At 44.7% G+C, this 72089-nt stretch overlaps 1 protein-coding gene across 4 annotated transcripts; it reads right to left on the bottom strand.

The window, feature by feature from the left end:
• Positions 1-21969: 21969 nt before the first annotated feature.
• RBM24 (RNA binding motif protein 24) lies at positions 21970-31657 on the bottom strand. 4 transcript variants are annotated; one of them, XR_013216957.1, is made up of 6 exons: positions 30933-31657; positions 30108-30231; positions 29969-30023; positions 29257-29383; positions 24703-24787; positions 23926-24051 (listed from the first exon to the last, which is right to left on the bottom strand). XR_013216957.1 is itself a non-coding variant. In XM_077269937.1 (4 exons), exons 1-4 carry the CDS (start codon positions 31098-31100, stop codon positions 23706-23708), a joined length of 693 nt encoding a protein of 230 aa, XP_077126052.1. In that variant the 5' UTR covers positions 31101-31654; the 3' UTR covers positions 21970-23705. The 4 variants fall into 4 exon arrangements, 1 of the variants encoding a protein (XP_077126052.1); XR_013216958.1 differs by having other exon boundaries at positions 29273-29383; XR_013216956.1 differs by lacking the exon at positions 24703-24787 and having other exon boundaries at positions 23916-24051; positions 29273-29383.
• Between the last annotated feature and the right edge of the window lie 40432 nt (positions 31658-72089).

Below are 72089 nucleotides of genomic sequence, written 5' to 3'. Positions count from 1 at the left end.
GTGGTTTAAAGGGACACATGTGAATGTTTTGTATTGACCTAGTCAAAGCCCTGACCTTAATCCAATTGAGAATCTGTGGTCAGAATTAAAGAATGCTGTTCACCAGAGGAAACCATCTAACTTGAAGGAACTGGAGCAGTTTTGCCTTGAGAAATGGGCAAAAATCCCAGTGGCAAAATGTGGAGAGCTCATAGAAACTTATCCAAAGCAACTTGCAACTGTAATTGCAGCTAAAAGAGGCTCTATGAAGTACTTGCTTTGGGGGTGAATAGTTATCCACAGTGAAGTTTTCAGTTATTTTGTCCTATTTGTTGTTTGCTTCACAATAAAAAGGAAATCAAATGTTCACAGTAGTAGGCATGTTCTTTACATGAGCTGATGCAAACCCTCAAAGAACAACAACTGATAAATTTCAGGTTGTGAGGTGACAAAGCTTGAAAAATTCAAAGGGGTGGGGGTTTAATACTTTTGAAGGCCACTGTACTTCCAGCCACATTTGACTATATGTGTCCAGTCTTGCTCAATACACTTGCATTGAATGAGGCATGCATTTCTAGTTGACACGTGACTGCATGTATGCAAATTGTACATTTTCAGTCATGCACCCGCCACTCCAGGCGCCAGAGAATCTTCACAGCACACAGTGCGCGTGACGTGAGGATTCCCAAGTCTACTGTCACACTGGCTACAAGTCTGCAGTCACTACAAGACCAGATAACCCCTTTAATGATAAGCATTAGGTGGGGTAGACCATGATGAGGACAGACAACCAATTTCAATATGAACTCCGTTTTGATACCTCTGAAGGTAGCACTAAATACCTAGCTGTTTGGTAGTCTTGATTGTCATACTTACAAAAAACCCCTAATTCTAATCTCTCTTTCCTTGACTCACTGTCCGCCCAACTTACAATCATGTGATTCATCTTGAAAGTGGTGAATCTATGTTTACAAAATATTCCACTCTCCTTTAACCCCTTCACCCCCAAGGGTGGTTTGCACGTTAATGACCAGGCCAATTTTTACAATTCTGATGATTGTCCATTTATGAGGTTATAACTCTGCCAGAATCACCAGGATCCATTGAAGCGTTCCACTGTTTTCTCATGACATATTGTACTTCATGATAGTGGTAAAATTTCTTTGATATTACCTGTGTTTATTTGTGAAAAAAACAGAAATTTGGCGAAAATTTTGAAAATGTCGCAATTTTCCAACTTTGAATTTTTATGCAATTAAATCACAGTGATATGTCACACAAAATACTTAATAAGTAACATTTCCCACATGTCTACTTTACATCAGCACAATTTTGGAACCAAAATTTTTTTTTGTTAGGGAGTTATAAGGGTTAAAATTTGACCAGCAATTTCTCATTTTTACAACACCATTTTTTTTTTAGGGACCACGTCTCATTTGAAGACATTTTGAGGGGTCTATATGATAGAAAATACCCAAGTGTGACACCATTCTAAAAACTGCACCCCTCAAGGTGCTCAAAACCACATTCAAGAAGTTTATTAACCCTTCAGGTGTTTCACAGGAATTTTTGGAATGTTTAAATAAAAATTAACATTTAACTTTTTTCCACACAAAATTTACTTCAGCTCCAATTTGTTTTATTTTACCAAGGGTAACAGGAGAAAATGGACCCCAAAAGATGTTGTACAATTTTTCCTGAGTACGCCGATACCCCATATGTGGGGGTAAACCACTGTTTGGGCGCATGACAGAGCTCGGAAGCGAAGGAGCGCCATTTGACTTTTCAATGCAAAATTGACTGGAATTGAGATGGGACGCCATGTTGCGTTTGGAGAGCCCCTGATGTGCCTAAACATTGAAACCCCCCACAAGTGACACCATTTTGGAAAGTAGACCCCCTAAGGAACTTATCTAGTGGTGTGGTGAGCACTGTGACCCATCAAGTGCTTCACAGAAGTTTATAATGCAGAACCATAAAAATAAAAAATCATATTTTTTCACAAAAATTATTTTTTCACCCCCAATTTTTTATTTTCCCAAGGGTAAGAGAAGAAATTGGACCCCAAAAGTTGTTGTACAATTTGTCCTGAGTACGCTGATACCCCATATGTGGGGTAAACCACTGTTTGGGCGCATGGGAGAGCTCGGAAGGGAAGGAGCGCCGTTTGACTTTTCACTGCAAAATTGACAGGAATTGAGATGGGACGCCATGTTGCGTTTAGAGAGCCACTGATGTGCCTAAACATTGAAACCCCCCCACAAGTGACACCATTTTGGAAAGTAGACCCCCTAAGGAACTTATCTAGAGGTGTGGTGAGCACTTTGACCCACCAAGTGCTTCACAGAAGTTTATAATGCAGAGCCGTAAAAATATAAAAAAAAAATTTCCCCCCCAAATTTTTTTTTAGCCCCCAGTTTTGTATTTTCCCAAGGGTAACAAGAGAAATTGGACCCCAAAAGTTGTTGTCCAATTTGTCTTGAGTACGCTGATACCCCATATGTGGGGGGGACCACTGTTTGGGCGCATGGGAGGGCTCGGAAGGGAAGGAGCGCCATTTGGAATGCAGACTTAGATGGAATGGTCTGCAGGCGTCACATTGCGTTTGCAGAGCCCCTAATGTACCTAAACAGTAGAAACCCCCCAGAAGTGACACCATTTTGGAAAGTAGACCCCCTAAGGAACTCATCTAGATGTGTTGTGAGAGCTTTGAACCCCCAAGTGTTTCACTACAGTTTATAACGCAGAGCCGTGCAAATAAAAATATTTTTTTTTCCACAAAAATTATTTTTTAGCCCCCAGTTTTGTATTTTCTCAAGGGTAACAGGAGAAATTGGACCCCAAAAGTTGTTCTCCAATGTGTTCCGAGTAAGCTAAGGCTACTCTCACATTTGCGATGCGCGCCGCTGCGTCGGCGACGCAACGCACAACGCAAACAAAACCGCAACAAAACGCACGCTAAAACGCTGCGTTTTGCGACGCATGCGTCCTTTTTTGCCGAAAGTTGGACGCAAAAAAAATGCAACTTGTTGCGTTCTCTGCGCCCAACGCTTGCGGCCATGCATCGCAAAACGCAGCACAACGCATGTCCATGCGCCCCCATGTTAAATATAGGGGCGCATGACGCATGCGGCGACGCTGCGGCGCCCGACGCTGCGGCGCCCGACGCTGCGGCGCCGAACGCTAATGTGAACGTAGACTAATACCCCATATGTTGGGGTAAACCCCTGTTTGGGCGCACAGGAGAGCTCGGAAGGGAAGGAGCACTGTTTTACTTTTTCAACGCAGAATTGGCTGAAATTGAGATCGGATGCCATGTCGCGTTTGGAGAGCCCCTGATGTGCCCAAACAGTGGAAACCCCCCAATTATAACTGAAACCCTAATCCAAACACACCCCTAACCCTAATCCCAACGGTAACCCTAACCACACCCCTAACCCTAATCCCAACCCTATTCCCAACCGTAAATGTAATCCAAACCCCAACTTTAGCCCCAACCCCAACCGTAGCCCCAACCGTAGCCCCAACCGTAGCCCTAACCCTAGCCCTAACCCTAGCCCTAACCCTAATGGGAAAATGGAAATAAATACATTTTTTAATTTTTCCCTAACTAAGCGGGTGATGAAGGGGGGTTTGATTTACTTTCATAGCGGGTTTTTTAGCGGATTTTTATGATTGGCAGCTGTCACACACTGAAAGACGCTTTTTATTGCAAAAAATATTTTTTGCGTTACCACATTTTGAGAGCTATAATTTTTCCATATTTGAGTCCACAGAGTTATGTGAGGTCTTGTTTTTTGCGGGACGAGTTGACGTTTTTATTGGTAACATGTTCGGGCATGGGAGATTTTTTGATTGCTTTTTATTCCGATTTTTGTGAGGCAGAATGACCAAAAACCAGCTATTCATGAATTTCTTTTGGGGGAGGCGTTTATACCGTTCTGCATTTGGTAAAATTGATAGAGCAGTTTTATTCTTCGGGTCAGTACGATTACAGCGATACCTCATTTATATCATTTTTTTATGTTTTGGCGCTTTTATACGATAAAAACTATTTTATAGAAATAATAATTATTTTGGCATCGCTTTATTCTGAGGACTATAACTTTTTTATTTTTTCGCTGATGATGCTGTGTGGCAGCTCGTTTTTTGCGGGACAAGATGACGTTTTCAGTGGTTCCATGGTTATTTATATCCGTCTTTTTGATCGCGTGTTATTCCACTTTTTGTTTGGCGGCAAGAGAATAAAGCGTTGTTTTTTGCCTCGTTTTTTTTTTTTTTTTACGGTGTTCACTGAAGGGGTTAACTAGTGAAATAGTTTTATAGGTGAGGTTGTTACGGACGCGGCGATACTAAATATGTGTACTTTAATTGTTTGATTTTTTATTTAGATAAAGAAATGTATTTATGGGAATAATATATATATTTTTTTCTTTATTTAGGAATTTTTTTTTTATTTTTTTTTTACACATGTGGAAATTTTTTTTTTTTTACTTTGTCCCAGGGGGGGACATCACAGATCGCTGATCTGACAGTTTGCACAGCACTCTGTCAGATCACCGATCTGAGTTCCGGTGCTGCAGGCTTACCAGAGCCTGGTCTGCACCCGGAAGTAATCCCTGCAGGGCCCGGATGCAGCCCCGTGGCCATTTTGGATCCGGGGCCTGCAGGGATAGGAGGTAAGAGACCCTCACAGCAATGCGATCACATCGCGTTGCTCCGGGGGTTTCAGGGAAGCCCGCAGGGAGCCCCCTCCCTGCGCGATGCTTCCCTGTACCGCCGGCACACCGCGATCATGTTTGATCGCGGTGTGCCGGGGGTTAATGTGCCGGGGGCGGTCTGTGACCGCTCCTGGCACATAGTGCCGGATGTCAGCTGCGATAGGCAGCTGACACCTGGCCGCGATCGGCCGCGCTCCCCCCGTGAGCGCGGCCGATCGTGCTGGACGTACTATTCCGTCCTTGGGAATTAGGGCCCACCCCACATGGACAGAATAGTACATCCAATGGCAGAAAGGGGTTAAATAGGCACTGGCATTACCATTATGACTGTTATCATGTGTTTTCTTTTTATTATGTCAAAGCTGTATCTTTTTACTAAAGTAACTATTTTCATGCTATTGATATTGGATGCTGTCTCTATCCCAGTATGATTGAGCCTATCGTATTTGCACTGATTTACCACTGCTGAAGCTAAGATGTTCCGCTGTTAAAAAAGATGAATATTCACTGCTTCTCATGCCCATAGTCCCTCCCACCTCTATGCTCTGAAGCCGGCGCAGAGAGGTGGGAGGGACTATAGTAGTGGAGAGTAGTGAATATTCTTATTCTTCAATAGCGGGTACACTGTTAGCCACAGCAGCCATATCCTGCAGCTGATGGGCGATCATGTGTTACCACTATTAAGGAGAATGAATATTCACTGCTCCCCACACCCATAGAAGTGGAGAGCAGTGAATATTCATTCTCTTTAATAACGGGCACATGTAATTGCCCAGCATCTGAGTGGCGGGAAGGTAAGTAGAACTGTTTATTTTTGTATTGTGCAGAGTGATGGGGCCATATATACCATGATGGGGAGTCTAGTATACCAGGATGAGGATGGAGGCCATGTAGCCATGTATACCAGGATGGGGATGAGGGGGCCATGCATACTAGGATGAGGGGGGCCATGTATACCAGGATGGGGACATATATATCAGGATGGGGCTGAGGAGGTTGTCATGATCCAGTCCGGAGTTTAGTCCTGTCTGCTCATTCTCTGAGTGGATCATGTCTAGGGTTAACTTTGCTCTGCCTCATTTTGGCCTCGGGTTTGCTATTTAGCTCCCAGGTATCCTGAGGGTGGTGTCAGCTATAGCTCTGTCTTTGGCGTGTGTACCTGACTCTGGAAGCTCTTGATTTGTCCTGCTGTGAACCCTGACTTGTCCTGTGTATGTTATCTCCCCCTGCCTGCCCTTTCCCAGTGTCTCTTTGTTTGTCTGTAGATCTGCTTGACTCCCTGTTTCTGACCTCCTGGCTTGGTGTTTTGACTCTGTTTCAGCTTGTCCCTATTGTACCGTATTTTGCCCGTCCTGGTTTACTGATCCCTTGCTATGTCCTCACCATCCATTCTGTCTAATGATTTTGTACTGTAGTGCTATCTTGTGTTCTGACTTGGCTATCCTGACCTCTCTGTCTCGCCACTAGGTGGCGTTTGTTCAGCTGCTCTGTGAGTGCAGTCTCGCTTCTCTACCAAGCTCCCCCTGGTGGAGGTTGCGCTGTACTGCATTGCAGCTGCATGACAGAGGTTATATCTACCAGGATGGAGATGAGGGAGGGGGGAAATTAGTGCAGAATTGAGGGACATTATCCCTATAACAGTGTCAGGAGCAGACTCCCCAGAAGCAGTGTGTAATGACCACATTTTTGCTTCAATTTCTTTCTATTTTCCTCTTCTAAAACTGAGTGAGTCTAATTGTCAAAAAAATATGGTAATACTTTTACTGATTTTTATCTTTTACTAAAGTAACTATTTTGTGGCTATTAATACTGTATGATAAATCCATTCTGGTAAGGTTGTATCTATATTATTTGCACAGGTTTCCTAATAATAATTAAAAAAAAAAAAAAGTTTTAAAAAAATAATATGCAAATTGCCTCTTCAGAGAAAAAGAAAAAACATTTGTACTTATCAGCTTGATACTGTTCACTTCATACCCCCATCCTTTACTTGCAAGCATTGCATGCTGTGTTTAGTTTGCTGCAGTACGTTTTTATTGCACATGACTCAATAATAAATCTGTCAGAATGTCTAAGCTGGATTCATTTGTTAACCGAGATCCAACCAGGGTCGGCTCATAATTACTTCTTTGGATAAACTTTATGTGAAAGAAAACAGTCTATACTGCAAACAAAGCAAATAAATTACCTTTTTCAAGGGATTTGACAGTTTGCTCCCATTATTTGTTATACCTCCAGCATTAGGTGGTAGTGCTCTCTCATTAGTTCCCCTGAGAGAGAGTGTTATTTTGGATTAAGGCTTTATGGACGCATAGAGTATTTGCAGCAGATTTGTCGGCACCAAAAACTAAAGCGTCGGCAGGAAAAATGCTGCGTAATATACAAACATTATTGATTCTTTTTTTTATTTGCATTTTTTTCATTCATTTGAATTGGTGAAAAATGTTGCAAAAAAGCTTAAATAATTTACTTTTTGTAGATTTGAATAAAAACTTGGATGGTTCAAATCCACAAGAAAAAAATGAGCAGCATTTTCATGATATTTCAGAAATCTCATTCACTTTACTAGTACTGTAAGGTGTGTTTTTTACCTTTGAAATACAAGCAGAAAACACAACAAAGGCAGTGTGTGAACAAGCCCATCGAGTCATTAGATAATGCATTTGGAATCAGAAAGATGCAACATAAAATGTTTTGCCATTACAAGGATGCTTATTTACGGCTATCACCTTGTTTTTGCAAAAAGATACATAAACACCAGCCCTAAACTGTAGTACACTGGTGTAAAATTACAGGATGCCTTTTGATAAACTTGGCGCATTCTATTTGATCGTATGAAGGGACTCTGACTTTTTATACTACAATGATCATACAGCACAGTTATTCCTGAGTTTCTCCAGAAGCCGCTTGCCCAAGGGGATCACAATTGTCTAACTCCTGTAGCTAGGAGTTAAGGTACCTTCACACTGAACAACTTAACAACGATAACGATAGCGATCCGTGACGTTGCAGCGTCCTGGATAGCGATATCGTTGTGTTTGACACGCAGCAGCGATCAGGATCCTGCTGTGACATCGTTGGTCGGAGCTAGAAGGCCAGCATCTTATTTCGTCGCTGGATCACCCGCTGACATCGCTGAGTCGGCGTGTGTGACGCTGATTCAGCGATGTCTTCACTGGTAACCAGGGTAAACATCGGGTTACTAAGCGCAGGGCCGCGCTTAGTAACCCGATATTTACCCTGGTTACCATTGTAAATGTAAAAAAAAAACAAACACTACATACTTACATTCCGGTGTCTGTCGGGTCCCCCTGCGTCCGCTTCTCTGCACTGTCTCAGATATGCAGCTACAGCTTGGAGCGACCAAGCTATTGCACAACTCTTGGGGAAACAGTGAATTCAGCTAGAAGAGTATGACCCATGTATTAAAACGTAACTTTTTTTGAAGGGATTAAAAGGGTCATCTTCTGTAAAGGTACCGTCACATTAAGCAACGCTGCAGCGATATAGACAACGATGCCGATCGCTGCAGCGTCGCTGTTTCGTCGTTGTGTGGTCGCTGGAGAGCTGTCACACAGACAGCTCTCCAGCGACCAACGATGCCGAAGACCCCGGGTAACCAGGGTAAACATCGGGTTACCAAGCGCAGGGCCGTGCTTAGTAACCCGATGTTTACCCTGGTTACCAGTGTAAATGTAAAAAAAAACAAACACTACATACTTACATTCCGGTGTCTGTCGTGTTCCCCGGCGTCCGCTTCCCTGCACTGTGTAAGCGCCGGCCCTAAAGCAGAGCGGTGACGTCACCGCTGTGTTCTGCTTTACGGCCGGCCAGTGCTGACACAGTGCAGAGAATTCAGCTAGAAGAGTATGACCCATGTATTAAAACGTAACTTTTACTGTCATAATTAAAATGGAACAAACAAATAATAAACACAGGTGCTCGCGCCGATAACAGTGCAGATTAAAAAACTGGTTGTATCTCACCAATCGTAGACTAGGGTACCCACGTAGATGAATAAGGGTCCCAGGGAGGGTCCAGCAACAAAATGGAGCAATATGTAAGGGGATGGGGAACTCTTGCCTACTCCCCTGTCGTGCCCCAGCATTAACTCCTGTCCTAACAAGGACAGGCCCAGATGAGCCCTACACTGGACACCCCCCACCAAATATGTTGATGTAAAACGCCTCCCAACGCGTTTCTTCTCCAGTCACAGAGATTCATCAGGGGAGTTCCATAAGTCCATGAGCCAAATTTTGCTCAAATATAAAGCATTGAGGATGTCAGCAGTGGCTGTGTGTCCTCTGGTAACAGAAAGGTTTCTGTGTGGCCGTCTGCCACAACCGGTGAGTAAACCAGATTTAGCATCTGCTGCCTATTTATAAAGATAGTGGGCGGTATCTCACCAGGAGATTAGAATAAGCATAAACACCCCCCCATGTATCATACCCCAATCAGTCATTATGCCTCGCTGCGCTCCACGTTCCTGGAACGCACGCCGGCTCCTATAGATGACTGACATCCGGCCGCCGCTTGTACTGGGCGCGCCGGATAACCTGAAGTACCGGCGCCATCTTGGACGACCGACTTCTGGTACACCGATAATGATATACATTCTAGAAAAAGGCCGCACATACCCCAATCAGTGTGCCTCACTGCGCTCCACATTCCCGGAACGCACAGCGACTAAGTATATACAACTGGTATCCGGCCGCCGCTTGTACCAGGCGCGCCGGAAAACCGGAAGTGCCGGCGCCATCTGCGCCATCTTGGACGACCAACTTCCGGTGCGCCGATACTAATATGCGTTCCAGAGATAGGGCGCACATTGTGACATGGAGATATGCGCACCATTGTACCCATATAGCCAGCGACAAATAACTATAGATATGCGTTCCAACCTGCACGACAATAGCGGCATGCGCCCACAGAAACGCACGCCACCGCGACCCCCGTTATAAGGCCACCATATGCCGCAACTATCACACCCATTCACACTCCCAGTGGCTGGAAGTATCCAAGCCACATAGTATACAGGTCCTTCTCAAAAAATTAGCATATAGTGTTAAATTTCATTATTTACCATAATGTAATGATTACAATTAAACTTTCATATACTATAGATTCATTATCCACCAACTGAAATTTGTCAGGTCTTTTATTGTTTTAATACTGATGATTTTGGCATACAACTCCTGATAACCCAAAAAACCTGTCTCAATAAATTAGCATATTTCACCCGACCAATCAAATAAAAGTGTTTTTTAATACCAAACAAAAAAACCATCAAATAATAATGTTCAGTTATGCACTCAATACTTGGTCGGGAATCCTTTGGCAGAAATGACTGCTTCAATGCGGCGTGGCATGGAGGCAATCAGCCTGTGACACTGCTGAGATGTTATGGAGGCCCAGGATGCTTCAATAGCGGCCTTAAGCTCATCCAGAGTGTTGGGTCTTGCGTCTCTCAACTTTCTCTTCACAATATCCCACAGATTCTCTATGGGGTTCAGGTCAGGAGAGTTGGCAGGCCAATTGAGCACAGTAATACCATGGTCAGTAAACCATTTACCAGTGGTTTTGGCACTGTGAGCAGGTGCCAGGTCGTGCTGAAAAATGAAATCTTCATCTCCATAAAGCATTTCAGCCGATGGAAGCATGAAGTGCTCCAAAATCTCCTGATAGCTAGCTGCATTGACCCTGCCCTTGATGAAACACAGTGGACCAACACCAGCAGCTGACATGGCACCCCACACCATCACTGACTGTGGGTACTTGACACTGGACTTCAGGCATTTTGGCATTTCCTTCTCCCCAGTCTTCCTCCAGACTCTGGCACCTTGAATTCCGAATGACATGCAAAATTTGCTTTCATCAGAAAAAAGTACTTGGGACCACTTAGCAACAGTCCAGTGCTGCTTCTCTGTAGCCCAGGTCAGGCGCTTCTGCCGCTGTTTATGGTTCAAAAGTGGCTTTACCTGGGGAATGCGGCACCTGTAGCCCATTTCCTGCACACGCCTGTGCACGGTGGCTCTGGATGTTTCCACACCAGACTCAGTCCACTGCTTCCTCAGGTTCCGGTCACCTCTTCTCGTTGTACAGCGTTTTCTGCCACATTGTTTTCTTCCAACAGACTTACCATTGAGGTGCCTTGATACAGCACTCTGGGAACAGCCTATTTGTTGAGAAATTTCTTTCTGGGTCTTACCCTCTTGCTTGAGGGTGTCAATGATGGCCTTCTTGACATCTGTCAGGTCGCTAGTCTTACCCATGATGGGGGTTTTGAGTAATGAACCAGGCAGGGAGTTTTTAAAAGCCTCAGGTATCTTTTGCATGTGTTTAGAGTTAATTAGTTGATTCAGAAGATTAGGGTAATAGGTCATTTAGAGAACCTTTTCTTGATATGCTAATTTATTGAGACAGGTTTTTTGGGTTATCAGGAGTTGTATGCCAAAATCATCAGTATTAAAACAATAAAAGACCTGACAAATTTCAGTTGGTGGATAATGAATCTATAGTATATGAAAGTTTAATTGTAATCATTACATTATGGTAAATAATGAAATTTAACACTATATGCTAATTTTTTGAGAAGGACCTGTATATGTGCAACAAATATACATATCATGTAAAAGGGATGATGGGTGGAGGAGAGAAAAGGAGAAGGGGAGAAACAGGGGGGAAGGGGTCAGCAGATACATGGTAAACACAATAGCTTTGACGTCTCCGCCATGCTCCATGTTTACATGTCTGGCAATGGGGGTATCCCTCTGATTGCGAATATCCCCCAAATGTTCTCCTACCCGTCTCCTCAGTTCCCGGGTGGTTTTGCCAATATATGAGATACCACAGATACACACAGCCCGGTACACCACCCCTTTGGACTTACAATTGATAAACTGCTTGATGGTATATGTTTTCTGTGTGCGGGTGTTATGAAATTCCTTGGCCACCTGTATTGATTCACATGCGACACAGCCACTACATCTGTAGCAGCCATGGGGCCTCTTGGGTAGCCAGGTGGATTGGACAGGTGTGGTTAGGTGACTGTGCATGTAAACATGGAGCATGGCGGAGACGTCAAAGCTATTGCCTTTATGGGGATTGACAAGGTGTCCGTACCACCCAGGGGAGGCGATTTTTATAAAATCTTGCTACAAAGAGAGGCAAGATGGATATTCCTGTTAGACACCTGTCACCCGCATGGGCTTAATGAACAGCTCAATTTTAGCTGTTTTCTGTAGTGCTTGTGGGTATCTCTTAGCCCTCCCCGTTGTACTGTCCTCCTTCTGATTATTGGGTCTCCTCCTAGCACACCCCGTGTTTTTGCTTATGATACCCTCTATATTTCTGTGTGTATCCACCACTATTGATTGGATATATACTAGTGTCTGGACCGGTCCCTCAGAACGGCCGTTTTAAACAAAACACAGGCAATTCTGCGGTGCAGGGTCACTATCCTGCTCTATGGTTTCCCTTTTTAGAAGTAGTCTGGTACCGATGGGTTATAAACTCTGCTAAATACATCGGGTTATCTTCCAGTAACTAGGGATGCGTATGTTTATTTTGGACAAACCTAATTATTAATTTTGCTGCTGCCAATTTTAGCTTGTTTGGCTTTTTTTCTTTATGGGCAGGTGTTTACCATGTATCTGCTGACCCCTCCCCCCCTGTTTCTCCCCTTCTCCTTTTCTCTCCTCCACCCATCATCCCTTTTACATGATATGTATATTTGTTGCACATATATACTATGTGGCTTGGATACTTCCAGCCACTGGGAGTGTGAATGGGTGTGATAGTTGCGGCATATGGTGGCCTTATAACGGGGGTCGCGGTGGCGTGCGTTTCTGTGGGCGCATGCCGCTATTGTCGTGCAGGTTGGAACGCATATCTATAGTTATGTGTCGCTGGCTATATGGGTACAATGGTGCGCATGTCTCCATGTCACAATGTGCGCCCTATCTCTGGAACGCATATTAGTATCGGCGCACCGGAAGTGGGTCGTCCAAGATGGCGCCGGCACTTCCGGTTTTCCGGCGCGCCTGGTACAAGCGGCGGCCGGATACCAGTTGTATATACTTAGTCGCTGTGCGTTCCAGGAATGTGGAGCGCAGTGAGGCACACTGATTGGGGTATGTGCGGCCTTTTTCTAGAATGTATATCATTATCGGTGTACCGGAAGTCGGTCGTCCAAGATGGCGCCGGTACTTCCGGTTATCCGGCGCGCCCAGTACAAGCGGCAGCCGGATGTCAGTCATCTATAGGAGCCGGCGTGCGTTCCAGGAACGTGGAGCGCAGCGAGGCATAATGACTGATTGGGGTATGATACATGGGGGGGTGTTTATGCTTATTCTAATCTCCTGGTGAGATACCGCCCACTATCTTTATAAATAGGCAGCAGATGCTAAATCTGGTTTACTCACCGGTTGTGGCAGACGGCCACACAGAAACCTTTCTGTTACCAGAGGACACACAGCCACTGCTGACATCCTCAATGCTTTATATTTGAGCAAAATTTGGCTCATGGACTTATGGAACTCCCCTGATGAATCTCTGTGACTGGAGAAGAAATGCGTTGGGAGGCGTTTTACATCAACATATTTGGTGGGGGGTGTCCAGTGTAGGGCTCATCTGGGCCTGTCCTTGTTAGGACAGGAGTTAATGCTGGGGCACGACAGGGGAGTAGGCAAGAGTTCCCCATCCCCTTACATATTGCTCCATTTTGTTGCTGGACCCTCCCTGGGACCCTTATTCATCTACGTGGGTACCCTAGTCTACGATTGGTGAGATACAACCAGTTTTTTAATCTGCACTGTTATCGGCGCGAGCACCTGTGTTTATTATTTGTTTGTTCCATTTTAATTATGACAGTAAAAGTTACGTTTTAATACATGGGTCATACTCTTCTAGCTGAATTCTCTGCACTGTGTCAGCACTGGCCGGCCGTAAAGCAGAGCACAGCGGTGACGTCACCGCTCTGCTTTAGGGCCGGCGCTTACACAGTGCAGGGAAGCGGACGCCGGGGAACATGACAGACACCGGAATGTAAGTATGTAGTGTTTGGTTTTTTTTACATTTACACTGGTAACCAGGGTAAACATCGGGTTACTAAGCACGGCCCTGCGCTTGGTAACCCGATGTTTACCCTGGTTACCCGGGGTCTTCGGCATCGTTGGTCGCTGGAGAGCTGTCTGTGTGACAGCTCTCCAGCGACCACACAACGACGAAACAGCGACGCTGCAGCGATCGACATCGTTGTCTATATCGCTGCAGCGTTGCTTAATGTGACGGTACCTTTACAGAAGATGACCCTTTTAATCCCTTCACCCCCAGGCCATTTTCTGTTTTCTCCTCCCCCACTTCCAAGAGCCATAACTAGAGCTGAGCAGACCCCTGGATGTTTGGGTACCGCGGATTTGGCTGAACAGTTGAAGGGAAAAAAAAAAAGGTACCACAACAATACCCAAACCCCATTCACTTGAATGGGGGGCTGAACATGCAGCGTTTGCCATGCTGATGTGCATGGAAGCGTGGCAAACACTGCCTCTGATTGGCGGTAAAATCATTACTGCCAGTCAGACACCCATGGTTCCCACACTGTCAAACGACAGCATAAGCCTGTCGCAGGACCTGTCTGATGGCACCGCGAGCAGGAGAACTTTCTCATACACGCGGTGCCATCAGATAGGTAATAGGAGTTCACAGAGAGACACTGAGAACACAGTGCTCAGTGTGTCTGCTGGATGACAGGCTGCATGGTCGCATCATGCAACCATGCAGCCTGCCATCTAGATGTAGCAAAGCTAGACCCGCTGACAAATGGATTAGCAGCATCTCTGCAAAAAGGTGATGAATATTGTTGTTTGCTTTTTTATTAACTCTTTTGCAGATGACAAGGGCATTGGGGGAATTGGCAAGGTCGTAAGTATGGTTTAGTTAAGAATATTAAAGGACTTTTTTCTGGGTGTCTGTTTTCTTACAATGTGACTATGGGGTTAGTAATGGGGGCATCTTAGAGATGCCTCTCCATTTCTAACCTCGGGGCTTGATGTCACCCGACAATACAAAGGTGACATCAACCCCCCCCCAACTATCACCCCACTCACCACCTCTACAGGGCAAGTGGAAAGAGTTAGGCTAAGTGCCAGAACTGATGCATCTTAGAGAGGTAACTTGTCTCTGGGCAGCTGAGAGCTGATGTTTTTAGCCTGGAGGCAGGGGGGCACAGTATCCGTGGCCCCTTCCTTGGCTATTTAATATCACCCCGTAGCTGTGTGCATAACCCTTGCTGGTTATTAATTATAGGAGAAGCCTACGCCATTTTTATTTTTAGGGTCCCCCATTTTAATAGCTAGTAAAGGCTAAAAATACAGTTGTGATCGGACCCCAGCTAATAAATAATAAACTTTTATTAAATACCTGTACAGTAAGCTGCACACACTGTAATAATTGTATTTGTCACAGACATCTGTATATTTACCTATTCTATCTATATTTACTGTATGTAATCCATCTCTTCTATCCCGTCGGCTCCTGCAGTGATTTTACAGTACACGGCAGATGAGCGTGGGGTGGAAGGCACAGCGAGCCGTCAACAGAGGTCCCAGAGTCCCTGGGAGCTGAAGTGGAGGAGCTCAGCAACCAACTCCTGTGGATGGAGTTAACCACTGTGTCCAGATCGAAAGCGGCCTTGAAGGTGAAGCTGGCAGCCCCTGATTCCAGCGGAGGAAACGACCGATATCGGGATACAGCAGCAAGCAGGTACTGTCACCGACCCTGCCCAGGTAGCCGAGGAACTCCTAGTGGGCCCATTAGCTGCACTGCCATGCTGCAAACCTGGCCCGGTCTGTACCCTTCGGGACTGGGACCAGTCCTCGGGTATAGAGGGCTGTCTGGGGGTTCAGCTTCAACCCACCAATCCACCGAGGAAAGTATATGCCGAGAGAACGGTATACCGCTGGGTAAACCCTGGAACAGACTTAATCGGGTTCCCGGGGTGCAGAACAAAAAGGTGAGAAAGTGGAAGTCCTTAGCTAGGGGAATACCATCATCAGATAGCCCTTAAATGGGAGGCAGAGGATAAAGAATGCCAGGCCCAGCGTAAGGCATTTGATGGAAGGGATCTGCAAGCCAAAGCTCAGACCCGTAGAGACAGACACGCAAACCAGGGTTTGCTGTGGCAGGGCACTGTGGTTGCTTTCAGACTAAAAGGAGGCTGGGGTTCATAAAGGAGCCAGACCTGTTGTCAGAAGTGTTCGGCAATAGAAGGGATATGGAATCTCACCTTCTGGAAGGACACCAGGATAGGGACTTGTATCCAGGGAACAGTGTAACCTACACCCGGCATTTTGGCGACAAGGGATGGTACGCTTTGAATGTCAGGAAGTGCAAAGACCCTGCTCCTGATTCAGACAGAGGTTACTAGGCCTAAGACACCAGCAGCGCCAATTCCTTCTAGTGCCAAAGTGGTCACAGCTGCCACTTCAACTGCAGCACCAACCCCTAAAGCCTACAGTAAAACAACAGTCTGCACACTGACTACTACCAAGACTGCGGTGGCTACAGCACCAGTTGCGGTACGTACCCAGGCCACACAGACCCCAATAGCAGGACATGATTTGACCGTGCATGATTTCGTAGGCCATGACCTTTTGTGTTACCAGGAGTAACACTAGCCCATGAACTTCCCAGGCCAGGAAATAGCCAGCACCAGGTATAGCCCTGGAAACAGCAAAAGTAAGCAAGAGGAAGTATGTGACTGTAAATAGTTAAATTAACCTGGTAGGTTGTGTTCAGGATACGCAAGTTAAAAGGACAATAGGGTCATGAACGGTGAATTGCCTGAAAACTTTCATGGCAAATAGTTGGCACCTATTAAGGTGCCCCTTATTGGTTTTACCACACACTGGCAGCGTCAGTAGAACCCTGTTTGAAAGGTGATGCAGACCCCCCCCCAAAAAAAAAAAAAAAAAAAAAAAAAAAAAGTTTAAAAAGTTTGGCGTGGCCAAAGAAAAGTCTAAATGTTTAGGCCTTGCAGCCCGACCAAACCTACATTGGGGTTTGGAACGGGTCCCCCATACTACTGTTGTTGGTGAGAAGAACATCCCTTTACAGGATCTCACAACTTGTTGAGCCACTTGAATGCGGTTTACACCTTTACATGTTTGCACTACCTCAGTTCTGGAATATATTGACTTTGTTGCACTTTACTAGGGAAAAGTGTTAATATTTCATGTTGCTAGAGAGAAGTTAACCTGTAAAGGGAATTGTATTTTATATTTCAGACAGTTTAATATATGAACAAGTAATATTTTGTGTCGCAGAGAGTTCTATTTTTGGTAAAGCTATTTTTCACCTAGTATTATAGTTATTTACAACCTTCAAGAAAGTAACCTCCCATAAAGGGAAGAAAAGTTTATATTACCTGTTACAGTTAAAATGCGCATCTCAAAATTTTGTATGTCTTAATCCGTTTATTTTCCCAGTCCGGGAGTAATGGATTTAACGCAGGGAGGGGGGATGTGACACCCCAGGAGTCCGGTTGTCAGTCGTATTGCCTCCCTCACAGGGAGGGTGATGCCATGCCTGGAAGCAAGAGCATCTAATAGGTGTGGATTTTCTGGGCGGCTGCGTGCTGCTATTTTTAGGCTGGATGGGGGCAACATATGTAAGGAGAAGACCCGAACCAGGCAGATCTTTTCCGTGAAGGGTCCGGAACCAACGAGACTGTAACTCAGGTTATACAGGGAAGAAGGGAGCACGGGCAAGCTAATAGGGCTGTGTGACTCCCCAGGAGTCTGGTTGTCACAGTGGTATTGCCTTCCTCACGGAGAGGGTGATGCCATGCTTGAAAGTGAGAAGGATCCCTTTAACAGGTAACACATGCAACAATTTTCTGACTCCAGGCCCAAAGGGGGAGCGCTAAACCTGGTTTCAGGGTAGCTTTCCTACATATTATTCTGGCTGGAGGAGGAGTTAGGGGAGAAGGAGCACAGGAGACACGAGTGGAGCTGCAACTGGACTCCCTCCAGGATCAAGTGCAAGAAACCGGAGGCCGGAATTCCAAAGTAGAAACCGGCAGGCAGGAGATTCCAAGTCTCCTGGCCACCATTACACCCGAAGGCACAGCAGCAGATAGAGCCATAGAGCCCAGAGTCACCACGAGAAGGGACACCTGTAAAAAGGCTTGAGTTGCTTGCCATGCAGGTAATGTCCACCTAAAAGGACAGTGTGAGTGCGGACCTTGTACGAAGCCCCAGGCAGCAAAGGACTAAGAACACAGCACAGTAAGGAAGGCTTCCAACCCAACCTGGCTAGGGGGATTCCGAATCGCTTCCAGGCTGCACAGATTCTAAAGATCACCTGTAATCTGTACCTGAACTGCATCAGTAAAAGGTAAAGAGACTGCAGCCTTGTGTCCTCCAATTCTTTCCTGCACTTCACCATCTATCATCATTTCTAACTACATCAGGAGCCCTGGGGACTAAGCTCTACCTGTGCTAAGCTGCAATACCATCATCTCCAGTGCGCCCCTTTAAGCAGCGTCAGCCATCCCTGGCTGAGCACCACAGGTGGAGTCACGAACATTCTTTAGACTTTATTCCCATTTTCATTAACCCCCTTTTACTGGATGCCCAGGGCCACTGACACCGTGACCACCCCGGTACCTAGTACTCCACGGGCCTAGCAGGTGCTCCAGCTGCAGCGCGAGAGACCAGGAAGATTTGGAGGGAAGGCAGAGCGCGGTTGGAGAAAAAGGGGTGGAGCTTGGTTAACGGTCAAGAAGGACAGTAGAGAGGAGGTTGCGCCGACATGACGGGGACAAAAAGCTCGCTGGACTAAGGTGGCTCCCGTTACATCGAGGTGCCAAACTGACAGATAGAGACTACCGACATCGTGTACCATGAAGAAAAGATCCCTGAGACAGGACGTAAGCACCCACACGCTTAGATGGGGGAAATTAGATATCTGCTTTGAGATTTCTTCCGCAACAGAGGAGACAGGTGACACAAGATCTCGGTATGCGGAAGGAAAGAGAAATTGCGTGATACCCGGCTCAGCACGTCCCTATTAGTGATGAGCGAGTGTACTCGTTACTCGAGATTTCCTGAGCACGCTCAGGTGACCTCCGAGTATTTGTAAGTGCTCGGAGATTTAGTTTTCATCGCCTCAACTGAATTATTTACACCTATTAGCCAGGCTGAGTACATGTGAGGGTTGCCTGGTTGCTAGGGAATCCCCACATGTAATCAAGCAGGCTAAAAGATGTAAATCATTCAGCTGAGGTGATGAAAACTAAATCTCCGAGCACTTACAAATACTCGGGAAATCTCAAGTACCGAGTATATTCGCTCATCACTAGTCCCTATCAATTGCACACCAACCGTTTTCCGGGAAAGCCCCACTACCATCAGGAAGATATACGTCAACGTTAGAGAAATACTACAGATCCCGAAGGATCTGTCAGTTTTGCCTGGCTAGTTACAAATTTTTTTATTTTTTTTTTTAACAGGAGAACCCAACCCACACTTTTTTTTTTTTTTTTAATTATTCATTTTGAGTACAGGCTGATGAATACTCCCATCAGCTGGTGCCTGCTCTCAATGTTATTAGCAGCAAGAGGCTGAAGGGAGTAGCAGTCACATCAGATGACGCTAGTGACCTTTTTACGTCCGATCACAGCTGCGGGCTCCCACTGTCATCTGCCAGCATGGGAATAGCGGCCGTCTGACTGGCAATAGCGATTTTACTACCCATCAGAGGCAGTTTTTTTTTTTTTTTTCCCCCCCCAATATATATCTTGACTGGAAAAGTCTGATCTTACACCGCAATACCAAATGGGTATATTTTTTTTTTTAAATCATTTTATTTTTATGGGAGCAAAAGGAGAATGATTTTATCTTGCGCTTTTATTTTTCTCTTTTTTTTTTTGGGGGGGGGGGTACATTCCCATGATCAGGGTTTGTTCAGGCTTTCATGCAGCTGTATTTACGCATAAATCCTGTACCTCAGCTCACTTGCATTTTTGTCCCTTTGGTATGTCAGCACATCCATTCTAAGAGATAGATGACCAGCCAAGGTAAAGCAGACAGCTGTTGGCTTATATTAGCAGGGCAGGCTGGGAAGGTCCCTAGTCATTGGACTTTCCTGTCTAAAAATAATTGCCCGTAGCCACACCAGAATTAGCACATTGCATTAGATCCAGCATATAGGAGTCACTTATGCTTAAAAGACCTATCCTTTTACCTGATAAAAAGTACCAGTGCCAAGCTAAATTGAAGTCCAAATTCATCTGGAGTACTCTTTGCACCCAATTGATTGAGAGGCATCGTTCAGCTGCCAGGCACTAATGCAAGAAATGTATTACAGTCAGAAACTAAAGTGCATTTATATCTTAATTTTCGCCAATTATGGCATAAAATTATGAATTTGTCAGTTGGCAGGGACTTGTATAAAACAGGAAAAGTTGTCATTTGTGAGCAAATACAAGACAACATTTCAGTTTTAGGTCAGAACTCTGCCGATGGTTTGACCCCTGTGAATGTTTTGAAGCGTTACTTATTTAGTAATGAGTTGCATTTGCAGCCCATGAGAATGCATTCAAGACAAAGAACGCATTCTTACAAAGAGCCAGCATATATACGGTAAATCAGAACATTTTGCTAGCGTATTTACACAGGCCAACTGTAGACTTGTCTAAAAGCAAATAAAATGTTGCAAGCATGTGATTGTGATATGCAACATGGACCCTTAAATACAGTGTTTATCTTGCACATCTAAACATGGGGTTACATATACTGTTTTTATCTTCCTTTTATGCTTAGGCTAAAGATGCTATGAAATTAGTGAAGTTTTACCCTGGAATCTCACACTTACCCATTTGGCATACAATGCAGCGCTTAATATAATTCTATTACCCACTGTATAAAAGGGTCATACTGTAATTGTGTGCAGGCAGCCTGAAGCTTCCATTTGCACAAGCATGCATATTCCATAAATGTTCATTTAAGTACAGGAGAGAGCAGTGAAGGTAATGTACATAAACCTTAGATGATATTTGGTAAAGCTGCAATGTCTGTGACAAAGAAAAGCTTTTAAGAATTAAAAAAAAAAAAAAAAAAGGGAAAGCCCTGAAGCCAAAATACTGTGCTATCCATAGACAATGCTGGCTGCTCCACGGTTCATTCATTAAACATCAGCCATTAAAAGGCTGCACAGACATTGGAACATTGCGCTACGTAGAATAGAAAAACCAGAGAATGTCATGAAGCTACAATTCATCACGCTCTGAAAAGGCCGTCTGATATTCACATGTAGAATTACCAAGACCCCAACCAGCAGTACAGCAAGTACAAATGAGACAAAACCAAAGAGCAGATTACAGGGGCAGTGTCATTGCTGGCCGACAGTAGGAATAGAATGTTCTCAGTACAGTATATGGACACGCGCCAAAATGAAATTGCATCTTGTAACCTCGGTGATAATGAAACATTAGCACATTACAGGAGCAGCACAGTGACCATGATAGATGCCACTTATCTTCTCTCCAAGATTTTGTTTACCTTCAGTCTCCACAAATAGCAAGTCCTTCACAGGTAGCGCCATATGCACTCATCATTAACCTACTAGATACACAGTTATTGCCATAAATCATACACAGGGGTATATTGTTGTGTATGCCAGAACTGATCAAATACCATGAGCCATACTGGCAGCAGTCATTTTCTACTGCTGTTCCACCTTATTCCCTGAACTATATAACTTATTATGGTGGCAAGTCCTAACCCGACTGCGGGACTTCATCCCTGAACTAACAGCTTAATCGGAACATATGACACCATTATTTTGGGATAGGAGACCAATAGGATGACTGGGAATCAGGGCTAACACACTCACTAGATGGTTGAGTAACCAGGAAAAAGCAGTCCAATTTGCAGGCATCATGTTACAGAGCCGGGGAAGGGTTTGATATATAGTTTGTATCAGAAAAGATGCAGTATAACCAATGTCTTAATAATCTGCTCTTTCTGGGATCTTTGGTCCAACCCATGAGTGACTGACAGCTCTATCTGTATATACATTTAAAATAAGCTTTCAAAGCACTAACATGCCCGTCAACAGGACCAAAGATCCCAGAATTTGCATAGAATGTGTAGTACCAACCTATAGACCAGAACTAGTCATTTCTACATCTTTGCTTGTTTGCATTAGTATCAACGTACCTATATGTGTATCAACGTACCTATATGTGCATTAAGAAATAAAATTACAATGCCATAAGATATTTTTATTGTATTTTTATACAAGTGAAATTAATAGGTCTTAACTGTTATAAAGTAACAATGAATAAATAATATGCTTGAAGATTCTTGTCTACAATTACGTAACACTGGCTAGTTTTCTGAATACTTAAAAAGAAATCCAGTGACATTTAGACAAATGTCCATAAAAATTATGCCGTCTTTTCTTCCCTTGTATGAAATTGTTCAAGTATAAAAAACCCAATACAGTGTAAAATATTCATGTCCAAGTTGAGAATAAAAATTGCCAAGTATTGCAGTTTAACAAGTCTTCATATAAAGCAGCATTTTTTCTTGTAGTAAAGAAAAGGGAAAGGAGGAAAAAAAAATATCCTACATACAAATGAAATGTATAATATACTGCTTCAAGAGGTCTTATTTAAAGAAAGGGAGGCAAAAGAAAAGGGCAAAAGTCTACAGCTGTCATGTAAAATCCTAAAGTGTTAAAGTAGGGATCGTATTACACAGTGCACATTCAGAATTAAATAAATCCAAGTCAACATTTCAGTTGACTAGATTAATATTTACTACATCTAAACTTACTTAAATAATTTATACCATGAGATGAATATATAATGTCTCGGACGCATCTAAAGTTCCCTTCTTTAGAGCGCACCATAGTAAAACTTCCCAAAATAAATAAATAGTTTTCTTTCAATAAACATTACAGTTAAGGCACAGTACAAGTAGGTGGAATTAACCCTTAAAGAACTGTAGAATAAAGTTGTACAAACTTACTGATAAATACTTTTTTACTTAAATACTTTCAGTGGTCCCTCACCATCCATAAGGGGCCCTGTATTTTCTTTGCATATATTAAAAAAAAAAAAAAAAAAAGTCCTTAAAGGGTTAACCTTTGCAAGTATCTTCCTGTTTTCATTCACAAGCTATGAAAAAGGTGTAATAAAATAGAAGACTGTGGTAGTAAGGGGGGGGGGGGGGGGGGGAAGGGGGGCTGATCCCATTTCAGAATCAGAATAGCTGACACCAGCAGTTAAGAGTTTCCCAAAAGCGAAACAGGATGGGGAGAGGGATTAGAATGTGACAAGCTCATCAAATAAGCACAAGTGATGTGTTCTCTCCAGAACGGTCTGTGTTATTGATTGTCTGTACAGCTGTTGCACCCGTTAATTCCACATCACTAGCCCCATAGTTCCACTGATATAGAGGGCAGTTGAGATAATAGCTTTGGTGCCTATCCATCATGCAACCAGTAGGCCATGTGCCTCTAGCACATTGATGCCAACCGCATGTCTCTCACCAATGCAATAGGTCAGTGTGAATACATTACAGCTTGTGCTTTCCACATTTTACAGGCTACATATTGCTGTTTGATATTTCCCTGGTTTAAATGCATTGTCAAAAGAAGAAAAAAAAAAAGTTCTCAAATTAGTAAAAGGCAGTTTCTATCTATTATGTAAAAATAAATTCTGTAGTTTATGGATTGTTACTTTGATCAAAAAAAAAAAAAAAAAAAAGTATATGCTAAACCAAGAGGAGTTTCTGAATATGCCTGAAACACCTTCCTTCTCCTAATGCAACTTGGATGCTTACTACAAAGGAGTCAGAATATTTTTCTGTCCAAAAGCAGTTTTGTTTCTCCTTAAAGCCATTTAGTCTAATTTAATATGGTCTTATCTATAGAAACTGGAAGGCAGAAAACAAGAAAAATAGATAATGATTGAGATCTTCAAAAGTCTAAGTGCTATTGCAAGCGGTCAGCCTGCAATTGTTGTGGTTGGTACTGCCCAAAAGCGGCAGCTGCTGCTGCAGCAGTTCCTGGGGCTGCAGCAGTGAGTGGCTGCTGGACTGCATAGCCATAACCTGCAGTGGTGACGTATCCTGTACCAGCCGGTGAAGCAGCGTATGGGTATTCAGAGGCGGCAGCAGCGGCGGCGGCTGCAGCAGCAGAGTACTGAGCGTAGGCAGCTCCAGTGTAGTCGATATATGGACTTGTAGAGGCGGCAGCAGTAGCAGCTGTTGGTTGCACGTGTGGGATTACAACTCCTGGTTGCACAAAGGCATGAGGGTAGACATAATGTGCAGGAATCCTATTGGAGTAAAACAAAAAAAAGCAAAATTAACTTTGAGTAGAGAAAGAGCACTGAAGACCAAAACCTTGTAATTTTACCTATGTGTCCATCAGTTATCACATTTCACAATTTAGTGGTTATTATGTGCATAGGGTTGCCACAATAGCAATAACATTATAATACAAGCAAAAACTATATATGGGAAGTGGGAACATGGTTTAAAAAAAAATTATTTTTTTCCCCCCAGAAGTTTCACTACTTAAACCTGATATTTCAATAGTGATCAAAATGATTGAGGAAAAGCCCACAATGGTTATTTGCACATCATAAAGATTTGCTTTTTATGATGCTTTTCATATATCTACTAACATCTATTTTAAAGATACATATATTATCGTGGCAACCCTACAAATACTCTGCAGACTCAGCACACATTAATCTCTGCAACCTTAGTCACCCTTTCAAATATCTTTTAAAAACATATGCAGGCGACAAAAGAACTGAAGTGGTGGAATACACAGCAGAGTCACACATTCAAGACAGTGCAGAAAACTTGTCCAATGTGTAGTGTGGAAGCTTTTCAGATGCTATGTCACACTCCATAGCATGACATCTCAAATGTGTGGATCACACTGTTACAAGGATTTAAAGGCAAATTGGTGTAAATACCCGTCAACTATACTTCCAGTTTCGAGTCAGCTGGTTTACTTCTCAGCCAGACAAATAAGAAAAAGTAATTGTGATTTAAAGAAACCTAGGGTTAGACAAAAACACCCATGTAGTTCAATGCATCGATAACTGGTAATATCTTCCTTTATGACAATTCAAACAAAATACATGGAGCTCAAAAGTCGTCCCATTCTGTGCCAATTGTGTTTTTACCCCAAGGAGGTGCCCACCAGATTCTTGTTAAACCTGGAGCTTATGAATCAGTTTCTTTGTCCAAGTGATTCTATATATGAAATAAGACCTGTCACTCATGAGTGAGGCAGGGAGAGGCCAACAGGGACCATCTCTTGGACAAGTCACCCAAGTTGAATGGACCCTGGAGGGCTTTTAAACATACCACAGCATTTCAAAGATCAATAGCAGTAATCTTGCAATTTTCGCTCTAGCCACTGGGGCTTTTAGACCAACTTCCTGTTTCAGGAAACACATGCACACACCACCTACAGTGAACACACTGACCACATCTTTTGTATTAAAACACAGTCTGCAAATGTCATTGTGAAAGGTAAGAGCAGAGTCAACTATTATGAATGGTGGATCCGGTGTCATCAACTGTGTAGAGAGGTGTTAGGCTGTGTTCACATGTTCAATGTCTCGTTGTTTGAACTCCTCCCCACCCAGATCTGATACAAAATGGAGCACACAAAAAAAAAAAAAAAGGTTTTTTTTTTTTTAACATACCTAGCTTTAATAAAAGAAACTGGATTGGCTTAACAGACCTGTTGGTTGCCATTATAAATCCGTTTGTAACAGATCCAGAGACCTCTAGCATGCTACGCAAGCGCAGCACTGAAAAAAGGCTCCATTAACAGATGACCATTTTTAATCCAGTTTTTTTTACTGAACAAAAGATGTGCAAACTACAAAAGGAAGTAGGGAAAGAAATAAGTACTGGACATGTGAACATGGCCAAAGACAGGTCAGTCTAACGTGAAGATTGCAAGATTACCAATTTTGTTTTTAAAGGACAACAAACAAAATGCAATAAAACAGGTCATCCAGAAGGCTTCCCCGTCATGGTTCTACGCAGGTGCAATTCTCTCTGCCCTTCGAGGGCAGAGCAAAGTACCGTTCTGTGCATACATGGGGAAAGGCCAAAGAGCTCCGATGCATGAGCATTACAGTACTTCGCTCTGACCTCGGTAGGGCAGAGAAAAGTGCACCTGTGCAGCAGTGTGAAGGGAGGACACTGGTCGACATAGGAGTCATCCACACGAGGTAGATAAGGAAGACGGCATCACATGAAAAGAGGTGCCATATCAAGACCAGTGATGCCCATTGTACCGGCCCGCGCCATAGGACAATATAATAAGAGTCATCTTTTATGCCTTAAAGGGAAAATTGGAGGAGTCATCAATACATCATTTTACAATGCTGTCACATGGGACTAAAAAGTGGTTGCCGTTGGTTATAATGGGAAAATCCTGGCAACAGGTTCCCTTTAAAATAAATAAATAAATAAATAAATAAATAAAAACCACACCATTTGGTATTACCACTTTGGTAAAAGACTGATCTAATCAAAATCTAAAATTAACTCGATCAGTGAATGCTGTAAAGAAGAAGAAGGAAAAAAAAAAAAAAAAAACAAGCCCCCACACAGCACCATCTGTGGGAGGGGAGAAAAGAATGTTTCCCTCTGAAACTGCAGCATTTCAGAGTCAATCATTTCTGAGAGTACAGCCAGTGTATGATACATGTGCCAGATGCCATAATCCCATCAAGGCCTAGCATAATGAATTTTTAAAAAAACATTTTGATATTACTGAATATTAGAATGTAAAGACAAACTGCCTAAAAAAAAAAATAAAAAAAATATTACTGTATATAAGTATCGAAAATGGTAAGATTTTGACGTCACTGCAGGCTAATGAGAACATATGACCAATATGAAGCCATATCTGCCTTTAAGTATACTAATGCTTTAAACACTCAGATAGGTGATGTGAATGTACACCAGAGAATGCAGTCAACTCACTGACTTCTAAATCAAAGACCCGTCACCAGGTCAAAAGTGGGCAGTTTTTGCCCATGTTATTACTGCTGTTTGTTTTTTGTTTTGCTTTTAAACCTGCAACATGGTCACAGAAATGTGTGCCAATAGACTGGGGGAAAATGGCCACAAAAACTAGCACAAAGAAGGGGGGTGTTGCACACAGGGCAATTATACAGGGCAGCCCAACATGCGCAATGCCCCCTTGATAACCCTGGAACCATAAAGGTGATTAAAAAAAAAAATGTATCCCTAAAACTGACCATTTTTTTTTCCTGGTGACAACCTCCAAGTAATATTTACTAACTTATCAAATAAAACCGTTGTAATGATTTCCAGGCACTGGAAAAAAAACACAACATTAAATTGGATGGCCAATTACGGTCGTTTATTTGGTCATCCACAGGAGCCAGCTTCTAGTCAATACCTGATATTGATCAGGAATGTGTGGAAAGGAGGATGCAGTAATTGGTAGTGGATTGTGCATGGGATCCAGTTACTCAGGATCAGCAGGTGTTATCACACTAGTAGCGTCATTTGCCATCAACATTGCAAAAAGCTAAAGTGTCAAGCACTTTCTAGCAAAATGAAATAAGTGTAGTAGTCCAGGTTGCAGTGCCTGCTTTGCTCTAATGTATAAGTGGTCACTATAAGAATATAGGGGGGAATTACAACTACAGTCTACACTTCCAAATACGAGGCTCGTCGCACATTTTGATCAGTTTAATTTAGCAGTAATGCAATTCAAAGCGCATTCAGTGTCCACAACTTTGTGCGCTCAGAGCAGCTGTGTTTGCTATAGAGCATGTGATGTTAATGAAGCCTTTTCTATGCATGTTTATTATATTCAATAATAAAAACCCATCAATACCACCAATGCTAGACGCCTCTTACCCTGCTGATGATCTGTGTTAATATTACAATTTGTCTGGGATTTCCTGCTTGTAAATATTAACTTAACGAGGCAGATCTGTGAGAACTGCGTGCAGATACTGCAAGTTAAGCTGGCAAACAAAACTAGTGCTGCCATGCCCCATACAGTAATGTACCCGGGGCGCAGAATTGTTCCAAGTTTAACTCTGTCATTCCATTAGCATTATTCTCAGTAAAGGCCAATCACAGCGTTATCCTTACACCATGCACTTTAGGGATGTCCTACATACTCCAACCTCCTGTTGCACTCTTCCCGACTGACAGCAGAAGCTGCTGTAGGGCTATTTTTGAACTGACACATGAGATGGGGCCAGCAGTGTAAATGTCTTTATATGGCCAAAGTGAACATTGACCCATTGTGAAGGTCAAGCATGTAATCTAGATACAAAAAAAATAAGGAGCGCAGCAATGGTGTTTGAATCAAAACGTCTGGTCTGCAAATAAAAAAAACCTTGTTATTCAAGAACAAAATGGGCAGCTATATATGTTTGCCATGTAATAAGTTACATAAAAATGCATCAGATATTTTGCCTAGGTGGAGGTAAACGCAGCTTTCAACAAAAATAGACTAAAGATCAAAGCTAAAAAACAAAAACCCATAAACGACGACTCAAGTAGTAATTGTGTCACGAGAATCTATTGTTTTGATAGTCAATTTTTTTTTTTTCTTCTCAGAAAATTACCTTCCTGGATGTAAGGCACTGGGTGACTAATTATAACACAATATAGGTTCAGGAGGAACATTGTGTGAAACGTAGAGTATCAAACATTGGGTTAAAGTTGCAGTCCTATACCAACGTTTGTTAGATTATTATATAATTTGATAGAATGCTTACTTTGTTGCAAACATCCTTTTGGCAACAAAACCAACCAACAAGTTTCAAACCCAAAATTAGGACTGCAAGTTTAAAGCGTATCAAACCAATAGAGGAAAAAAAAAAATCCATGCTAATAAAAGTGCCATGTAAACTGGGTATGGCATCTCAATTGAAGACATCAGTTTGTTGCTCAAGTAACGGAATGGTTTGGATCCATTGTAAGACCTTACAGCCATGGCAAAAAAGAAAAAAAAAAAAAATTGAATATATAAAAAATATATATGTATAGAAGGAAATGAAATTAGAAAGCCCAAAGGAACACATGGTTAATCAGAGAACAAAACGAAAAAGGAAACGTGTGGAACATGCAAGCTGAAAATGTAAACGTAAAAGTCACAGCAAAAAAAAAATAAATATCAAATCACCACAATATATGGTTAAAAAGGAGCAACAAGCTGCAACTTTGAAGAAAGAGCCAAGATGGGCCCTCTGCTCCCCGTAGCAAAGTCAACACTCCTCAACAAAATAAACACAAGTCAAGGCTCCCTCCCAACCCCAAACAACTCAGTTTTCACTAGGATTTATTAAAAAAAAAAATAAATGAAATAAAGAAACAGTAAAAATAATAAAAAAAACAAAAAAAACACACAGTTTAGCTGTGAAAAACCACTTCATGGCTGTAATGGAAAAGGCACACAAATCTAGGAGCTAATATACACTAAAAAAATAAAATAAAACCAACCAACATACATGCATCTTTAATCACCATTTAGCTTGTTTTCTGAGTCTACTGGTAACATAGATTAATTCCAAATAGAACTATTCCATCTCTTATCACCAAATCCTTGCCATCAGTTATCTTAACTGTAAACGACCCCTGTCAGATTAGAAAGAGATAGATCACATTGAGCAACACTGGAAATTATTGCTGTACAGAAGGGTCCGACAGCTGTGCCTCCTCTGGATAAGTGAAAATAATCTACCTTGAAATATATTGGGCCTTGGAAATTGGAAATGTGTTGGGAGGAAAGAGGAAATATTATGGTTAACAAACATTAACAGTTAGAGAACAGCTCTCATCTTGGTGTAGCCTGTAGGGATGAAGGAAAGTGCTGGGATAAGGTTATCAGAGCATGCTCGGGTGCGAACCAAGCAACTTTGGCGCGATCGAATAATATGCTCGAGTCGCCGTGGACTAGAGCATAATATTCGATCACGCTGAAGCCACTTTGTTAGCAAAGATCGGATAAGACCTTATCCAAGCACGTTCGCTCATCACTAGTAACCGGCCAATAATCAGCAATGGGAGAGAGCTGAAGGATATGGATAGGAGCTGGGCTTCAGACTGAACTATGGCGCCATGAAAGCTAGCTATGTACATAGATGTACAATATGCCAAGCGACTGAATCAAACTATAGTTTTTCCATTGACGTCACATTTCATTAGACATGCTAAACTTACCCAAAAGGCCTTTGTATAAGTGCAGGGTGAATTTGCTGGACCCCAAATGCAAAACCTAGGGAAAGTTAAAAAAAAAACATTTACAATCTACATTAGCAATTTCTTGCATCCGTATTGTATATTGCAAACTAAATCATACTTGGCTGCATTATCCGGGGCTTGGCTCCCAGGTATGCCAGGTTCACATTGGCTTTTCTCCCATCAATAATAGGATTGGGGTCTTTACAGGCTCTTTCGGCTGCAGCCCTGTCAGCCATTGTCACCTGGAACAAAGAAATCAGGAATATATTAATAAACAAGTACCTGACATGGCGCTTCTAAGATGGTCCCAAAATTGGCATACAGCACATGGATGGCCTAGAACCCTGGCTAATGGCATAGAATGTCACAAGCACCAACTGTCATCTGCGGAATGAGAAACTGTCTACACGGAACACAGAGTATCTGAGACTTGGCCTAAAGATCAGTGAAGGATTAGAGAGACAAAATATAGATTTTTATGGCAATATTACAAGCTTACCCTATATACACTATTGATTTATCAAAAAGGCGGCTATACTTTTCGGTGACTTTAGTATCTACCAAACACAGGCGCGCGCACACACACACACACACACACACACACACACACACACAGAACCAGCCACGTAGGTCACATCCCAATCACTCGCTGGACTGAAGCAAAACCAGCAGAATCATTAGCAATGTCCTGTCCGTGGCCACACCGGGGCGCGGGGGTCACGTCATATGAAAGTTGGAAAATAGAAAAAGTAATAATAATGGGGCTCATCTCCTTATAACAGGGAGCACACTAGCAGCAGCAGCGCCACGCTGACCGGGGACAGGGATGGCCAGCAGCCGGGCACCGACAGCAGGACCACAGCACAGGGGCTGCCCGCCTGGTGCCCACCCGCTGGGCCCCCCTCACCTCAGGCCTCCACCTGCCCCACCACCGGGTACTTACAAAGCCGTAGCCTCTGGACTTGCCGGTCTGCCGGTCCGTGATCACCACCGCCTCCTCGATGTCTCCGAACACCTCGAAGTACTTCCTGAGGCTGGAGTCCGTGGTGTGGTAGGGCAGCCCCCCGACGAAGATCTTGGTGTAGGTGGTGTCTTTCTGGGTAGTGTGCATCTTGTGGGATGCCGCCTTCCTGCGCCCTCGTCCGCACACACCTGGCTCTCAGGAGACGCAGAGACTCATGCACGGCAGACAGGTGACCGGTAACTCCCGCGGCCGCTGCTGAGCCAAGCGCCGGCGGCAGGGCGTGCTGCTGTGAGGTAGGTGCCCGGAGGGTGTCCCGCACGCCTCTGTCCCTGGGTCGCCTCTGTCCCTGGGTCGCCTCTGTCCCTGGGTCGCCTCTGCCCCTGGGTCGCCTATGCCCCTGGGTCGCCTATGCCCCTGGGTCGCCTCTGCCCCTGGGTCGCCTCTGTCCCTGGGTCGCCTCTGCCCCTGGGTCGCCTCTGCCCCTGGGTCGCCTCTGCCCCTGGGTCGCCTCTGCCCCTGGGTCGCCTCTGCCCCTGCCCCTGGTCTCCGCAGCTCCAGCCCCGCTCTTACACACGGACTAACCCGCTCCCTGTTTGCTTTGCATTATGAGCAACCGGCCGGGCTCCAAGCTCCTCCCCTGGAGTGGGCGGTGACAGCCTGTCCTGCCGCTGCCTATTGGTCGCCTGTGCACCTGCTGCGTGTGTCCCGGGCGGCAGCTGCCCACAACAGCTGGATGAGTGCGCCCTGCACCCGCTCTTTGTCTCCGGGGAGGGAGCGCGTGTGCGACCCCAGCAGCGCCGCTCACCCCTGGGGCACACACAGTAATGCCCGGGTGCACACAGCCGTGCCTTCATTATGCTCACGTACTTGTGCAGTGGCCCCCCGGGGAGTAAGTGGCATGTTACTGGCCCCGATATAAAACTACCTCACCCACGTGACCTGCCGCTAGGGGGCGCCTCCCCGCAGGTTACATCTGTAGCCTTGTGTACACACTAGTCACGCTGCCACACCTGCATCACTGAGCCGTCACATGGTGGTGGCCCCCGGGGTGTGTGCGGGGGGGTTCGGTGAAGAGCCGAGAAGAAAGCATCATAGTGCACTAGTCCACGTACTTTGGAGGTGGAAATATCCCCCTTAACCCTCAGGCCCATGTGGTGGCACCAATGTCCGCCCCAGATGGTGCTTATAACCGTAGTATACAGGGCCGACTCTAGGTTCTCGTGGGCATCGGGCGAAAGAGTCTCAGTGGGCCCATTTAGCACATACCACAATTCATGATGCACAGATACGGCACAGAAATATAGGTATAGTACATTGCCAAAGATTTCACTTACTTCTTACATTACATGAGTGATGTCTATTGTAAATTGTACAATAGGTCAGAAACCGGACAGTATAGTCCTCCATATAGTATTATGGGCACCACATAGTGCTCTATACAGAATAATGAGCCCCATATATTGCTCCATACAGTATTATGGGCACCACATAGTGCTCTATACAGAATAATGAGCCCCATATATTGCTCCATACAGTATTATGGGCACCACATAGTGCTCTATACAGAATAATGAGCCCCATATAGTGCTCCATGCAGTATTATGGGCACCACATAGTGCTCTATACAGAATAATGAGCCCCGTATAGTGCTCAATGCAGTATTATGGGCACCACATAGTGCTCTATACAGAATAATGAGCCCCATATATTGCTCCATACAGTATTATGGGCACCACATAGTGCTCTATACAGAATAATGAGCCCCATATAGTGCTCCATGCAGTATTATGGGCACCACATAGTGCTCAATACAGAATAATGAGCCCCATATAGTGCTCCATGCAGTATTATGGGCACCACATAGTGCTCAATACAGAATAATGAGCCCCATATATTGCTCCATACAGTATTATGGGCACCACATCGTGCTCTATACAGAATAATAAGCCCCATATATTGCTCCATGCAGTATTATGGGCACCACATAGTGCTCTATACAGAATAATGAGCCCCATATAGTGCTCCATGCAGTATTATGGGCACCACATAGTGCTCAATACAGAATAATGAGCCCCATATATTGCTCCATACAGTATTATGGGCACCACATAGTGCTCTATACAGAATAATAAGCCCCATATATTGCTCCATGCAGTATTATGGGCACCACATAGTGCTCTATACAGAATAATGAGCCCCATATAGTGCTCCATGCAGTATTATGGGCACCACATAGTGCTCAATACAGAATAATGAGCCCCATATATTGCTCCATACAGTATTATGGGCACCACATAGTGCTCTATACAGAATAATAAGCCCCATATATTGCTCCATGCAGTATTATGGGCACCACATAGTGCTCTATACAGAATAATGAGCCCCGTATAGTGCTCCCTGCAGTATTATGGGCACCACATAGTGCTCTATACAGAATAATGAGCCCCGTATAGTGCTCCATGCAGTATTATGAGCACCACATAGTGCTCTATACAGAATAATGAGCCCCGTATAGTGCTCTATGCAGTATTATGGGCACCACATAGTGCTCTGTACAGAATAATGAGCCCCATATAGTGCTCCATGCAGTATTATGGGCACCACATAGTGCTCAATACAGAATAATGAGCCCCATATAGTGCTCCATGCAGTATTATGGGCACCACATAGTGCTCTATACAGACTAATGAGCCCCATATATTGCTCCATACAGTATTATGGGCACCACATAGTGCTCTATACAGAATAATGAGCCCCATATATTGCTCCATGCAGTATTATGGGCACCACATAGTGCTCAATACAGAATAATGAGCCCCATATATTGCTCCATACAGTATTATGGGCACCACATAGTGCTCTATACAGAATAATGAGCCCCATATATTGCTCCATACAGTATTATGGGCACCACATAGTGCTCTATACAGAATAATGAGCCCCATATATTGCTCCATGCAGTATTATGGGCACCACATAGTGCTCAATACAGAATAATGAGCCCCATATATTGCTCCATACAGTATTATGGGCACCACATAGTGCTCTATACAGAATAATGAGCCCCATATATTGTTCCATGCAGTATTATGGGCACCACATAGTGCTCAATATAGAATAATGAGCCCCATATATTGCTCCATACAGTATTATGGGCACCAGATAGTGCTCTATACAGAATAATGAGCCCCATATATTGCTCCATGCAGTATTATGGGCACCAGATAGTGCTCTATACAGAATAATGAGCCCCATATATTGATCCATGCAGTATTATGGGCACCACATAGTGCTCAATACAGAATAATGAGCCCCATATATTGCTCCATGCAGTATTATGGGCACAACATAGTGCTCTATACAGAACAATGAGCCCCATATATTGCTCCATGCAGTATTATGGGCACCACATAGCACTCTATACAGAATAATGAACCCCATATATTGCTCCATTCATAATGGGTCCCATGTAATGTTCCATACTGTATAGAATGGGCCCCATCTATATATATAATTGTCTAAGGGTTTTTCCGTCTGTCTGTCTGTCTGTCTGTCTTTCTGTCTGTCCTGGAAATCCCGCCTCTCTGATTGGTCGAGGCCGCCAGGCCTCGACCAATCAGAGACGGGCACAGCATGGCGACGATGATGTCATAATGGAAATCCCACGTCTCTGATTGGTCGAGGCCGCCAGGCCTCGACCAATCAGCGACGGGCACAGTATCGACATAGATGTCATAATGGTTGCCATGGCGACGATGATGTCATAAAGGTTGCCTCGACCAATCAGCGACGGGCACAGTCTGCCGCGAATTCTGGAATCATCATTGTCCATATACTACGGGGACATGATGCATATTCTAGAATACCCGATGCGTTAGAATCGGGCCACAGTCTAGTAGAGTATAATGAGCTCCATATAATGCTACATACAGTATATGATGGGCCCCATATATATTGCTTCATACCGAATGGGCCCCATATAATGCTCCATATATAATGGGCCCCATATGATGCTCCATGATGAGCTTCATACAATGCTCCATATATAATAAGCCCCATATATGATGCTCCATTGTATGATCGGCCCATATAATGTTCCATATATAATGAATCCCCTATATGATGCTTCAGTGTATAATGGGCCCCATATTTGATGCTCCAGTGTATAATGGGCTCCATATCTGATGCTTGAGTGTATGATGGGCCCCATATATGATGCGCCAGTGTATAATGGGCCCCATATATGATGCTCCAGAGTATAATCAGACCCACATATAATGTTCCACATATAATGGGCCCAATATTTGATGCTCCAGTATATAATGGGCCTCATATATAATGTTCCATATATGATAGGCCCCATATAATGCTCCATATATGATGGACCCATACATGGAGCTCCAAACATCAAAAAAGAAAAAAAGAAATACCTCTCATCACTGGCCGCTGTTCAGCTCTGAACGCCTCAGCTTCGCTGCCTTCTGGCTCTATGCACTGTGACTGCTCAGGCAGAGAGGGCACCGATGTGACGTCATCGTGCCCTGTGACCTGAACGTCCAAGTCAGGAGACGTGGAAGACGCTGCAGCAATGGAGATGGGAGCGGTGACTATCGCAAGTGGCGGGGCCCAGGACAGGCGGGGGGACCACTAGCAGGTGCCGACACAGGCACAGACACTGGGCCCCCATAGTGCGGCGGTGTCCCTAACAGCGAGTGGGCCCCCCACCTGCTCAGGGCCCCGGCACTTGACCGGATGAGCCGGGTGCTGACGCCGGCCCTGGTAGTATGGGAGCTCCATATGTGTTTAGCGTCTTTCACCCCGTGCTGTCCGTGTGACCAATGTTAGTCTATGTGTGACTGTGCTAGTGCTCACTAGTGTTTTCCACACAGAAAAGTCGCCTGCTGTATGGTTGAGATACAGTTAGGTCCATATATATTTGGACAGAGACAACATTTTTCTCATTTTGGTTATAGACATTACCACAATGAATTTTAAACAAAACAATTCAGATGCAGTTGAAGTTCAGACTTTCAGCTTTCATTTGAGGGTATCCACATTAAAATTGGATGAAGGGTTTAGGAGTTTCAGCTCCTTAACTTGTGCCACCCTGTTTTTAAAGGGACCAAAAGTAATTGGACAGATTCAATAATTTTAAATAAAATGTTCATTTCTAGTACTTGGTTGAAAACCCTTTGTTGGCAATGACTGCCTGAAGTCTTGAACTCATGGACATCACCAGACGCTGTGTTTCCTCCTTTTTGATGCTCTGCCAGGCCTTCACTGCGGTGGTTTTCAGTTGCTGTTTGTTTGTGGGCCTTTCTGTCTGAAGTTTAGTCTTTAACAAGTGAAATGCATGCTCAATTGGGTTGAGACCAGGTGACTGACTTGGCCATTCAAGAATATTCCACTTCTTTGCTTTAATAGCACCGTGCAGTGAACCCTCTGTATTTACTTTCATGCAGTCTTCTCTTTATGATAGATTTGGATATTGATACGCCGACCTCCGGGAGAGTGTTGGTCACTTGGTTGGCTGTTGTGAAGGGGTTTCTCTTCACCATGGAGATTATTCTGCGATCACCCACCACTGTTGTCTTCCGTGGGCGCCCAGGTCTTTTTGCATTGATGAGATCACCAGTGCTTTCTTTCCTTCTCAGGATGTACCAAACTGTACATTTTGCCACTCCTAATAGTGTAGCAATTTCTCAGATGGGTTTTTTCTCTGTTTTCACAGCTTAAGAATGGCTTGTTTCACCTTCATGGAGAGCACTTTTGACCGCATGTTTACTTCATAGGAAAACCTTCCAAATGCAAGCACCACACCTCAAATCAACTCCAGGCCTTTTATCTGCTTAGTTGAGAATGACATAATGAAGGGATTGCCCACACCTGTCCATGAAATAGCCTTGGAGTCAATTGTCCAATTACTTTTGGTCCCTTTAAAAAACAGGGTGGCACAGGTTAAGGAGCTGAAACTCCTAAACTCTTCATCCAATTTTAATATGGATACCCTCAAATGAAAGCTAAAAGTCTGAACTTCAACTGCATCTGAATTGTTTTGTTTAAAATTAAATTGTGGTAATGTCTATAACCAAAATGAGAAAAATATTGTCTCTGTCCAAATATATATGGACCTAACTGTAAGTGCTTGTAGCCAGCAGCTCCTGCACCCTACCTGGTGGAGAACAGGAGTCTTTAGCACCAACCTCACTTTCCAGAGGACGGGTCACTAGGTAAAAAATGACCAATTTTTGCTGTTATTTTATTCCCACTGTTCTCTTAAGAAATCCGTTTTTTTTTTTCAAAATCAACCATATGATTCCAATGATATGGGCCTTTTTTATTTGGTGCTAGTTTTTATGGTCTTTACAAAAAGCAGTGTGGCTCATGGTGATAATGAAGACCAGTGTAAAGATGTGCCCTGAGATAGTCCTGTGATCCACAGCTCCCTGGAAAAGACTATAAGGGCTCATTTCCACTGGCGAGAGACAAATCGGTCCGTAATCTGGACCGAAAAAAGGGATGTAGCGTATGTGATTGTCATGCGAGTGCAATGCGATTTTTAATCGCATCATCCGTTTGACATCCGTATTACTGTCCGACTTGTACGCACCGGTGTCCTTTGAAAAGCCGGCAAATCAGTGCTGTGTACAGTAAAATCACTCTGACAGGTTAGAATAGAGTAGATATATACACATAGAATAGGTATATATACATATATACACTCACCGGCCAATTTATTAGGTACACCTGTCCAACTTCTTGTTAACACTTAATTTCTAATCAGCCAATCACATGGCGGCAACTCAGTGCATTTAGGCATGTAGACATGGTCAAGACAATCTCCTGCAGTTCAAACCGAGCATCAGTATGGGGAAGAAAGGTGATTTGAGTGCCTTTGAACGTGGCATGGTTGTTGGTGCCAGAAGGGCTGGTCTGAGTATTTCAGAAACTGCTGATCTACTGGGATTTTCACGCACAACCATCTCTAGGGTTTACAGAGAATGGTCCGAAAAAGAAAAAAAATCCAGTGAGCGGCAGTTCTGTGGGCGGAAATGCCTTGTTGATGCCAGAGGTCAGAGGAGAATGGGCAGACTGGTTCGAGCTGATAGAAAGGCAACAGTGACTCAAATCGCCACCCGTTACAACCAAGGTAGGCCTAAGAGCATCTCTGAACGCACAGTGCGTCGAACTTTGAGGCAGATGGGCTACAGCAGCAGAAGACCACACCGGGTACCACTCCTTTCAGCTAAGATCAGGAAACTGAGGCTACAATTTGTACAAGCTCATCGAAATTGGACAGTAGAAGATTGGAAAAACGTTGCTTGGTCTGATGAGTCTCGATTTCTGCTGCGACATTCGGATGGTAGGGTCAGAATTTGGCGTAAACAACATGAAAGCATGGATCCATCCTGCCTTGTATGGAGCATCTTTGGGATGTGCAGCCGACAAATCTGCGGCAACTGTGTGATGCCACCATGTCAATATGGACCAAAATCTCTGAGGAATGCTTCCAGCACCTTGTTGAATCTATGCCACGAAGAATTGAGGCAGTTCTGAAGGCAAAAGGGGGTCCAACCCGTTACTAGCATGGTGTACCTAATAAAGTGGCCGGTGAGTGTATATGTCAGTGAGACACCTATATATGTATATTTATATTTAATGCAGCGCAAGATAGCATTAAAGCCGCTAATTCAATTGCCGGCTTTTCATTTCTCCTTCCCAAACCCGACAGGATATGAGACATGGTTTACAGTAAACCATCTCATATCCCCCTTTTTTTTGCATATTCCACACTACTAATGTTAGTAGTGTGTATGTGCAAAATTTCGGCGCTGTAGCTATTAAATTTAAGGGTTAATTCGCGGAAAAAATTGGCGTGGGCTCCCGCGCAATTTTCTCCGCCAGAGTAGTAAAGCCAGTGACTGAGGGCAGATATTAATAGCCAGGAGAGGGTCCATGGTTATTGGCCCCCCCGTGGCTAAAAACATCTGCCCCCAGCCACCCCAGAAAAGGCACATCTGGAAGATGCGCCTATTCTGGCACTTGGCCACTCTCTTCCCACTCCCTGTAGCGGTGGGATATGGGGTAATGAAGGGTTAATGCCACCTTGCTATTGTAAGGTGACATTAAGCCAGATTAATAATGGAGAGGCGTCAATTATGTCACCTATCCATTATTAATCCAATTGTCTGAAAGGGTTAAAACACACACACACACACACACACACACACACACACACACACACACACACACACACACACACACACACACATTATTAAAAAGTATTTTAATGAAATAAACACACAGGTTGTTTTAATATTTTATTGCTCTCTCAATCCATTTGAAAACCTTCGCTTGGCAAAATAATAAACGCACAAGATACATACCTTCCGATGATCTGTCACGTCCAACGAGGTAATCCATCTGAAGGGGTTAATTATTTTACAGCCATGAGCTGCGCTAATGCACTCGCTTGTGTCTGTAATCCCCGGGTAATGAAAGGAAATCAGAGTGATCTGTACTTACATTGAGTTGCGGTGATGCGCCCTCTGGTGGATGTTCTCATGAACTGCAGCCTTGGAAAAGTTCCCACGCTCGAGTTCATATGAGTTCATCCACCAGAGGGCGCCTCACCGCAACTCAATGTAACTACAGATCACTCAGATTTCCTTTCATTCCCCGGGGATTACAGACACAAGCGAGTGCATTAGCGCAGCTCCTGCCTGTAAAATAATTAACCCCTTCAGATGGATTACCTCGTGGGACGTGACGGTTCATCTGAGGGTATGTATCTTGTGCATTTATTATTTTGCCAAGCGAAGGTTTTCAAATGGATTGAGAGAGCAATAAAATATTAAAACAACCTGTGTGTTTATTTCATTAAAATACTTTTTAATAATGTGTGTGTGTGTTTTATTAACCATTTAGTACTATTGGATTAATAATGGATAGGTGACATAATTGACGCCTCTCCATTATTAATCTGGCTTAATGTCACCTTACAATAGCAAGGTGGCATTAACCCTTCATTACCCCATATCCCACCGCTACACGGGAGTGGGAAGAGAGTGGCCAAGTGCCAGAATAGGCGCATCTTCCAGATGTGCCTTTTCTGGGGTGGCTGGGGGCAGATGTTTTTAGCCACAGGGGGGCCAATAACCATGGACCCTCTCCTGGCTATTAATATCTGCCCTCAGTCACTGGCTTTACCACTCTGGCGGAGAAAATTGCGCAGGAGCCCACGCCAATTTTTTCCGCCATTTAACCCTTTAATTTAATAGCTAGAGCCCCCAAATTGTGCACACAGACACTTGTTACATTAGTGAAGAGGAATATGTAATAAAAAAAGGGATATGAGATGGTTTACTGTATGTAAACCATGTCTCATATCCTGTTGGGTTTGTGAAGGAGAAGGAAAAAGCCGGCAATTGAATTAGAGGCTTTTAAGCTATCTAGCGCTGCATTAGGCCGGTTTCACACGTCAGTGATTCCGGTACGTGAGGTGACAGTTTCCTCACGTACCGGAGACACTGACACACGTAGACCCATAAAAATCAATGCATCTGTGCAGATGTCATTGATTTTTTGCGGACCGTTTCTCCGTGTGCCAAACACGGAGACATGTCAGTGTTCGTGGGAGCGCACGTTTTACACGGACCCAATAGAGTCAATGGGTCCGCGTAAAACACGGACCTCACACGGACATTCTCCGTCTGGGGTCCGTGTGCGTGCCGGAGACACCGCTACAGTAAGCGCTGTCCCCCCCACATGGTGCTGAAGCCGGTATTCATATCTTCCCTGTAGCAGCGTTTGCTATAGAGAAAATATGAAGAATAGTGTTAAAAATAAAGATCCATGTGTCCGCCGCCCCCCCACCCCCTGTGCGCCCCCCCACCCCCTGTGCGCCCCCCCGCTGGTCAGAAAATACTTACCTGCTCCCTCGCTCCTTCCTGGTCTGGCCGCGCCTCCTACTGTATGCGGTCACGTGGGGCCGATCATTTACAATCATGAATAGTCGGCTCCGCCCCTATGGGAGGTGGAGCCACATATTCATGACTGTAAATGATCGGGCCCACGTGACCGCATGCAGGAGAAGCCGCGGCCAGACCAGGAAGCAGCGAGGGAGGCGGGTAAGTATTTTCTGACCAGCGGGGGGGCGCACAGGGGGTGGGGGGGCGGCGGACACCTAAATCTTTATTTTTAACACTATTCTTCATATTTTCTCTGCAGCAAACGCTACTGCAGAGAGGATATGAATCGCAGCTTCAGCACCATGCAGAGTGGGTACCACACGCTCCGTGTGGTACCCACTCGCCATACGGGCGGCACACGTGTCCCGCTCGTATGGCCTCCGTGAGTTCCCAGGCACACGGACACGGATAACTCCGGTACCGATTTATTCCGGTACCGGAATTATCTGGACGTGTGGGACAGCCCTTAAATATAAATATACATATATAGGTGTCTCACTGACATATATATATGTATATATACCTATTCTATGCGTATATATCTACTCTATTCTAACCTGTCAGTGTGATTTTACTGTACACTGCGCTGAATTACCGGCTTTTCAAAGGACACCGGTGCGTAAAAATCGGACAGAACTCGCATGGTTCGAGTGCTGTGTGATTTTTTTTCTCGCACCCATTGACTTGCATTGGCGAGTCTCGTCCGAGAATCGCAGCAATACGCAGCATGCTGCGATTTTTTTCTCAGTCCGATTTCGGCTGAGAAAAAAATCGCAAATGAAAAGACACCTATTGAATAACATTGGTCCGAGTGCAATCCGATTTTTTATCGGATTGCACTCGTCCGTTTTCCTCGCCAGTGGAAATGAGCCCTAAGGCTGTGTCCCCATGATGAGCTTTGGGGAGGTTTTGGCACTGCAGATTTTTGCCACTTCAAAAATATAGCGTCTTAGGCCACGTTGACACGTTCAGTATTTGGTCAGTATTTTCCATCAGTATTTGTAAGCCAAAACCAGGAGTTGGTGATAAACACAGGAGTGGTGACGTGTTTCTATTATACTTTTCCTCTCCTGATTTTGGCTTACAAATACTGAGGTAAAATACTGACCAAGTACTGAACGTGGGCATAAGTATAGCAATCTCATTCCCACTGTGCTTTTATTTTACTCAGAGAAAACTGACCTGCTGTGCTTGTTTTACCTGCGGATTTTTCAAAAACTAAGCAGAAATATCTGCACAGAAATCCACAACATTGGCACATAGCCTTAGGGCAGTGTTCCCCAACTCCAGTCCTCAAGAGCCACCAACAGGTCGTGTTTTCAGGATTTCCTTAGTATGGCCCAGGTGATGGAATTGTTGCTTGTCTAGATGATGGAATTCTCACCTGGGCAATACTAAGGAAATCCTGAAAACATGACCCGTTGGTGGCTCTTGAGGACCAAACTTGGGGAACACTGCCTTAGGGTATGTGCACACGTTGCGGATTTGCCTGAGGATTTTTCCGCACTGAATCCACATCTCTTGGCAGAAAACGCAGGTGCATTTTTGATGCGGTTGTTGTGCAGATTTGATGCTTTTTTGGTGCGTTTTTTGATGCGTTTTTGTATGCGTTTTTGAAAGCTAAATAAAGATCTATTATTGAATAGCAAAAAAAAAAAATTTGTGATGTAATTTCTTGTCCAACCTCTTTTAAATTTGTCCAACCCACACTCCATTACACACAGATAGATAGATAGATAGAAAGAATGACATAGATAGATAGAAGATAGATAGATAGATGATAGATAGAAGGAATGAGATAGATAGATAGATCTATAGATAGATGGAATGAGATAGATAGATAGACAGATAGAAGGAATGAGATAGATAGATCTATAGATAGAAGGAATGAGATAGATCTATAGATAGATGGAATGAGATAGATAGAAGGAATGAGATAGATAGATCTATAGATAGATATATAGATACATAGATATATCTATTCATATATCTGTCTATAGATATATGTATGGAGAGATATATCTATGGATAGCTATATCTATTTATCTATATATCTATCTATCTATCTATCTATCAATATATCTATAGATAGATATATCCATAGTTATATCTATAGATATATCTATACATAAATCTATAGATATATCCATAGATATATAATAGCAAGGCCGATGTTTATTACTGAACAATATGTTTAATTTTGAAAAAAAATGGGAAAAAAATGGCGTGGGCTCCCGTGCAATTTTCTGTGACAGAGGGGGAAAGCCAACAGCCGGGGGCCAATATTTGTAGCCTGAGAAGGGGGTAATACCCATGGCCCCTTCCCAGGCTATGAATATCAACCCACAGCTGTCTGCGTAGCCTTTACTGGCTATTAAAATAGGGGGACCCCCCAAAAAATAATGTGGGGTCCCCCCTACAATTTTCTGCGCCATAGGGGGAAGGCCGACGGCCGCGGGCCAATATTTGTAGGCTGGGAAGGGGGTAATACCCATGGCCCCTTTCCAGGCTATGAATATCAGCCCACAGCTGTCTGCGTAGCCTTTACTGGCTATTTAAATAGGGGGACCCCCCCAAAAATGATGTGGGGTCGCACTATATTTTATAGCCAGAAAGGCTACGCAGACAGCTGCAGGCTGATATTCATAGCTTAGGAAGGGGCAATGGATATTGGCCCCCCTGGCTACAAATAGCAGCCTGCAGCCACCCCAGAAATGGCGCATCTCTAAGATGCGCCAATTCTGGCACTTAACCCCTCTCTTCCCACTCCCATGTAGCGGTGGGATATGGGGTAATAAGGGGTTAATGTCACCTTTGTATTGTGAGGTGACATTAAGCCCAGTTAATAATGGAGAGGCGTTAATAAGGTGCCTATCCATTAATAATCCTATAGTAGTGAAAGAGTTAAAAAAAAGACACAGCCAGAAAAAAGTATATTAATATTCTTAATTTCACCATACTTACAAGCACGCCTAATTCCTGCGACGCCCTGGATCGCCTGCAAAAAAAATAAATGGTAAACCAAAGGTATACTCCCATTTCGCCGTAGTCCAATTAATAACGAGTGTCCCACGACGATCTCCCCTATAGAACAGTGACATTGAGTGATGTCACCGCTCTATAGGGCCTCCAGTGACACACTGACAGGAGGCAATGGCTCCTGCAGTGCATCACTGAAGAGGTTACTGTAGTTCATTGCGTAGTTCATTGCTCTCACTTCATGGCAATGCTGCGTGGGAATTTTCCTACACAGCAGTGCCACAGGTGAGAGTATGAACTATACTGCACTCACAGCGGCAGAGGGATACAGTGCGGAAGGATACCTTCCTTCATTGTATCGCCAGAGCCCCTGGAGAGCGGTCGTATCAGCTGATGTGTCAGCTCTCAATGGGAGATCATCGTGGGACAATCGTATTAATTGGATTACTGCGGATCAGGGAGTATATTGTTGGTTTATTATTTTAATATTTTTTAAAGGTGAGCGAGGGCTTCGGGATCAAGGTGATAATATAAAAAATAATGGAAAAATACTCAGGGGAGCAGTGGGATTAATATAAGAGCAAAAACAGGCCACTTTTGACCAGATAATGGGTCCTGCTTGGTATTTTAAAGGGTTGTCACCCATGTAACCCCTTCATGACATATGACGTACAGTGGGTAAGGAAAGGTTTCAGACCCATGAAATCAGCTGTCATGTACCAGAAAAGATGCGAACTCAGCGCTGGGGCCCGCCTCAAAGGGAGAGACATGACACACTACATATATATATATATATACAGTGGGTACGGAAAGTATTCAGACCCCATTTAAATTTTTCACTCTTTGTTTCATTGCAGCCAATTGATAAATTCAAACAGGTACATTATTAATGTACACTCTGCACTCTGCACCCCATCTTGACTAAAAAAATCAGAAATGTAGAAATTTTGCAATTTTATTAAAACATAAAACTGAAATATCACATGGTCATAAGTATTCAGACCCTTTGCTCAGACACTCAAATTTAAGTCACATGCTGTCCATTTCCTTGTGATTCTTCTTGAGATGGTTCTACTCCTTCTTTGGAGTCCAGCGGTGCTAATTAAACTGATAGGACTTGATTTGGAAAGGCACACACCTGTCTATATAAGACCTCACAGCTCACAGTGCATGTCAGACCAAATGAGAATCATGAGGTCAAAGGAACTGGCTAAGGAGCTCAGAGACAGAATTGTGGCAAGGCACAGATCTGGCCAAGGTTACAAAAGGAATTTCTGCAGTACTCAAGGTTCCTAAGAGCACAGTGGCCTCCATAATCCTTAAATGGAAGAATTTTGGGACCACCAGAAGATTTCCTAGACCTGGCTGTCCAGCCAACCTCAAGGAACTGGAGAGGATCTGCAAGGAAGAATGGCAGAGGATCCCCAAATCCAGGTGTGAAAAACTTGTTGCATCATTCCCAAGCAGACTCATGGCTCTCTACTCAATACTGAGCAAAGGGTCTGAATACTTATGACCATGTGATATTTCAGTTTTTCTTTTTTTAATAAATTTGCAAAAATTTCTACATTTCTGTTTTTTTCAGCCAAGATGGGGTGCAGAGTTGTTATAAAGTAAAAAGAAAAAAATATTCACACATGTAAAAAAAAAAAAAAATCATAAATAGAGAAAAAAAAAAATATATTGTTCCCATGAATACATTTCTTTATCTAAAAAAACCCAAAACAATAAAAGTACACATATTTAGTAGAGTTGAGCGACTTTTACTTTTTTCGGATCGAGTCGGGTTTTGCGAAACCCGACTTTGTCAAAAGTCGGTTCGGGTGAAATCGGCCGATTATTGCATAAAGTCGGGGGCTGACTGAAACACGAAACCCAATGCAAGTCAATGGGGAATCAAAGTCGGCAGTGAGTGGAGGACCGGAAAACACCTACAGTGCCCATTTTAATGCCAAAAACATCAATTCTTATTGCTGAAGCTTGTCAATCTTAATTTACTTTATAATAATAGTTAGACATTGAAAACTGGGGGTCATTTGGCTAAAGTTGTGGGGGGTAGGGCTGGCTCAAGATTTTTGTGGGCCCAGGAAACGCGAAATACATCACGGCGGTGGAGCAGGGAGAGGTAAGTATTTCAACTTTGCAAGTGCTGTGATCCTGAGCAAGCAGGGGGGCCCACTCGTTGGCATTGGCACTGGCACAGGGCCCCTCATAGTACGGCGGTGTGTTTGACGGCGGGTGGTGCCTCCCACTGGCAGAGACACTTTTGCGTACTATGAGGGGCCCTGTGCCAGTGACGTCGCCAACGAGTATGCCCCCCCACCTGATAAAGGAACCTGCACTTTCATCTGCACCTTCCTCTTTGTCCCCATTTAAGGTGGTATGGTATGCGGGAAGGGGAACGTGACTTTCAGCAGGGTCAGATTCTGGCTGTGTAGAGTGCAAGGGGAATGTAGTGCTCTGGGTCAATGTACCAGCAGACTCATCCAGCAGTGGCTGGGCAATGGGCAGGATAAGGAGGAAACACAGATATAGGCCCAAATAATAAAGTAGGCTAAATGCAGTTCAAAATTGGTAACAGGACTAAACAGGCGGCATTGCTTTGTTCAGCGGAGGACAACTGTAAGGAGTGGCAGACACAGTTAGTAGGCCCAAATAATAAAGTGGGCTAAATGCATTTAAAAATTGGTAACAGGACTAAACTGGCGGCATTGCTTTCTTCAGCGGAGGACAACTGTAAGGAGTGGCAGACACAGTTAGTAGGCCCAAATAATAAAGTGGGCTAAATGCAGTTCAAAATTGGTGACAGGACTAAACAGGCGGCATTGCTTTGTTCAGCGGAGGACAACTGTAAGGAGTGGCAGACACAGTAGGCCCAAATAATTAAGTAGGCTAAATGCAGTTCAAAATTGGTAACAGGACTAAACAGGCGGCATTGCTTTGTTCAGTGGAGGACAACTGTTATGAGTGCCTGACACAGTTAATAGGCCCAAATAATTAAGTAAGCTAAATGCAGTTCAAAATTGGTAACAGGACTAAACTGGCGGCATTGCTTTGTTCAGTGGAGGACAACTGTAATGAGGGGCAGACACAGTTAGTAGGCCCAAATAATAAAGTAGGCTAAATGCAGTTCAAAATTGGTAACAGGACTAAACAGGCGGCATTGCTTTGTTCAGCGGAGGACAACTGTAAGGAGTGGCAGACACAGTAGGCCCAAATAATTAAGTAGGCTAAATGCAGTTCAAAATTGGTAACAGGACTAAACAGGCGGCATTGCTTTGTTCAGTGGAGGACAACTGTTATGAGTGCCTGACACAGTTAGTAGGCCCAAATAATTAAGTAAGCTAAATGCAGTTCAAAATTGGTAACAGGACTAAACTGGCGGCATTGCTTTGTTCAGTGGAGGACAACTGTAATGAGGGGCAGACACAGTTAGTATGCCCAAATAATTAAGTAGGCTAAATGCAGTTCAAAATTGGTAACAGGACTAAACAGGCGGCATTGCTTTGTTCAGTGGAGGACAACTGTAATGAGGGGCAGACACAGTTAGTAGGCCCAAATAATTAAGTAGGCTAAATGCAGTTCAAAATTGGTAACAGGACTAAACAGGCGGCATTGCTTTGTTCAGCGGAGGACAACTGTAATGAGTGGCAGACACAGTTAGTAGGCCCAAATAATAAAGTAGCCTAAATGCAGTTCAAAATTGGTAACAGGACTAAACAGGCAGCATTGCTTTGTTCAGTGGAGGACAACTGTTATGAGTGGCTGACACAGTTAGTAGGCCCAAATAATTAAGTAGGCTAAATGCAGTTCAAAATTGGTAACAGGGCTAAACTGGCGGCATTGCTTTGTTCAGTGGAGGACAACTGTAATGAGGGGCAGACACAGTTAGTAGGCCCAAATAATTAAGTAGGCTAAATGCAGTTAAAAATTGGTAACAGGACTAAACAGGCAGCATTGCTTTGTTCAGTGGAGGACAACTGTAATGAGGGGCAGACACAGTTAGTAGGCCCAAATAATAAAGTAGGCTAAATGCAGTTCAAAATTGGTAACAGGACTAAACAGGCGGCATTGCTTTGTTCAGCGGAGGACAACTGTAATGAGTGGCAGACACAGTTAGTAGGCACAAATAATAAAGTAGCCTAAATGCAGTTCAAAATTGGTAACAGGACTAAACAGGCGGCATTGCTTTGTTCAGAGGAGGACAACTGTAATGAGCGGCAGACACAGTTAGTAGGCCCAAATAATAAAGTAGTCTAAATGCAGTTCAAAATTGGTAACAGGACTAAACAGGCGGTATTGCTTTGTTCAGTGGACGACTACTGTAATGAGCGGCAGACACAGTTCGTAGGCCCAAATAATAAAGCGGGCTAAATGCAGTTCAAATGTGGTAACAGGAATGAACAGGCAGCATTGCTTTGTTCAGTGGAGGACAACTGTAATGAGCAGCAGACACAGTTAGTAGGCCCAAATAATAAAGTGGGCTAAATGCAGTTCAAATGTGGTAACAGGACTAAACAGGCGGCATTGTTTTGTTCAGTGGAGGACAACTGTAATGAGCGGCAGACACAGTTAGTAGGCACTAATAATAAAGTGGGCTAAATGTCTGCCAAAAAATTGTTCATAAATAAACAGGTGGCATAGCTAGGTACAGGGGTGGGCTCCTTTGCTGAGTAGCAGACAGTGGTAGTAGGAGCAAAGTGTTAACTGGTCTAAATGGAGGCCAGGGCCCCTGTATATTTTAACTATCATCTATCATTTCAACAAATTTGTATTGGCAGTGCCATTGAAGGATTTAACAGCCCAGACTACACAGTGGTGGAGCAGGGAGAGGTAAGTATTGCAAGTGGTAGAGCACTGTTCGAGCTGGGGGGGGACACTCTCTCGTGGGCGGCAGTACTGGCACAGGGCCCCTCATATTACGACGGTGTGTCTGATGTTGGTTGTGCACCACCACCGTCAGAGACAATTCATTGTACTATGAGGGACCCTGTGCCAGTGCCGTCGCCCAAGAGTGGGCACACCCACCTGTCCAGGCAAACAGCACTCGCACGGGGGCTTGCGCCAGGTGGTGACCACGGCCATGTGGGGGGGAGTCAGCCCATTTAGGGAGGTATAAAAATGGCCTATGGTGGACATTCAGCAGCTGCAAATGGAATTGTAGCAGTCAGTAAGAGGAGGCCAAAAGCAAGACATTTTTCAGGTAAGCTACGTGTCAGCAGGGGAAGGTGGGGCCAAATAATTTGAAATCCATGATTGGTTCATTTTAATGAAGGTTAGATCATCAACATTTTGGGTAGCCAGACGTGTCCTTTTTTTGGTCAGTATTGAACCAGCAGCACTGAAGACTCTTTCTGATAACATACTAGCAGCAGGGCAAGCGAGCTCCTGTAATGCATATTCTGCCAATTCAGGCCAGGTGTCTATTTTAGATGCCCAGTAATCAGGGGAATGACCTGTGAGGGAGAACATCGATAAGAGAGGAAAAGTAGTTCGTAACCATACTGGTGAAATGCTGTCTCCTGTCACTTTGAATCAATGCAGCAGTATCTGTCGTGTCAGCGGTCATTGTGAAATCACTCCACAACCTGGTCATAAAACCACTCTGTCCAACGCCACTTCAGATTTGTGCACCTCTAACACCTCTGCCATGTTGCTCCCTATGGCTCGTGTGAGAACCATTACCGCCGCTGTGTGCTGGGAATACCTGAACCAAACGGTCTACAAGAGTTGCTTGTTTGGTAGCCAATATTTGCTCAAGGTTCTCATGTGGCATGATATTTTGTAATTTCCCTTTATAGCGTGGATCCAGGAGGCAGGCCAACCAGTAATCGTCATCGGTCATCATTTTGATAATGCGGGAGTCCCTTTTTAGGATACGCAAGGCATACTCAGCCATGTGGGCCAATGTTCCAGGTGTCAATTCACTGCTTGTGCTGGGTTGAGGAGCACTTTCTTGCAAATCAACATCACTTGTCTCCCGCAAAAACCCTGTACCTGACCTTGCAACGCCACCAGTTTCTATTACCCCCTGAGAAGCATCCTCCTCCCATAAATATTCATCCCCATCATCCTCCTCCTCCTCTTCTTCATCCGCCACCTCGTCCAGGAGAGTTCCCTGAGCAGACAATGGCTGATTGTCATCAAGGCTTCCCTCCTCCTCGGCTGCAGAAGCCTGCTCCTTAATGTGCATCAAACTTTGCATCAGCAGACGCATTAGTGGGATGCTCATGCTTATGATGGCATCGTCTGCACTTACCAGCCGTGTGCATTCCTCAAAACACTGAAGGACTTGACAGAGGTCTTGTAGCTTCGACCACTGCACACCAGACAACTCCATGTCTGCCATCCAACTGCCTGCCCGTGTATGTGTATCCTCCCATAAATAAATTACAGCACGCCTCTGTTCGCACAGCCTCTGAACCATGTGCAGTGTGGAGTTCCACCTTGTTGCAACGTAGATTATTAGGCGGTGCTGGGGAAGATTCAGCGATCGCTGATGGTTCAACATCCGGCTGGAGTGTACGGGCATCCGGCGGATGTGCGAGCAAAGTCTTCGCACCTTCAGGAGCAGGGCTGGTAAGCCCCGATAATTTTTCAGGAAGCACTGCACCACAAGGTTCAAGGTGTGAGCCAGGCAAGGTATGTGTTTCAGTTCTGAAAGGGCTATGGCAGCCATAAAATTCCTTCCGTTATCACTGACTACCTTGCCTGCCTCAAGATGTACACTGCCCAGCCATGACTGAGTTTCTTGCTGCAAGTACTCGGCCAGTACTTCTGCGGTGTGTCTGTTGTCGTCCAAACACTTCATTTGTAACACAGCCTGCTGACGCTTACCACTAGCTGTTCGATAATGGGACACCTCGTGTGCAACACTGGCAGCTGCGGATGGAGTGGTCGTGCGACTGCACTCTGTAGACGAGCTTTCGCTTCTGGAGGAGGAGGAGGAGGGGTGGCGAACACCTACAGCCAACTGTTTCCTAGACCATGGGCTAGGCAGAACTGTCCCACTATGGCTGTCCCCTGTGGACCCTGCATCCACCACATAAACCCAGTGCACCGTGATGGACACGTAACATCCCTGGCCATGCCTACTGGTCCATGCATCTGTTGTGAGGTGCACCTTGCCACTGACTGATTGCCTGAGTGCATGGACAATGTGGTCTTTGACATTCTGGTGGAGGGCTGGGATGGCTTTTCTCGCAAAGAAGTGCTGACTGGGTAGGTCATAGCATGGTACTGCGTAGGCTATCAGGTCTTTGAAAGCTTCGCTTTCAACCAACCGGTAGGGCATAATCTCTAACGAGATTAGTATAGCAATGTGGGCATTCAAACACTGTGTACGCGGATGAGAGGATGAGTAGTTTCTTTTCCTAATGAGAGTCTCTTGTAGGGTGAGCTGGACTGGAGAGCTGCATATGGTGGAACTAGCGGTGGTGGTGGTGGTGGTGGACATGGCGGATTGAGAGAGCGTTGGTGATGGTATTCTTGATGTTGGCCTACATACAGTGTTTCCTACCAATAACCTTGTGATTCCCTGACTGCTTTGGCCTTTCGACGATTCCTCCACATTTGCTGCTGGTGGTGCTTACAGTGAGGGAAGCAATGTAGCGTTGTTGACTACCTTCATTCTCAGCAGGTGCACCAATGGTACGTGACGTTTGGTAGTTAGTCCAGGCTTGCAAGTGCATGCAGTTTAAATGTCTACGCATGCACGTTGTATTTAAATTTTGAAGATTCTTCCCTCTGCTAAAGGTCTTTGAGCATTTCTTATGGATAACTTTTGACTGATCTTTCGGATCTTGGTTAAAAAATTGCCACACTGCACTCTTCCTACTATCGAATACCTTTTCAGGCATTGCATGCTGTGCTACTTTCACCGGATGGCCACGCTGTCCTATAACTGTTTTTGCTTTTGACACACGTTTTTGGCCTGACACAGGCCTGCCAGATGACAGCTGTTGCGATGTAGATGGCTGCTGCGGATCATCCTCCTCTGCTTCTGAGCTACTGGCAGCGGCACCCTCTTCCCCCAATGGCTGCCAATCTGGGTCAACAACTGGGTCATCTATCACCTCCTCTTCAATGTCATGTGCACCTTCCTCTGTGTCACCGTGTAAGGTGCTATAGCGTTCGGGACGGGGCACCATAGTCTCATCAGGGTCAGATTCTGGCTGTGTACACTGCGAGGGTAATGTAGTGATCTGAGTCAATGGAACAGCATAATAATCTAGCTGTGGCTGTGCATCAGTGCACTCCATGTCCGATTCATCTTGTAATGGGCAGTTAACAATTTCCCTTTCTAACCCAGGGATGGTATGTGTAAAGAGCTCCATGGAGTAACCTGTAGTGTCGCCTGACGCATCCTTCACTTTTGGTTTGGGTGAAGGACACAAAGAAACGTCTTGTTCCTGATCGGGAGCATCCACTGACCTGACGACTCGCTGCTTTTATATTTTGAACTTTCTGAAGAGGAGGCGAAAGCGCTAGAGGCTGAGTCAGCAAGGAAAGTCAAAACTTTTTCCTGCTGCTGCGGCTTTAAAAGGGGTTTTCCTACTCCAAGATAAGGGAGCCTTCGAGGCCTTGTGTAGCCAGACGATGACGCTGGCTCAGCACCTCCAGCCTTAGGTGCTATTTTGCTTTTCCCACTACCACCAGATGCTCTACCACCACCACCACCATCAGTACCAGCTGGCAACGACCGCCCACGGCCTCTTCCACCAGACTTCCTCATTTTTGGGAAAATCTAACCAAAATAACAACCGTTATATGGTACTGTAAAACAAGGTAGAAGGATGTGTACAAACTTGTTGAGAATTTAAATCTCCCTTTTTTTTGGGGAGACTGAACCAAAACTCAGGCCCAGTGTATAACACAACACAATGTAAGTGGCAGAACGTGGCTGGCTGATATATGACAAAATAACAGAACTGACGTATATACACTTTGTTACAATTTGAATCTCCCTTTTTTGGGGGGGAGACTGCACCAAAACTCAGGCCCAGTGTATAACACAACACAATGTAAGTGGCAGAACGTGGCTGGCTGATATACAACAAACTAACAGAACTGACGTATATCCACTTTGTGACAGTTTGAATCTCCCTTTTTTGGGGGGGAGACTGCACCAAAACTCAGGCCCAGTGCATAACACAACACAATGTAAGTGGCAGAACGTGGCTGGCTGATATACGACAAACTAACAGAACTGACGCATATCCACTTTGTAACAATTTGAATCTCCCTTTTTTGGGGGGGAGACTGCACCAAAACTCAGGCCCCGTGTATAACACAACACAATGTAAGTGGCAGAACGTGGCTGGCTGATATATGACAAACTAACAGAACTGACGTTTATCCACTTTGTGACAATTTGAATCTCTTTTTTTGGGGGGAGACTGCACCAAAATTCAGGCCCAGTGTATAACACAACACAATGTAAGTGTCAGAACATTTTTTATTACCTTTTTGTGCATTACTGTCCTTTTCCAAGATGGCGTCTTTGGTCTCATGTGCACTGTGTCTTCCTGCTATAAAATTCCACCCCAGCCTTCAGTCTGTGCTAGAGTATTCTGCTTTGCATCCAGCTCCTGACCTCTGGTGACTCCCTGGCTATATACCTGCTCCTGTGAACCTGTGGGGTTATCCTGCTACTCTGCTCTGAGTTCCTGCTGCATACACTAGTTCCAGTAATCCTCCTTCATCTGCTGCTCGTGTTTGCTTCCATCTGCATTTGCTGGACATGTAAGCTGTTTCTGCTCTGCAATAACCTGAAACTATTACCCAGACCTCCCTGGTTGAGCTAAGATATTATTTGAACTGCCTTGTAAGCATATCTTTCTGTGTTGTGGACTAAGCAAGGACTTATTCGTGTCAAGTATCCTCAAGAATAATTGTGCTTCATAGACTTTCTGCTTGATTGCATTTTCCTCTGAAGTTTCCTATAGACTGCTGAGCTGCATTTGATATTTGCACCAAGTGTTGTGGACTTGAGTTTTTCTCTCTGCACCTGTTTGAATCACCGTGTGATAATATGGACTTTACCACTTATAAAACTGTGTCCTGTAGTTGTCTTGTTCCACGCAAAGAGTCTCCTGAGTTATCCCCTAAAATTATTACAGGATACTCTAGCCTAAAAAAAAAAAGGAGACTGCTGGAACAATGACTGCAGAAAGCAGACTAGAGCAGGTGTTTTCCATAATTAGATCACTGCAGAAAGATGTGGAAGGTCTGCAAAAGAAGTTTGGAAGCTTTGAACTCAATCAACAAGTGATTGGACAGACTTTGCAGGACTTAAGCACCTGCATGGCAGCCCAGGAAAACAAACTTGCTGGCATAGAGTCCCAGTATGGATGGGCTTTTCAGGACATAAGCACGCAAATAGCTGCACAAGCGACTTTTCCCTCTGGGCAACCGCCACCAGCTAGCCCACCTAAGTTGCCCCCATTCAGATTTAATGGTGATCGCGACAAATTTCGTGGCTTTGTGAATCAATGTATGCTATATTTTGATGTGCATGCTGACCGTTTTCCTAATGATAGATCCAAAGTATTGTGTGTAATAATGCTGCTGACCGCACGAGCGCTCGCCTGGGCGAATCCGATGATTGAGTCTCGTGACCCACAGTTAAATAACTTGGATGATTTCTTGGCCGCTATGGCATTAATGTTTGATGATCCTAATCACTGTGCAACCGCTGAATCTGCTTTATTGTCTTTACGCCAGGCAAAACGTTCTGTTATTGAGTATGCTACTGAATTCAGGAGACTAGCGGTAGATACCAATTGGGACAGTTATGCACAATTGCCTATTTTTAAAAGAGGTCTGTCTAGTATTGTAAAAGATGAACTAGCTCGCTCTGAGTCACCACAAGAGCTAGAGACATTTATACAGCATTGTGTGCGCATTGACATTCGCCTTACTGAGCGTAAGCAGGAGAAGTTTGCTGCATATAACCGTATTTCTAACTTTTCCCTTCCTTCCAAAGAGCCTGCAGGTAAAACATCTCGGGAGGTGGAGGAGGTGCCCATGCAAATTGATTCCATTCAGAGGCGCGAGACCAATGAGCGCTGGGAGTGCAGCGCCCCAGAGTCCTGGTCGTTGCAGTAATGTCGCTCTTCCACCAGGGGGAGTAATGTTACGTCTGATGGTACTAAAGGAGTTCACCTGACCAGGTATCACAGTCACACACTACACTTCACACTCAAGTCCACCAGGGGGAGCAAAGGTTCTATCTACTAGGCCACTCCTCACACACGGGTAAAGTGAAGTGAGTCAGAAGCTGCCTGGGTTAGACCCAGAGAGGACCTGTCAGGCAGACAGGGGGAGAAGGAGGAACATCTGAGCTGCAGACAGAGTGTTCCTGTCAGGGGTGGGATCCTGGCAGAGACCAAGCATGAGATAGAACGTTACGGAGCTGCGCCTGCACCCCATTGCGGCAGCATCCTAAGAAAGGACACGAAGCGAAGTATATTGTGGAGAGTGAGAAATGAAGTCACAGCACAAGGAGATAATACCGGGAGGAGTTCTGCCCCAAGATCGGCAGCCTCCTTCTGAGGCGCATAGCCAGTGGCCGGAACACCGAGGGAGTAATAGGCACTACGCATTACTTCAGAGACCGGCAGGACAGTTGATTCCAAGTTGGCTGCCCGACCTTAATACCTATGAAGACACGGAGGCAAATTGTGGGAGAGGTGTTGTGAACTCTATTTTTGGGCTCCCTCTAGTGGTCACAAGTGGTACTGTGTAGTGTTGTCTTTCTGCAGGTTGGCTTCATCACCTGGTTCGTTATCCTTGGTTGGTTTCCTATTTAGCTCACCTGGATACTCAGTTCCTTGCCTGCTATCAATGTATTCAGTGCTCTTCAGATTCCTGGTGACTACCTTGCTCCCAGTCTCTCCAAGACAAGCTAAGTTTTTGTTTGTTCAGTTTCTGATTATCAGCGTTCATCATGTTTTTTTGTCCAGCTTGTTAAAATGTGATTTCTTACTTGCTGGTTGCTCTAGGGGACTGAGTTTCTCCCCTCACACCGTTAGTTGGTGTGGGGTTCTTGAAATCTCAGTGTGGATATTTTGTAAGGGTTTTTTACTGACCGCATAGACCCCTTTTCTATTTTCTGCTATCTAGAATTAGTGGGCCTCTTTTGCTGAATCTGCTTTCACCCCTGTGTATGTGCCTTCCTCTTACCTCACCGTTATTATCTGTTGGGGGCTTCTATATCTTTGGGGATTATTTCTCTGGAGGCAAGAGAGGTCTTTCTTTCTCTCTAGGGGAAGTTAGTTCCTCAGGCTGGCTCGAGACGTCTAGGATTTTAGACACGTTCACCGGCTGCCTCTAGTGTGGTTGGATAGGTTCAGTTTTGCGGTCAGTCCAGTTTTCCACCTCCCTAGAGCTTGTCCTATGTTTAGTCACCTTGCTGGAGTATTTGTGATCCTCAACCACTAAGGATCATAATAGAGAGGGGCATCTCTAGGGTCCCTATAAAATAGCTCCAGGCCTACCCCGTCATACGGTTGTCCTATCCATATCATCTGGGGGACAGAGAGAGAGAACATTAGAAACATCTACGAAAGTTGTGAGGATTATCCCGTGGTGCTCAGCAGGGAGGTGCTACAACACACAGGCGCTAGTAGGAAGGCTACTGATTTCCACCTGGATAAGGGAACTCTGGATGTGCCTTCGGACCGGTCGGACTCTGCCTGCCCTGTGAACGGTACTCTGGACTGTGGACTCTGAAGTCTTCAGTAAAAGGCAAAGAGACTGCAACCTTTGTGTCCTCGTTATTCATTGCGCCTTACGACGTCCATCATCACTACCTATACAACTGGGAAGCCCTGGGGACACACTTCACCTGTGGGAAGGTATATCCTCTAGCTGCCATTCCATCACCCCAGCGGACCCCTAGCAGCGTCGGTCACCCTGACCGAATACCACAGGTGGCACCACGAACACCGTACAAACAACTACACCTTTAAGTGGACGCCCCTCAGAAGGGCCACGGACCGGGTCGGGCCACCGTGACATCCCCAGAACCAAGAGAGATAGACCCGGTACCGAGCACCCCATTGCCCTTACCCGTGGGGGCGCTCCAGGACCATCGCCTTCGTGAAAGTCTATGTTTCTACTGCGGCCAGTCTGACCACTTCTTGATCAATTGTCCTAAGTGTCCTAGACGGCCTAACAAGGTGCTAGCAGCAGTAGGGGAGTATGACAACTGTGATGATGAATCTGACATCTCTGAATGTAGCCTGCCTTTAAATGCTGTATTCCATTCACTTTCTATGACCACTCCCCAAGGAGCTTAAGGAAAAGAACTCTCACTGTTCTCTCCCTATTAAGATCCTGTGTTCAGGACAGTGGATTTCCAGTGCAGCTATGATTGACTCTGGTGCAGGTGGCAATTTCATGGATATCGCATTTGCCAAGGAACATGGTATTGAAATTCAGCAAAGAGCCTCTCCAATTACCATGGAAACAGTGGATGAGTCACATTTAATCTCTGGGCCTGTGGATCAGGAGACCGTACCCCTTGAAATTTTGTTGGAGCCTAATCATCAGGAGCAACTTTCTTTCTTGCTAATTTCTTCTCATTTTCCTGTGATTTTAGGCATTCCTTGGTTGCGTTCTCAGAACCCAATTATCAACTTGGAGACGAAGGAGATTATCTTTCCAACAAGGAGCAACTCAGCGTTAACAGAAGCTGTCCCTGAGTCCACGGCTACGGAACCACATGTACAGGTATTTTCTTTACCTCCAGCATATAAAGAGTTCTCTGACATCTGTGACAAGAAGAATGCAGATCAGCTTCCTCCACACAGGCAATATGACTGTCCCATTGAGTTGCTTCCTGGGGCAGCTATTCCTTTTGGTAAAGTATACCCTTTGGCGGCACCTGAGCTTCAAGCCTTAAAGGAGTATATTGATGAAAATCTGGCCAAAGGCTTCATACATCCTTCTTCCTCACCAGCAGGGGCGCCTATCTTTTTTGTAAAGAAGAATGATGGGACCCTGAAACCCTGTGTTGACTATCGGGAACTCAATAAGGTAACCATACAAAACCGTTACCCTTTGCCTCTGATTCCCGAGTTACTGGAAAGAGTCCGCCATGCTAAGGTGTTCTCTAAACTGGATCTTCATGGGGCTTATAATTTGGTGCGTATTCGTCCAGGGGATGAGTGGAAGACAGCATTCAGATGCCGGTATGGACACTTTGAATCTCTTGTGATGCCCTTCGGGCTTTGTAATGCCCCTGCAACATTTCAACACCTTGCTAATGACATTATCAGAGATTTGTTGGACCAGTTTGTAGTGATCTATTTGGATGATATACTAATCTTTTCTGACTCTCTACAGGAACATGAAGAACATGTCAAAACTGTTTTAAGACATCTGAAAGAGAACCATCTGTATATTAAGCTGGAGAAATGCGAGTTCCATCTTTCTGAGATACAGTTCTTAGGTTATATCTTCTCTCCCCAGGGGCTGAACATGGAATCTGGTAAGATTCAGGCTATCCTTGACTGGCCGGTACCCAAGAACGTTAAGGAGGTCCAACGTTTTATTGGTTTTGCAAATTTCTACAGACGCTTCATTCGAAATTTTTCTGATATTGTCCGTCCCATTACTTCCTTGACAAAGAAGGAAAAGCCCTTTAAGTGGTCATCACAGGCTCATGAAGCTTTTGATCGGCTTAAGATCTGTTTCACATCAGCACCGCTGTTGATACACCCAGATCCAACACTTTCTTTCATTGTGGAGGTGGACGCTTCTGATAATGCTTTGGGGGCTATTCTCTCCCAAAGAACTAGAGAGAAGGGTCTGCTACATCCTTGTGCTTTCTTTTCCCATAGACTAACCTCAGCAGAGAAGAATTACGACGTGGGAGACAAGGAATTGCTGGCTATTATTGCGGCTTTCAAAGAATGGAGGCATCATCTGCAAGGAGCTGCACAACAGGTCATAGTGCTAACTGACCATCGCAATTTAGAGTTCCTTAGATCCGCTAGATGTCTTTCTCCTCGTCAGGCTCGTTGGAACTTATTTTTAAATCAATTTATTTTTGTTATCTCATACCGTCCAGGTTCTCGTAATGGGAATGCTGATGTTTTATCCCGAATCTATGCTGCGGATTCCGTACCTGGAGCCCCGTCCAAGACCATTCTATCTGATGCCAATTTCATCAGAATTATCCATGATCAGGACTTGTGGAAGGAGTGCAGGGAGGCCTATGACGGTGATGTATTTCTGGCCAACCCACCTGTGGATATTAATCTTGTCTTTAAGGGTGGCATGTGGTTCAGAGATCGACGTATCTACTTCCTTGAGGTCGTCCGTCTGCAGATCCTCAAGTTGGTACATGACTCCAAGTTGGCTGGTCACAGGGGGGTACAGAAGACACAAGGGTTCCTGAGCCGATTCTTCTGGTGGCCAACTTGCCTGAAGGATACCAAGGACTATGTTCTCTCTTGCGAGGTATGTGTTCATTACAAGACTCCTCATGTGGCACCTACGGGTTTTCTACAACCATTACCTGTTCCGTCCCGCCCTTGGGGGTCTATATCAATGGGTTTTATTGTGGAGCTGCCTACATCGGGGGGCATGAATACAATCCTGGTGGCAGTTGATCGCCTGACTAAAGCTGCTCATTTAGTTCCGTGCACCAGCCTCCCCTCAGCTAAAGATACAGTGAACTTGGTTATGCAGAATGTCTTTCGGTTGCATGGGGTTCCGGATGAGATCATCTCTGACTGTGGAGTGCAGTTCACTTCAAGATTCTGGAAGGGGTTTTGCTCTACACTCAATATTAATGTCTGTCTCTCTTCCGCTTACCATCCCCAGACAAATGGTCAGACTGAGCGTACCAACCAGACGCTGGAAATATATCTAAGATGCTATGTCAGCCATCTCCAGGATGATTGGTTGGAGTTGCTGCCGTTAGCCGAATTTTCATATAACAATTCTCAGAGCGCCTCCACTAAATTTACACCTTTCTTTGCCAATCTGGGTTATCATCCGTGTATCTTACCTAGGTCTCCAATTAATTCTCCGGTTCCGGCAGTGGAGGAAAGGCTGACTGTGATGAGGCAAAATCTGGAGGTTCTGAAGGAATCCCTGACCACAGCTCAAGAACGTTATAAGAGATCGGCTGATAGATTCCGTAAACCTGCACCCATTTTCAAGGTAGGAGATTCCGTGTGGTTAGCAACTAAGAATCTGAAGTTAAACGTTCCTTCACAAAAACGTGGACAGAAATTCATTGGCCCTTTCAAGATCAACGGTATTGTGAGCTCTGTGGCCTGCCGGCTGAAGCTGCCTAGGACTATGAAGGTACACCCAGTTTTTCATGTATCTTTACTAAAGCCTGTATCTCCTAATACCTTCCAGGGACGTGTTGTGCCACCTCCGCAGCCTGTGGTGATTGATGGGCAAGAACAATTTGTGGTGGAGGAAGTTGTTGATTCCAGGATTTGCAGGAATCGGCTCCAATATCTGATAAGATGGCAGGAATATCCCCCTGAGGAAGACTCTTGGGAACCTGTGGAAAATATCAATGCCCAACAGAAGATTTCTCGTTTTCATCAGAGATTCCCTGAGAAACCAGGTCCAGGATCGTCTTGAGGCCGCTTCTAAGGAGGGAGTAATGTCAGGACTCTGAACATTTTTTATTACCTTTTTGTGCATTACTGCCCTTTTCCAAGATGGCGTCTTTGGTCTCATGTGCACTGTGTCTTCCTGCTATAAAACTCCAACCCAGCCTTCAGTCTGTGCTAGAGTATTCTGCCTTGCATCCAGCTCCTGACCTCTGGTGACTCCCTGGCTATATACCTGCTCCTGTGAACCTGTGGGGTTATCCTGCTACTCTGCTCTCAGTTACTGCTGCATACACCAGTTCCAGTAATCCTCCTTCATCTGCTGCTCTTGTTTGCTTCCATCTGCATTTGCTGGACATGTAAGCTGTTTCTGCTCTGCAAGAACCTGAGACTATTACCCAGTCCTTCCTGGTTGAGCTAAGATATTATTTGAATTGCCTTATAAGCATATCTATCTGTGTTGTGGACTAAGCAAGGACTTATTCGTGTCAAGTATCCTCAAGAATAATTGTGCTTCATAGACTTTCTGTGTGATTGCATTTTCCCCTGAAGTTTCCTATAGACTGCTGAGCTGCATTTGATATTTGCACCAAGTGTTGTGGACTTGAGTTTTTCTCTCTGCACCTGTTTGAATCACCGTGTGATAATATAGACTTTACCACTAATAAAACTGTGTCCTGTAGTTGTCTTGTTCCATGCAAAGAGTCTCCTGAGTAATCCCCTATAATTATTACAGTAAGTGGCAGAACGTGGCTGGCTGATATAAGGACAAACTAACAGAACTGATGTATATCCACTTTGTGACAATTTGAATCTCCCTTTTTTGGGGGGAGACTGCACCAAAACTCAGGCCCAGTGTATAACACAACACAATGTAAGTGGCAGAACGTGGCTGGCTGATATACGACAAACTAACAGAACTGACGTATATCCACTTCGGGACAATTTGAATCTAACTTTTTTGGGGGGAGACTGCACCAAAACTCAGGCCCAGTGTATAACACAACACAATGTAAGTGGCAGAAAGTGGCTGGAAGATATATGAAAAAATACAAGGACTGTAGTACAATTTCAATATCCCTACAATGATCTCAGGACAAGTATGACAGCAATACAAAGGACTGCTGCACACAAAAGTGTGGACAAATAAACAAGATAACTGTGCAGAAAGGAGCAACAGGATTTTTGCTTTTAAAAAAGCAATTGGTTTGCACAGCAGCGTGCAAACAGCAATGCAGCTATCAGGGAGCTTTATAAGGCAGCCTTATAAGCTCCAGAGCTGATGCACAAAAATGTACCCTCCACTGTCCCTGCAAAAAAAAGGTGGTGTTGGTCAGTGGAAATTGCTACAGCACAAGCGGTTTGGGGGTTAATCTTCCCTCCCTAACTATATCCCTTCTTCTGATGAAGCTGCAGCAACCTCTCCCTATGCTAAGATCGGCAGAAGTAAGATGGCGGTCGGTGTGCACGCCCCTTTATACCCCCTGTGATGCCGCAGAAAGCAAGCCAATCACTGTCATGCTCTTCTCTAAGATGGTGGGGACCGAGACCTATGGCGCTGAACGCATCATATGAAACGCGACTTGGGCGCGAAGATTGCCGACCTCATGGCCGATCCCACACTAGGATCGGGTCGGGTTTCATGAAACCCGACTTTGCCGAAAGTCGGCAATTTTTGAATTTGTCCGATCCATTTCGCTCAACCCTAAAATTTAGTATCGCCGCGTCCATAATGACCCGACCTATAAAACTGTCCCACTAGTTAACCCCTTCAGTGATCACCGTAAAAAAAAAAAAGAGGCAAAAAACAACGGTTTATTATCATACCGCCGAACAAAAAGTGGAATAACACGTGATCAAAAAGACGGATATAAATAACCATGGTACCGCTGAAAACGTGATCTTGTCCCGCAAAAAATGACCTGCCATACAGCATCATCAGCGAAAAATTAAAAAAGTTATAGTCCTCAGAATAAAGCGATGCAAAAATAATTATTTTTTCTATAAAATACTTTTTATCGTATAAAAGCGCCAAAACATAAAAAAATATAAATGAGGTATCACTGTAATCGTACTGACCCGAAGAATAAAACTGCTTGATCAATTTTACCAAACATCGAACAGTATAAACGCAACCCCCCAAAAAAATTCATGAATAGCTGTTTTTTGGTGATTCTGCCTCACAAAAATCGGATTAAAAAGCGATTAAAATATGTCACATGCCCGAAAATGGTACCAATAAAAACGTCAACTCGTCCCGCAAAAAATAAGACCTCACATGACTCTGTGGACCAAAATATGTACAAATTATAGCTCTCAAAATGTGGAGACGCAAAAACTATTTTTTGCAATAAAAAGCGTCTTTTAGTGTGTGACGGCTGCCAATCACAAAAATCTGCTAAAAAACCTGCTATAAAAGTAAATCAAACCCCCCTTCATGACCCCCTTAGTTAAGGAAAAATAATAAAATTAAAAAAATGTATTTATTTCCATTTTCCCATTAGGGTTAGGGTTGGGGATAGGGTTGGGGCTAGGGTTAGGGTTGGGGCTAGGGTTAGGGCTAGGGTTAGGGCTAGTGTAAAGGTTGGGGCTAGGGTTGGGGCTAGGGTTAGGGTTGGGGCTAGGGTTAGGGTTGAGGCTAGGGTTAGGGTTGGGGCTAGGGCTAGGGTTGGGGTTAGGGCTACAGTTAGGTTTGGGGCTAAAGTTAAGGTTAGGGTTGGGGCTAGCTAAAGTTAGGGTTAGGGTTGGGGGTAAAGTTAGGGTTAGGGTTGGGGTTAAAGTTAGGGTTAGGGTTTGGATTACATTTACAGTTTTTATTAGGGTTAGGGGTGTGTCAGGGTTAGGGGTGTGGTTAGGGTTATGGTTGGGATTAGGGTTAGGGGTGTGTTGGAGTTAGGGGTGTGGTTAGGGTTGGGATTAGGGTTAGGGGTCTGTTGGGGTTAGGGGTGTGTTGGGGTTAGGGGTGTGGTTGGGGTTAGGGTTAGGGGCATGTTTGGGTTAAGGGTGTGGTTAGGGTTTTGGGTAGAGTTGGGATTAGGGTTAGGGGTGTGTTTGAGTTAGAGTTTTAGTTAGAATTGGGGGTTTCCTCTGTTTAGGCACATCAAGGGCTCTCCAAACGCGACATGGCGTCCGATCTCCATTCTAGCCAATTCTGCGTTGAAAAAGTAAAAAAGTGCTCCTTCCCTTCCGAGCTCTCCCGTGCGCCCAAACAGGGGTAGCGTACTGAGGACAAATTGGACAACAACTTTTGGCATCCAATTTCTCTTGTTACCCTTGGGCAAATAAAAATTTGGGGGGCTAAAAAACCATTTTTGTGGGAAAAAAAATATTTTTTATTTTCATGGCTCTGCTTTATAAACTGTAGTGAAACACTTGGGGGTTCAAAGTTCTCACAACACATCTAGATAAGTTCCTTGGGGGGGTCTAGTTTCCAATATGGGGTCACTTGTGGGGGGTTTCTACTGTTTAGGTACATTAGGGGCTCTGCAAATGCAATGTGATGCCTGCTGACCAATCCATCAAAGTCTGCATTCCAAATGGCACTCCTTCCCTTCCGAGCTCTGCCATGCGCCCAAACGGTGGTTCCCCCCCACATATGGGGTATCAGCGTACTCAGGACAAATTGGAAAACAACTTTTGAGGTCCAATTTTTCCTGTTACCCTTGGGAAAATACAAAACTGGGGGCTAAAAATAATTTTTTTGAAAAAAAAAAGAATTTTTATTTTCACGGCTCTGCGTTATAAACTGTAGTGAAATACTTTGGGGTTCAAAGCTCTCACAACACATCTAGATAAGTTCCTTAGGGGGTCTACTTTCCAAAATGGTGTCACTTGTGCGGGTTTCAATGTTTAGGCACATCAGGGGCTCTCCAAACGTGACATGGTGTCCCATCTCAATTCCAGTCAATTTTGCATTGAAAAGTCAAACGGCGCTCCTTCCCTTCCGAGCTCTGCCATGCGCCCAAACAGTGGTTTACCCCCACATATCGGGTATCAGCATACTGAAGACAATTTGCACAACAACTTTTGGGGTCCAATTTCTTCTCTTACCCTTAGGAAAATAAAAAATTGGTGGCAAAAAATCATTTTTGTGAAAAAATATGATTTTTTATTTTTACGGCTCTACATTATAAACTTCTGTGAAGCACTTAGTGGGTCAAAGTGTCAAACTGCGCACCACACATCTAGATATGTACCTTAGGGGGTCTACTTTCCAAAATGGTGTCACTTGTGGGGAGTTTCAATGTTTAGGCCCATCAGGGGCTCTCCAAATGCGACATGGTGTCCCATCTCAATTCCAGTCAATTTTGCATTGAAAAGTCAAAAGGCGCTCCTTCCCTTCCGAGCTCTGCCATGTGCCCAAACAGTGGTTTACCCCCACATATGGGGTATCAGCGTACTCAGGACAAATTGCTCAACAAGTTTTGAGGTCCAATTTCTATTCTTACCCTTGGGAAAATAAAAAAATTTGGGGCGAAAAGATCATTTTTGTGAAAAAATATGATTTTTTATTTTTACGGCTCTGCATTATAAACTTCTGTGAAGCACTTGGTGGGTCAAAGTGCTCCCCACACATCTAGATATGTACCTTATGGGGTCTACTTTCCAAAATGGTGTCACTTGTGGGGGGTTTCAATGTTTAGGCACATCAGGGACTCTCCAAACGCAAAATGGTGTCCCATCTCAATTCCAGTCAATTTTGCATTGAAAAGTCAAATAGTGCTCCTTCCCTTCCGAGCTCTGCCATGCGTCCAAACAGTGGTTTACCCCCACATTTGGGGTATCGGCGTACTCAGGACAAATTGTACAAAACTTTTGGGGTCCAATTTCTCCTGTTACCCTTGAAAAAATAAAACAAATTGAAGTACATTTTTTGTGAAAAAAAGTTAAATTTTTTTTTTTTTAAACATTCCAAAAATTCCTGTGAAACACCTGAAGGGTTAATAAACTTCTTTATTATAGTTTTCACCACCTTGAGGGGTGCAGTTTTTAGAATGGTGTCATACTTGGTTATTTTCTATCATATAGACCCCTCAAAATGACTTCAAATGTGATGTGGTCCCTAAAAAAAATGGTGTTGTAAAAATGAGAAATTGCTGGTCAACTTTTAACCCTTATAACTCCCTAACAAAAAAAAAATGTTGATTCCAAAATTGTGCTGATGTAAAGTAGACATGTGGGAAATGTTACTTATTAAGTATTTTGTGTGACATATCTCTGTGATTTAAGGGCATAAAAGTTCAAATTTGGAAAATTGCGAAATTTTCTAAATTTTCGCCAAATTTCCATTTTTTCACAAATAAATGCAGGTAATATCAAAGAAATGTTACCACTATCATGAAGTACAATATGTCATAAGAAAACAGTGTCAAAATCATCAGGATCCGTTGAAGCATTCCAGAGTTATAACCTCATAAAAGGACAGTGGTCAGAATTGTAAAAATTGGCCCGGTCATTAACGTGCAAACCACCCTTGGGGGTTAAGGGGTTAATGAGAAAAAAAATTAACTTCTTCAAATTTACCAAATGGCTGCAATGAAACAAAGAGTGAATATTTTCCATACCCACTGTATATATATGTAGTGTGTCGTGTCTCTCCCTTTGAGGCGGGCCCCAGCGCTGAGTCTGCATCTTTTCTGGTACATGACAGCTAATTTCATGGGTCTGAATACTTTCCGTACCCACTGAACATCATATGTCGTGAAGGGGTTAAAAGGGTGACAACCCTTTAAAATACCAAGCAGGACCCATTACCGGATCAAAAGTGGCCTGTTTTTGCTCTTACATTAATTCATTGCTGACATGTGCCCCTAACAGCCGCTGGTGGAATCGCAATCCACCTGCAGCTGTTAACATGTCAATCTCTGACAGCGGCATTTAACATGATCGCTCCGGAAGTGTGTCTCACTTGCGAGTGCAATGTTAGAAACTCGCGCGAGTCTCTCACCTCAATACCAGGCACTGCCGCCGGCACCCAGGATCAGCGCATTTAGCTGCATAGAAGTACATGCAGCCGCACACTCCGGCCCGAGTGCCTGCGGAAGTGCCGGGTATTGAGGCGAAGACTCGCGCAAGGTTCTCTCTTTGCACTCGCAGGTGTGATCCCGGCCTGACTCTGCACATTGGCGCATCTGTCACATGTTGACATGACAACCTGGGGTCTGCAGGAGACCCCGTGGTTCAAATTGCCGATCTGCTATGAGTGCCGCCCTGTGTTGGGCATTCATAGCAGATGAGCATTTCTGCTACACATAGATCGCAGCTTCAAGTGTCCTAAGTAGACTATTGAAGCAAGTAAAAAGTGTAAAAAAAAGTTTTTAAAAACGTAAAAAAAAAATAAAAGTTATCCTTTATTTATCCACAATTTTTGAGTCATGTGACTTATTTCCTCGTTATTGGCATTTAGGATTCCACACAACTGCTGTCCCTTGATGCGAACATTTACAATCTTGCCGATCAAGTTACACAACATGAGAAGGGTCAGCAAGAAATTGTCCTTTCAGCTTTAAGTCCTCTTTTTTTCTCAGAAGAGGCAATTTGCATATTATATTTCCCAGAGGAGCACTGCACGGCGAATAAGCCTCCTTACCTTGACAAGCCAGAGATGGTATGTCACTCTCCATAAGGAGAAACGATACCCCTTAGACCCCAGTCCAGAGCCTCTCACCTAGCCAAATCAGTTCTCATACTTCGCACTGACGAGGGCCAACAGCCCGAAACACCGTGTCTGCGAATTGAGATACTGATTTGGCTTTTATCCTAAGTCAGATTGCATGACTTGTTAAAGGGTTGATTGTGACTTGTAGGATCGCTACTTCCAACAGGTGGTGCTATAGAGTTTAAGTCCTCTTTTTTCTCAGAAGAGGCAATTTGCATATTTCCTTTCAGCTGGTATCCAGTCCTCCTTCAGCTGTACTCGCACCTGCCACAGTAGTAAATTCAGCTTCTGCAACAAGACACATTTTGCATATGAAAGAGGTCCTATGACCTGCAGAGGATTTTTACCAAAAGTTTTATTCATTTTGAACTCTCCATAGCATAATTTCCCTCTGATCAGTTGCATCTGCCCCTTCACTCCCCTGCGCTTGTCTTCCTGGTCCTTGATATATGGAACTACCATATACTTCCCTCATCCTCTTCCTCCTCCAACTCTTTAACAAGTACTTCCTAGACCATGTCATCCCACTGTTTTCTGCTCCAAAATGCCACATCACTGGGATTCTCTCTACTCTCTATCAAGCAAAACACTGAGATCTTGTGTAGTTTTTCAATATTTTCAGGAGGTTGACAACGGGAGCTACTGTGTCTGCTGACATCAAACTGACAACCTCTTATCAGTTTAAATAGGCTTCTTTTATTGGTTTGGAACTTTTTGTAGGGAGTTTGAGGAACCTGGCCACAATTTACAGCTACTTCTGGTGATGTTCTGAAAAAAGTAAGGATTAGTGATGAGCGAATATACTCGTTACTCGAGATTTCTCGAGCATGCTCGGGGGTCCTCCGAGTATTTTTTAGTACTCGGAGATTTAGTCTTTCTTGCCGCAGCTGAATGATTTACATTAGCCAGCATAAGTACATGTGGGGGTTGCCTGGTTGCTAGGTGGCTGATAGAATGAGAAAGAAGGGAGGGGATACTGACATGAGAGGAAGGACAAACTTTTAAAGAGAGCAAACCTTATTGCATAGCAATGAAACAGCAATTTATAATAAAACAAAGATAATGCAGTACTGTCTGTATGATTCCCAAATCATGGGACATTACAATCCCTATCTGAAATCTTTAGATTTCACGATGATCCATTTGATGTGATGCCTTCTGATGATGTCCAAAGTCGATCTGTAACCTGAAAAATAAAAAGAAACACATGAGCATGCAACAATAACAATAACAGTTGTAAGTCTGTTTTTTTGGTTTGTGGCCTGGAGTCCACAACAGTAGTATAATCCAACTCTAATTGGAAACCCATCTTCGGATCAGTGAAACCGCATCATGCAAACGCTTCCACGAACCCAAGAATCCAATGGTGAAAGTTCCATGTGCTAACATAGCTGGAGGTATACGACAGTATCCAGTAGTAATGTTCTTCATGTAATGCCTTCTCTCATGAAGCACTTGGCGATATAAGCTGGGGAAATATTAGTCTGTATGACTGATGACCAGCTCGAGGAGCGTCCAGAGTGATGAGGTCTCAGCTTCAACCTTGGTACCATAGATGTGCGGCATGTAGAGACGGCTGTTCTGATCTCCCCTGATCTGATCTCGGCATCTGATTCCTCAAGCTCATATGTGCTGCTGGTGCAGCGCCCCAGAGTCCTGGTTGTTGCAGTACTGTCACTCCGCCACTAAGGGGAGTGATGGTACGTCTGATTGCACTAAAAGAGTTCACCTTGCAGGTATCACAGACACACATTACACTTCACACTCCGGCCACCAGGGGGAGCAAAAGGTCCTATCTACTAGGCCACTCCTCACACTTGGGTAAAACTGGGGGTTGGATAGGAAGTCAGAGAGAAAGTAGCTGGGGAGAGCTCGAGAGAGGACCTGTCAGGGGTGGGATCCTGACAGAGCCCTAGAAAAGGACAGATCGTTACGGAGCCGTGCCTGTGCCTTATAGCAGCAGACTCCTAAGAAAGGACACGAAGCGAAGTATATTGTGGAGAAGTGAGAAACGAGATCACAGCACAAAGGCGATAGAACCAGTAGGAGTCATGCCCCGAGATCGGCAACATTCTACTGAGGCGCGTAGCCGGTGGCCGGAACGCCGAGGAAGTATTGGGCTCTACGCATTACTTCAAACCAACGGCAGGGCAGTTAATTTTAGGTTGGCTGCCTCACCTTAATCACCTAATGAAGACAACGGAGGCAATTGTGGGAGAGGGTCGTCTCTAGGGTCCCTATAAAATAACTCCAGGCCTACCCCATCATACGGGTGCGTCCTATCCATATCATCTGGGGGACGGAGAGAAAGAACAGAAACATACATGACAGTTGTGAGGACTATCCCGTGGTGCTCAGCAGGGAAGTGCTACAACACCCAGGCGCTAGTAGGTAGGCACTGATTTCTACCTGCAAAGGGAACTCTGGATGTGCCTTCGGACCGGCCGGTCTCAGCCAGCCCTGTTAGCAGTGCTCTGGATTGCGGATGCCGAAGCCTTCAGTAAAGAGGTAAAGAGACTGCAACCCTGTGTCCTTGTTATTTGCTGCGACCTACACCACCACCTACACCTTTTATTGGACGCCCCTTAGCAGGACCACGGACCAGGTCGGGCCACCATGACATCCTCAGAACCGAGAGACCCGGATTCGAGTACCCCGTTGTCCTGCATCTGGGGGCCGCTCCAACTTGGCGTCACGAACAGCATCTACTTAAGCCTGAAGAATCAGGTCATGTGTGCCTTGGAACTGTGATTGAATTGTGCTTGAACTGTGATTTATTGCAAAGACTGTGTATTGCTATTTGCCGCCAAAAATTCCCACCAAAACCGCCGCCATTACAGTGCAACGCGGAGCGCAGGAGAAGAAGAAGGGCGTGGATTTGTGGGCGTGAACAAGCTGAAGAGTGCGAAGAACAATGGCCGCCCAGTCTAAGTATTGCTGTATTCTGAGGATGTGTCCGTCAGCAGCTGAGATCCGCCTTCTAATTCTCTATGGCGGGCGGAGTCTGAAGAAACGAAACTATGACTCAGAAGGAGTGGAGCCGGCGACCAGAGAGGACTTCCGAAAAAGAATGGCTCCGCATAGACCCCGTCACCGGAGGACTACTCCGACATGCCACCTTTGGAGAGCCTGGACCCCTGGGAGCTGCCGATGGAGGGTCTGCTGCCTGTGCCGACACTAGCCCTAGCGCCTTCCTCAGCGGAGTGGAGTGGCGTGGAAGGAGTCGCCTTAAGCGCAGGCACCCGGGGCCGCGGCTACCCGGAGGACCATCCCCCCTCCACACCTGACCCGTTTATCGCCGCGACTGCTGGAGCTCTGGCGTCCCCGTCGCCTGACCCCAGACCACCGGGGGGACATGACCTTGGACCCTTCCCTTAGGGAGAGTACCGGAATCACCTAATCGCGGAGTTCCGGCAGGAAGTGGAGCGGGAAGCAAGAAGCGAGATGCGGGACGGCTCCCTGCCAAAATGGGGTGTGGTGATCATCTACCAGCCCCAGGGAGGAAAAGGCTTTGTTCAGGAGATTGGGGGCAACAATAAGGGTTCGTATTACCCGGGACGAGGTGGAGCCCTGCCTGAGCGGAGATGGTGCCGGAGCCATCCTGAAGCCTGGAGACGTGGTGACTTATCGCCGATATCTCAAGGGGAGTCGTTGGTGAGCCCAAGATATGCAAAGATGCACAGCCGTCCTGGCGGTATCCAGAGCCGAGGGAGAAGAGCTTGCCGCTGAAGCGGCTGCCGCGGCTTCCGCCGCCGCCGGTGTTATCCACCGGCCCACGCAGACACTCATTGCAGCACACGACCTGGTCGTGTGGAAAGGACAAACCCATGGAGTGCACCTGGCGCCGGGAGTGGACTGGAGTCCACTGTCAGATGAGGCCCTGGTGGAAGCCACCTCCTGATTCACAAGAGTAAACTTCAGAACTGGAACCACTGTAAATAGTTAACTGTTTTTCCTGTTCCTTGCTGCTTTAAACCCGACCAGGGTTAGTTCTTAAAGGGATCCTTTCGTTTACCCGGGATCCCTATTGCTTTATGTTTGTTTTTGCATCAGTGTTCTAAAAGACTGTCAAATCATGGACGGTGAATGATTCACAAACTGTTGCTGTAAATAGTTGCACCTTCTTAAAGGTGCCCCCTACTGGTTTTACAAAGGAAAGAGCTTTTTGAAGAGACTGTTCCTGGATACAGCGCAGAAGCTCTTGTTTACTGCAGACTTGCAACCTGAGAGTTGCACTACCTCGAAGAGACTTGAAATGTCCCTCTTAAAGGGAATGTTCACTGTTGCAATTAGCCGAGATATAATGTTGCTTCAAGAAAGTTGGATAGTAATAATGTTTTACATAGTAGTATGTAGGTAGGAAGATAATGATAAGGAATCGAAATGTTGATAATGACATATTAATAAAATTGAAGTTAAAGTGATTATCGGAACTAATGATAGAGAGCCAAGGAAAGATGCAGTAGGCCCGTGGGGGTAGACGAGAGAGTCCTGCATAGGAGAAAGAGAGCTCAGGAAAATATTGATTTGCACTTTTAGTTTTGTAGTATGCCTTTAGTGCGTACCTGCCTTACGACCTTAAAGGAAAAGTTAAATTATTGTTCAGAATTTGCACTTAGTAGATAGAATACCCGGCTGGGTAATAATGGTTATTTAAAGTCAGTTATTTAATAAATGTTATTTAAGATCTTAAGCACTATGTAAATATGTTTTGTTTGTAACGTTCAAGTGTCCTCACCTCCCATAAAGGGAAGCCCTGTTATATTTACTTGTTCATAGCATTTCAAAATTTTGTATGTCTGTTGCTAACATGTATTGTTGTTCTTCTTTTCCCAGTCCGGGAGTACTGGATTTAACCAGGGGGGAGTGCAGCGCCCCAGAGTCCTGGTCGTTGCAGTACTGTCGCTCCGCCACTAAGGGGAGTGATGGTAGGTCTGAT

The sequence above is a fragment of the Ranitomeya variabilis genome, chromosome 6, assembly GCF_051348905.1.
Source record: "Ranitomeya variabilis isolate aRanVar5 chromosome 6, aRanVar5.hap1, whole genome shotgun sequence".
Classification (NCBI taxonomy): Eukaryota; Metazoa; Chordata; class Amphibia; order Anura; family Dendrobatidae; genus Ranitomeya; species Ranitomeya variabilis.
This window is presented reverse-complemented; position numbering and strand designations above follow the sequence as displayed.

Excerpts from the sequence above, each read along its gene's own strand:
- RBM24 (XM_077269937.1), bottom strand. The coding sequence starts at position 31,100 with ATGCACACTACCCAGAAAGACACCACCTACACCAAGATCTTCGTCGGG. Across the intron at positions 30,232-30,932 it reads AGTCCAGAGGCTACGGCTTT|GTGACAATGGCTGACAGGGC; the intron begins GTAAGTACCCGG and ends TCTTTGTTCCAG. Across the intron at positions 30,024-30,107 it reads GCCCCGGATAATGCAGCCAA|GTTTTGCATTTGGGGTCCAG; the intron begins GTATGATTTAGT and ends AACTTTCCCTAG.